At 37.7% G+C, this 72089-nt stretch overlaps 2 non-coding genes across 2 annotated transcripts; both read left to right on the top strand.

Moving 5' to 3' along the window:
• The first annotated feature begins 12020 nt into the window (after positions 1 to 12020).
• On the top strand, positions 12021 to 12128 carry LOC148561813 (small nucleolar RNA R71). Its single transcript, XR_015888201.1, has one exon. It is a non-coding gene; the product is annotated as a small nucleolar RNA R71 (small nucleolar RNA).
• Positions 12129 to 32868: 20740 nt separating this feature from the next.
• Positions 32869 to 32976, top strand: LOC148561814 (small nucleolar RNA R71). The gene has a single exon (XR_015886841.1). It is a non-coding gene; the product is annotated as a small nucleolar RNA R71 (small nucleolar RNA).
• Positions 32977 to 72089: the final 39113 nt, after the last annotated feature.

Genomic DNA, 72089 nt, shown 5'->3' on the forward strand with positions numbered 1-72089 from the left:
CAATTGCAATAACTAAAGGACAGTTGAAGATCTCAGGGGTGGATCCTTCCTTGATCCAACAAGAGAAAAGTTACAGAGAATTAAAAGAAAGATTGCAGAAGAAGTAAAGAGAAGTTGCAAATAGAGAATGAAAATAGAATTTCTTCCAATCTCAATTCAAGATTCAAAATAGAAAATGAAAATTCAGAGAGAGAGAGCTCTCTAGTGGAGTCACCCTCCCTTCTCTCTATTCGGGCTCCCTTTCTAAAATGAGAATGATGCCTTATATAGGCATTTTTACAAAATGAAAATGAAATTCAAAACAAATTACAATTAAATGAAATTCCTATTTTATCTATCTCCTGTGCCTTTGAGTGATGACAATTGGGCCCTTGCTCTTGATGGAATTGGGTTGATAGAGGCCTTGGTTGATTGCTCTTGGAGTTTGGAGAAGAACCGAATTGAACCGGGTTGGAATCATGAAAGCTTGAGTAAAAGTTGGAGTAAAAGTTAGGGTCTAACTTTTGCTCCAACTTTTCACATCAGCACCCTTCCTTGCTGATACCAACGTTGGGGCAAAAGTTAGGGGTCAAACTTTTGCTCCAACGTTGGCCCCCTTGTGTGCATGTGTGGGGTGCTACTTTGTCCTCTTATCAACGTTGCCAATTTCATGCCAACTATATACTATTATATATGGTTGGAATGCTCTGAATGTCAGCTTTCTAACCCAATTAGAATTACCTCAATTGGACATCTACAACTCAAGTTATGCTCATTTGAAGAGGACAAGGTTGCTGGCTTTGGTGTGCAGCGTTTGAGGCGACGTTTGCCTCAAACGTGGTCGAAAACGCCAGTTCTGGAGGCTCAAACTTATTGTCCACCCCATACTGTTAAACATTGTTGGAAAGCCCTGGATGTCTACTTTCCAATGCCGTTGGGAGCACATCATTTGGAGCTCTACAGCTCGAGTTATACTCCGTCGAAGGTGCAGAGGTCAGTTGGCCTCACTGCATGTTTCCACCATATTCGTTTATGCACATTGCGGGGCAGTTTTCTCCCTCAATTTTAGTGTCCACCATACAGTGCCATATATTCTTGGAAAGCTCTCGATTCCTACTTTCCATTGCTTTTTGAATCACCTCATTTGGAGCTCTGTAGCTCAAGTTATTCTTGTTGGAAGTATACCCCTTGCACATTCATGGCGCCAACGTTAGCCAAAAAGTTAGGGGCTAACGTTGGCGCAAACTTTTGCTAGCCCAGGGAGTATTTTTCATGCCAAAAGTTAGCCAAAAAGTTAGGGGCTAACTTTTGCTCCAGCTTTTGCCCAAAAGTTAGCCAAAAAGTTAGGGGCTAACTTTTGGTCCAGCTTTTTGCTTCCTGGTTCATTTTCAATTAATCCAAAAGTTTGAGCTAAAGTTTGAGGCAAACTTTTGCTCAAACTTTTTGTTCTCTCTTCCTCCTAGTCATTCCTTCTTGCATCAACCTTTCTCCAAGCTTTCTTCACCTATCATTAATCAACCAAACACATCAAAGCTATGCTCAAAATCATGAGATATTCATTCTTTCATAATATGTGACAATTATAGCCTAAAACCTCATGAAATTGCATTAATTCATACATGGTTGATTAAATCAAAGGAAACATGAAAATCTACCCAATTGGCTTGCTTATGGCTCAAGAAAGTGCATAAAACCTATTGAAAACAAATGAAAAAGCATAGAAAAACATGACATGGTGACATGTCATCAGTTATCTTCCATGAGAGAAAGTCAAACAAGACTAGTTAACCTCAATCCAAATGTCCTAATCAACTTTCTAATTGAATCAGCAAAAAATTAGAGTTAATGGAAATAAAATTAACAAACAACTCTAGATCACCAACATGAGTTGGTTTTCATGACTCAAGATTGCCTAATTACTCTTTCCAAGCCAAGAATGCTCAAAATCTACTCTAAAGTCCAACCAAGCATTTTATCAAACACTTGGAAGGCATAAAAAGAAAGCATAATAAATGACAAGAAATAGTAAAATCTACCAACTAGAAATTGCGAGGAAAGTAAGAACACAACCCAAATCAACAATAAAAAGAATATCAAAGATTAAATTTCATTAAATGTAAATCAAATCCTACATGAGTTCATCATCACAAAAGAAACATAAAAGAGAAATTAACATGAAAACTAAGAGAATCAAGTAGTAGGAACAAGAAATCGTAAAAGAAATAAGATGAGAACAATAATCAAAACCTAGATCTAAGATGGAATTAACCTAACCTAACCTAATTCTAGAGAAAAGAGGTAGCTTCTCTCTCTAGAAACTAACCTACATGATGCTATACTACCAAAACAATTGCTTCCCCTTTGCCCAAGCTTGAATTTTGCATGAAATAACATTAGAAATGATTTGGGTTGGGCCCAAAGTGCTTCAGAAATCGCTGGGGGTGATTTCACTTTAGTGGGCAACGAGTAGCATCGGCGCGCACGCGTACATGGCTCGCGCGCCCCCCTAAACGCGAAGTAACATATAACAAATTTTATATCATTTTGAAGCCCCAGATGTTATCTTTTCAACGCAATTAGAACCGCCTCATTTGGACCTCTGTAGCTCAATTTATGGTCAATTAAGTGCGAAGAGGTCGGGCTTGACAGTTTTACGGTACCTTCATTTCTTCATGAGTTCTCCCACTTTGGATGCTTTTCTCCTCACTTTTTCCATCCAGTACTTGCCTTATAAACCTGAAATCACTCAATACACACATCAAGGCATCGAATGGAATTAAAGTGGATTAAAATCACCAATTTAAGGGCCTAAAAAGCATATTTTTACACTTAAGCACAATTCAAGGGAGAATTGCAAAACCATGCTATTTCATTGAATAAATATGGGAAAAGATGATAAAATCCCCCAAAATAAGCAAAAGATAAATCACGAAATTGGGGTTTATCATATACTCACATGATTGAAAAGGAATTGATCACCATTGATTCATGATAAATCAACATCTCTGATCCCTAGTGCTCACCCATTACAAATCTTCACTTCAATTCTTTTGAGTTTCTAGTTCTCTTTAATACCTACTATCCAATTTCCCTTTTATATTCCTGCAATTTATAATTCCTACCATTTACATTTCAGTTCTTATTTTCTTGCACTTTACGTTTTAGCCATTTACATTTTAGTTCTTATTTTCTTGCACTTTAAGTTTCCACTCTTATATTTCCAGTCATTTACATCATTCTTTACTTTCAGTCATTTCAATTCCTTTCCATTTATTTTATTGTACTTTACTTCCATGTCAAATTAAATGTTGAATACACAAAAATCATAAACTGTTTGTCTGACTAAAACACCCGCTCAACTAAAATTGCGTAATCCACCAATCTCTGTGGGATCGACCTCACTCCTGTGAGTCTTATTACTTGATACTAGCCTGGCATTTGGCACCCCAAATGATGTAAAATGCATGAAATTGTGTGCTTTCTGGTGCTGAATCCAAGCCTGGCATTTAGCGCCAAAGCACTTGAGTGTATTGTGCTCCAGGGTGTTTTGTTTTCCCTCAAAGTCCTCTGTTTTTGTTCTAAACACTTTGCGTGACCACAAGCATCATAAAATCAAGGAAAACTATGAATAAAGATCAAAATTAAATGAAAATAAAACTAAAAGAAAAACTAAAGGATACTCAGAGTTGGGTTGCCTCCCAATAAGCGCTTCTTCATTAGATTGATGGTCAGTTCTGCTAAGTCAGTAGATGAGTGGACCTCTGGCAATCAATCTCACCTCCAAGATAGTGCTTTACTGTCTGGCCATTGACTGTGAACCTCCTATCTAAATTTTCTTCCTAAAGTTCCACATGACCATAAGGGGACACTCCAGTTACCACAAAAGGTCTTGACCACCCGTACTTTAGATTCCCGGAAAAGTGCTTGAGTCCAGAATTGAATACTAGAATCTTTTAGCCTGGCTCAAACACTCTTGTGGCGATCTTTTTATCTTGCCACTTCTTGGCCTTTTCCTTGTAGAGCTTGGCATTCTCATAAGCAGAGTTTTTGAACTCATCAAGCTCATTGAATTGGAGTAACTTCTTCTCTCCTGCAGCCTTGGCATCAAAGTTCAGAAACTTGGTTGCCTAATATGCTCTGTGCTCTAACTCCACTGGCAAGTGACATGCCTTACCATAAACTAACTGGTATAGGGACATTCCGATAGGGGTCTTGAAAGCAGTCCGGTACGCCTAGAAAGCATCATCAAGTTTCTTTCTCCAGTCCTTCCTTGAAGTACTCACAGTCTTCTCCAAGATCCTCTTGAGTTCCCTGTTGGAGACTTCAGCCTGTCCACTTGTCTGAGGGTGATAGGGGGTTGCCACCTTATGACGGACTCCATATCTCTACAGGAGTGAGTCCAACTATTTATTACATAAGTGGCTTCCTCCATCACTGATTAGTGTCGTTGGGACACCAAACTGGCTGAAAATATATCTTTGCAAGAAGCTCAGCATGACTCTGGCATCATTGGTGGGTAAGGCCACTGCTTCTACCCACTAGGATACATAATCCACTGCCACCATTATGTAAGTATTTGCATATTAGGGAGGAAAAGGTCCGACGAAATCAATACCCCACACATCAAACAACGCATTTTCTAGAATCCCTTGCTATGACATCTCATGATTGTTGGGAAGGTTTCTAGCTCTCTGACACTTGTTACAGTTTCTTGCAAATTCTCGTGAGTCTTAGAAGAGAGTCGGCTGATAAAAATCGCTCTGAAGGACCTTAGTAGCTGTCCTTTCACCACCAAGGTGGCTTCCATACTCAAAATTGTGATAATGCCAGAGGATCTGCTGTGATTCCTCATCTGAGACACAAGGCTGGATTATTCCATCTGAGCATCTCTTAAAAAGATAAGGTTCTTCTCACAAGTAGTACTTAGCATCATTCAAAAGCATTCTAACTTATTGTTTAGTGTACACCTTGGGGATGAACCTCATGGCCTTGTAGTTTGCTATGTCTGCAAACCATGGAGCCCACTGAAGCATAAAGAGTTGCTCATCTGGGAAGGTCTCAATCATAGCAGTGGGGAGTGGTGTCCCTTTTTTAGGTTCAATCCTGGAAAGATGATCAGCTACTTGATTCTCTGACCCTTTCCTGTCTCTAATATCAATGTCAAACTCCTGAAGAAGTAGCACCCACCTGATCAATCTCGGTTTAGAATCCTGTTTGGTTAGAAGGTACTTAAGAGCAGTGATGCACCACTATTTCATAGTAGATTTTGTACTTAATTGAGTGGATTTTATCTACTAAACTCACACTTATTCATATAATTCGCATGTTTTACATTTTCCTTCCTAATTCTGTGCTATGATTGAAAACATGCTTCTTTGGCCTTAAATTTGATAATTTTAATCATCTCTTATTACCATTCGATGCCGTGATATGTATGTTAAGTGTTTTCAGGGTTTATAGGGTAGGAATGGCTTAGAGGATGGAAAGGAAGCATGCAAAAATAAAAGGAACACAAGAAACTAAGGAGCTGACCAGCGAGGAAAGACGCGCACGCGTACCTGACGCGTGCGCGTGATTTGGAGATTTTTACAGCGACGCGTGCGCATACCTGACACGTACGCATGATAAGCGAGATTGCAGAGTGACGCATGTGCGTACCTGACGCGTACGCGTGATGTGCGCCATGTGCAGAAATTGTAGAAGACACTGGGGGCGATTTGGGGCTGGTTTTGGACCCTGTTTTCAGCGCAGAAAACACAGATTAGAGGCTGCAGAGTGGGGGAATCATTCATTCATTCACACAACTTTTATTCACATAATTTTAGGTTTTAGATGTAGTTTTCTAGAGAGAGAGGCTCTCTCCTCTCTCTAGGTTTTAGGATTCTTACGTTTAGCTATTTTCAATTTCAGATTTCTATCTTAGTTTAATTTAGTTTCTCTTCTACTTGTATTTGTCTTAGCATTCTAGTTTATTTATTTACCTTATTGATTACTTTGTGTTGCTACTTTAGTTTATGAATTCTCATGTTATATTTGATTTTCTATTTAATGCAATTTGAGGTATTTCATATTTATGATTGCTTTCTTCAATTTATGTTATTGATGTTTGTAATTGGTCGTTTGGATTTAATATTCGTTGCTAGTTTTCTATGTTTTTATGTTATGCCTTCCAAGTGTTTGATAGAATGCTTGATTAGATTTTAGTGTAGATTTTTCTCCTCTTAGCTTTGGTTGAGAAATTGGAGACTCTTGAGTTATCAAACTCTTTTGTTGGTTGATAATTGAAAGTTGCTAGTTGATTTGGATCCCTCTAAAGCTAGTCTTTCCTTAGGAGTTGACTAGGACTTCAGAAATAAAATTGATTCATCCACCTGACATTCCTTCATAGTTAGAGGTTAACTAAGTGAGAGAAATGGACAATTGATGTCACAATTGATTGGATAGTGGTGCACGAAATTGTGATGTCTAGGCTCAAACAATCCCTGGTAATGGCTCCAAAGCTTGGTGCTTTGAGCTTAATTCATAATTGTCACAACTTCGATACAACTAACCAGCAAGTGCACTGGGTCGTCCAAGTAATACCTTACGTGAGTAAGGGTCGAATCCCACGGAGATTGTTGGTATGAAGCAAGCTATGGTCACCTTGCAAATCTCAGTCAGGCGGATTTAAACATGATATTTTATTAGATTAAAATAAACAATAAAAGGGATAGAGATACTTATGTAATTCATTGGTAGGAATTTCAGATAAGCGAATGGAGATGCTTTTCGTTCCTCTGAACCTCTGCTTTCCTGCTATCTTCATCCAATCAGTCTTACTCCTTTCCATGGCTGGCTTTATGTGATACATCACCACTGTCAACGGCTACTTTCGGTCATCTCACGGGAAAATGATCCAATGCCCTGTCACGGCACGGCTAATCGTCTGGAGGCATCACCCTTGCCAATGGCTTCATCTTATCCTCACAGTGAATAATATGCTCACGCACCCTGTCACGGCACGGCTATTCATCTGTCCGTTCTCGATCATGCTGGAATAGGATTTACTATCCTTTTGCGTCTGTCACTAACGCCCTGCAATCGCGAGTTAGGAGCTCGTCACAGTCATTCAATCATTGAATCCTACTCGGAATACCATAGACAAGGTTTAGACCTTTCGGATTCTCTTGAATGCCGCCATCATTCTAGCTTACACCACGAAGATTCTGGTTAGGAGATCTAAGAGATACTCATTCTAGCTTAATTCATGTAGAACAGAAGTGTTTGTCAGGCACGCGTTCATAAGGGAGAAGGATGATGAGCGTCACACATAATCATCACCTTCATCACGTTCTTGGGTGCGAATGGATATCTTAGAAGAGAAATAAGAAGAATTGAATAGAAAACAGTAGTACTTTGCATTAATCTTTGAGGAACAGCAGAGCTCCACACCTTAATCTATGGAGTGTAGAAACTCTACCGTTGAAAATACATAAGTGAAGGTCCAGGCATGGCCGAGATGGCCAGCCCCCTTTTACGTGATCAATAGATCAAAGGCTGATCAAAAGATGCCTAATACAATAGTAATAGGTCCTATTTATAATAAACTAGCTACTAGGGTTTACATGAGTAAGTATTTGATGTATAAATCCACTTCCGGGGCCCACTTGGTGTGTGTTTGGGCTGAGCTTAAGTGTAGCACGTGCAGAGGCCATTTGTGGAGTTGAACGCCAAGTTCTGTGCCAGTTTGGGCGTTCAACTCTGGTTTTGGATCCTTTTCTGGCACTGGACGCCAGATTTGGGCAGAAGGCTGGCGTTGAACGCCAGTTTACGTCATCAATTCTTGGCCAAAGTATGGACTATTATATATTGCTGGAAAGCCCTGGATGTCTACTTTCCAACGCAATTGGAAGTGCGCCATTTCGAGTTCTGTAGCTCCAGAAAATCCACTTTGAGTGCAGGGAGGTCAGAATCTAACAGCATCAGCAGTCCTTTTTCAACCTCTGAATCTGATTTCTGCTCAAGTCCCTCAATTTCAGCCAGAAAATACCTGAAATCACAGAAAAACACACAAACTCATAGTAAAGTCCAGAAATGTGAATTTAACATAAAAACTAAGGAAAACATCCCTAAAAGTAACTAGATCCTACTAAAAACATACTAAAAACAATGCCAAAAAGCATATAAATTATCCGCTCATCACAACACCAAACTTAAATTGTTGCTTGTCCCCAAGCAACTGAAAATCAAATAGGATAAAAAGAAGAGAATATACTATAAATTCCAAACTATCAATGAAACATAGTTTCAATCATATGAGCGGGACTTATAGCTTTTTGCCTCTTGAATAGTTTTGGCATCTCACTTTATCCATTGAGGTTCAGAATGATTGGCATCTATAGGAACTCAGAGTTCAGATAGTGTTATTGATTCTCCTAGTTCAGTATGATGATTCTTGAACACAGCTATTTTATGAGTCTTGGCCGTGGCCCTAAGCACTTTGTTTTCCAGTATTACTACCGGATACATAAATGCCACAGACACATAATTGGGTGAACCTTTTCAGATTGTGACTCAGCTTTGCTAAAGTCCCCAATTAGAGGTGTCCAGGGTTCTTAAGCACACTCTTCTTTTGCTTTGGACCTTGACTTTAACCGCTCAGTCTCAAGTTTTCACTTGACACCTACACGCCACAAGCACATGGTTAGGGACAGCTTGGTTTAGCCGCTTAGACCAGGATTTTATTCCTTTAGGCCCTCCTATCCACTGATGCTCAAAGCCTTGGGATCCTTTTTATTTGCCCTTGCCTTTTGGTTTTAAGGGTTATTGGCTTTTTCTGCTTGCTTTTTCTTTTTCTTTTTTTTTTCTATTTTTTTTTCGCCTATATTTTTTTTTTCTGCAAGCTTTGTTTTTTTTGCTGCTTTTTCTTGCTTCAAGAATCATTTTTATGATTTTTCAGATTATCAAATAACATGTCTCCTAGTCATCATTCTTTCAAGAGCCAACATATTTAACATTCTTAAACAACAACTTTAAAAGACATATGCACTGTTCAAGCATACATTCAGAAAACAAGAAGCATTGTCACCACATCAATATGATTAAACTAAGTTCAAGGATAAATTCGAAACTCATGTACTTCTTGTTCTTTTGAATTAAAACATTTTTCATTTAAGAGAGGTGATGGATTCATAGGACATTTATAACTTTAAGACAGAGTTTACTAACTACTAATGATCATGTAATGAAGACACAAACATAGATAAGCACATAACATAGAAAATGAAAAACAGAGAAAGTAAGAACAAGGAATGAGTCCACCTTAGTGATGTCCTTGAGCTCTTCTATGTCTCTTCCTTGTCTTTGCTGCTCCTCCTTCATTGCTTTTAGATCTTCTCTGATTTCATGAAGGATGATGGAGTGCTCTTGATGTTCCACCCTTAGTTGCTTCCAATAATTGTGTGGAAGAAAATGTATCCCCTGAGGTATCTCAGGGATCTCTTGATTTGCAGTCAAATGTTCTACCACTGAGCTATAGACCTTTGATGGAAGCTTTTGTCTTCTCTTTCCTCTTTCTAGAGGCTTCTCTGGCCTTTGGTGCCATCAATGGTTATGAAAAAAACAAAAAAGCTATGCTTTTTACCACACCAAACTTAGAAAGTTGCTCGCCCTCGAGCAGAAGAAGAAAGAATAGAAGAATAAGAAGAAGATATGGAGGAGATGGAGGGAGATGTGTATTCGGCCATATGGGTGGGATTGGGTGGGAAAGAGATGTTGAATTTTGAAGGAAAGTGGGTGTTTGGATGTGAGTGGTAAAGAGTTAATAGGGAAGAGTGTTTATTGGGAATAGAGGATGATTGAGAAGAGAGAAGAGAGTGAGTGGAGGTAGGTGGGGATCCTGTGGGGTCCACAGATCCTGAGGTGATCCTGTGAGGTCCACAGATCTTGAGGTGTCAAGGCATTTACATCCCTGCACCAATTTAGGCATGCAAAATGCCCTTGCACACAACTCTGGGCGTTCAGCGCCAGGTTGGTGCCCATTTTGGGCGTTCAATGCCCATTTGCTGCCATTTCTGGCGTTGAACGCCAGAACCATGCTTGTTCTGGGCGTTCAGCGCCAGGATGCTCCCATTCTGGGCGTTCAGCGCCAGAACTATGCTCTGTTCTGGCGTTTGAACGCCAGACAGATGCTCCTCCAGGGTGTGATTTTTCTTCTGCTGTTTTTGATTCCGTTTTTGATTTTTTTGTTTATTTTGTGACTCCACATGATCATGAACCTAAGAAAACATGAAAAACAAGAATTAGATAAACATTGGGTTGCCTCCCAACAAGCGCTTCTTTAATGTCAATAGCTTGACAGTGGGCTCTCATGGAGCCTCACAGATGTGCAGAGCTTTGTTGAAACTCTCCAACACCAAACTTAGAGTTTGGATATGGGAGTTCAACACCAAACTTAGAGTTTGGTTGTGGCCTCCCAACACCAAACTTAGAGTTTGACTGTGGGGGCTCTGGTTGACTCTGCTTGGAGAGAAGCTTTTCCTGCTTCCTCCCCATGGTTGCAGAGGGAGATCCTTGAGTTTTGAATACAAGGGAGTTCTCATTCCATTGAAGGACTATTTCACCTCTGTCAACATCAATCACAGCTCTTGATGTGGCCAGGAAAGGTCTTCCTAGGATGATGGATTCATCCTCTTCCTTTCCAATATCCAGGACTATGAAATCAGTAGGTATGTAAAGGCCCTCAACCTTTACTAATACATCTTCTACTTGTCCATAAGCCTGTTTTCTTGAGCTGTCTGCCATCTCTAGTGAGATTTAGCAGCTTGCACCCCATAGATTCCTAGTTTCTCTATTACAGAGAGGGGCATGAGGTTTATCCCTGAACCAAGGTCACACAGAGCCTTAAAGATCATGGTGCCTATGGTACAAGGGATTATGAACTTTCCAGGATCCTGTCTCTTCTGAGGCAATGTTAGTTGATCCAGATCACTTAGTTCATTGATGAACAAGGGAGGTTCAACTTCCCAAGTATCAATGCCAAACAATTTGGCATTCAGCTTCATGATTGCACCAAGAAACTTGGCAGTTTGCTCTTCAGTAACATCCTCATTCTCTTCGGAAGAGGAGTACTCATCAGAGCTCATGAAGGGCATAAGGAGGTTCAATGGAATCTCTATGGTCTCTAGATGAGCCTCAGAGTCCTTTGGTTCCCCAGAGGGAAGCTCCTTATTGATCACTGGACGTCCCTGGAGGTCTTCCTCCTTGGGATTCACGTCCTCTCCTTCCCTTACAGGTTCGGCCATGGCACTTATGTCAATGGCCTTGCACTCTCCTTTTGGGTTCTCTTCTGTATTGCTTGGGGGAGTACTAGGAGGGATTTCAGTGATCCTTTTACTCAGCTGGCCCATTTGTGCTTCCAAATTTCTAATGGAAGACCTTGTTTCATTCATGAAACTTACAGTGGCCTTAGATAGATCAGAGACTAGATTTGCTAAATTAGAAGCATTTTGTTCAGAGTTCTCTGTCTGTTGCTGAGTTGATAATGGAAAAGGTTTGCTATTGCTAAACCTGTTTCTTCCACCATTATTAAAGCCTTGTTGAGGCTTTTGATCCTTCCATGAGAAATTTGGATGATTTCTCCATGTTGAGTTATAGGTGTTTCCATAAGGTTCACCTAAGTAATTTACCTCTGCTATTGCAGGGTTCTCAAGATCATAGGCTTCTTCTTCAGAAGATGCCTCTTGAGTACTGTTGGATGCAGCTTGCATTCCATGCAGACTCTGAGAGATCATATTGACTTGCTGAGTCAATATTTTATTCTGAGCCAATATGGCATTCAGAGTATCAACTTCAAGAACTCCCTTCTTCATAGGCGTCCCATTACTCACAGGATTCCTTTCAGAAGTGTACATGAACTGGTTATTAGCAACCATGTTAATGAGTTCTTGAGCTTCTGCAGGCGTTTTCTTTAGGTGAATGGATCCACCTGCAGAGGTGTCCAGTGACATCTTTGATAGCTCAGATAAACCATCATAGAATATATCCAGGATGGTCCATTCTGAAAGCATGTCAGAAGGACACTTTTTGGTCAACTGTTTGTATCTTTCCCAAGCTTCATAGAGAGATTCACCTTCTTTCTGTCTGAAGGTTTGAACATCAGCTCTAAGCTTGCTTAGCTTTTGAGGAGGAAAGTACTTGGCTAAGAAAGCCGTGACCAGCTTATCCCAAGAGTTCAGGCTGTCTTTGGGTTGAGAATCCAACCATAATCTAGCTCTGTCTCTTACAGCAAAAGGGAAAAGCATGAGCCTGTAGACTTCAGGATCTACTCCATTAGTCTTAACAGTATCACATATCTGCAAGAATTCAGTTAAGATCTGAAAAGGATCTTCAGATGGAAGTCCATGAAACTTGCAGTTCTGCTGCATCAGAGAAACTAATTGAGGTTTCAGCTCAAAGTTGTTTGCTCCAATGGTAGGAATAGAGATGCTTCTTCCATGTAAATTGGAATTAGGTGCAGTAAAGTCACCAAGCATCTTCCTTATATTATTATTATTTTCGGCTGCCATCTCCTCTTCCTGTTCAAAAATTTCTGAAAGGTTTTCTCTGGATTGTTGTATTTTAGCTTCTCTTAATTTTCTCTTCAGAGTCCTTTCAGGTTCTGGATCTGCTTCCACAAGAATGTTCTTATCCTTGCTCCTGCTCATATGACAAGGAAGAATGGACAGGAAAATGATAATAATAATAGAGATCCTTTATACCACAGTATAGGGATCCCTTTGTGAGTGGAAGAAAAGAGGGGGAGACAAAGCACGTGATGTAAAAGAAGAAATGCAACTGTGCGAATGAAAGAGATGTGAGATGAGATGTTAGGATATGAATGAATAAATAGAATGAGATGGGGGAGGAATAATTTTCGAAAATTATTTTGAAAAAGGGTTAGTGATTTTTGAAAATTGGTTTTTGAAAATTGTTAGTATTTTTTTTTCGAAATTTTTTTTTAAATAAAAATAAAAATAAAAATAATTAGTAAATAAAAAAGAAATTTTTGAAAAAAGGGGGAGGTATTTTCGAAAATTAGAAAGGGAGAATTAGGTAGGTGGTTTTGAAAAAGTTAAGAAGAAAACAAAAAGTTAGTTAGTTAGTTGAAACAATTTTTGAAAAGATAAGAAGTTAGGAAGTTAGAAAAGATATTTTGAAAAGATATTTTTGAAAAAGATAAGATAAGAAGATATTTTTGAAAAGATATGATTGAGATTAGTTTTTGAAAACGATTTGATTTTTAAAATCTCAATTAATGACTTGATTCATAAAAAATCACATGATATGATTCTAGAACTTAAAGTTTGAATCTTTCTTAACAAGCAAGTAACAAACTTCAAATTTTTTAATCAAAACATTAATTGATTAGTTGTTTTCGAAAATTTGATTTAAAAATAAGAAAAAGATTTTTGAAAAATATTTTTGGAATTTTCGAAAATAACTAAGAATTTTGAAAAAGATTTGATTTTTGAAAAAGATTTTGAAAAAGATAAGATTTTCAAATTGAAAATTTGATTTGACTCATGAGAAACAATTTGATTTTAAAAATTTTTGAAAAAGTCAATCCAAATTTTCGAATTTGATGAGAGAAAAAGGGAAAGATATTTTTTTTTGATTTTTTGAATTTTTATGATGAGAGAGAAAAACACTAAAAAGATGCAATGCATGAAATTTTTAGATCAAAACATGTGATGCATGCAAGAATGCTATGAATGTCAAGATGAACACCAAGAACACTATGAATGTCATGATGAACATCAAGAACATATTTTTGAAAAATTTTTAATGCAAAGAAAACATGCAAGACACCAAACTTAGAATTCTTTAATGCTTACGCACTAAGAATTCAAGAATGCATATGATAAACATGAAAAGACACAAAACAAAAAATCATCAAGATCAAACAAGAAGACTTACCAAGAACAACTTGAAGATCATGAAGAACACTATGAATGCATGATATTTTCGAAAAAATGCAAGATGCATATGCAAGTGACACCAAACTTATAATGTGACTCAAGACTCAAACAAGAAACAGAAAAATATTTTTGATTTTTATGATTTTCTAATTTTTTTTGTATTTTTTTCAAAAATTATATGAAAAAGAAAAAATAAGGATTCCAAAATTTTTAACATGAATTCCAGGAATCTTGCATTCTTAGTCTAAAGCTTCAGTCCAGGAATTAGACATGGCTCACTAGCCAGCCAAGCTTTCAATGAAAGCTCTGGTCCAAAACACTAGACATGGCCAATGGCCAGCCAAGCTTCAGCATTTAATTCAGACATGACACGCCTGACATACCCTACAGTCGTGTAAGAGCTGATGGTTGGAAGCCTCAGTCCAAAAGAATTTAGACATGGCTTTACAGCCAGCCAGGCTTCACATGCTTCATGAAACACTAGAATTCATTCTTAAAGATTTTGAATAAAATTTTTGAAAACGTTTTTATTTAATTTTTTCGAAAACATATGATAGATTTTTGAAAACATTTTTGACAAATTTTTGAAAATAAAATAAAAGGAAAATTACCTAATCTGAGCAACAAGATGAGCCGTTAGTTGTCCAAACTCGAACAATCCCCGGCAACGGCGCCAAAAACATGGTGCACGAAATTGTGATGTCCAGGCTCAAACAATCCCTGGTAATGGCTCCAAAGCTTGGTGCTTTGAGCTTAATTCATAATTGTCACAACTTCGATACAACTAACCAGCAAGTGCACTGGGTCGTCCAAGTAATACCTTACGTGAGTAAGGGTCGAATCCCATGGAGATTGTTGGTATGAAGCAAGCTATGGTCACCTTGCAAATCTCAGTCAGGCGGATTTAAACATGATATTTTATTAGATTAAAATAAACAATAAAAGGGATAGAGATACTTATGTAATTCATTGGTAGGAATTTCAGATAAGCGAATGGAGATCCTTTTCGTTCCTCTGAACCTTCTGCTTTCCTGCTATCTTCATCCAATCAGTCTTACTCCTTTCCATGGCTGGCTTTATGTGATACATCACCACTGTCAACGGCTACTTTCGGTCATCTCACGGGAAAATGATCCAATGCCCTGTCACGGCACGGCTAATCGTCTGGAGGCATCACCCTTGCCAATGGCTTCATCTTATCCTCTCAGTGAATAATATGCTCATGCACCCTGTCACGGCACGGCTATTCATCTGTCGGTTCTCGATCATGCTGGAATAGGATTTACTATCCTTTTGCGTCTGTCACTAACGCCCTGCAATCGCGAGTTAGGAGCTCGTCACAGTCATTCAATCATTGAATCCTACTCGGAATACCACAGACAAGGTTTAGACCTTTCGGATTCTCTTGAATACCGCCATCATTCTAGCTTACGCCACGAAGATTCGGGTTAGGAGATCTAAGAGATACTCATTCTAGCTTAATTCATGTAGAACAGAAGTGTTTGTCAGGCACGCGTTCATAAGGGAGAAGGATGATGATCGTCACACATAATCATCACCTTCATCACGTTCTTGGATGCGAATGGATATCTTAGAAGAGAAATAAGAAGAATTGAATAGAAAACAGTAGTACTTTGCATTAATCTTTGAGGAACAGCAGAGCTCCACACCTTAATCTATGGAGTGTAGAAACTCTACCGTTGAAAATACATAAGTGAAGGTCCAGGCATGGCCGAGATGGCCAGCCCCCTTTTACGTGATCAATAGATCAAAGGCTGATCAAAAGATGCCTAATACAATAGTAATAGGTCCTATTTATAATAAACTAGCTACTAGGGTTTACATGAGTAAGTATTTGATGTATAAATCCACTTCCGGGGCCCACTTGGTGTGTGTTTGGGCTGAGCTTAAGTGTAGCACGTGCAGAGGCCATTTGTGGAGTTGAACGCCAAGTTCTGTGCCAGTTTGGGCGTTCAACTCTGGTTTTGGATCCTTTTCTGGCGCTGGACGCCAGATTTGGGCAGAAGGCTGGTGTTGAACGCCAGTTTACGTCGTTAATTCTTGACCAAAGTATGGACTATTATATATTGCTGGAAAGCCCTGGATGTCTACTTTCCAACGCAATTGGAAGCGCGCCATTTCGACTTCTGTAGCTCCAGAAAATCCACTTTGAGTGCAGAGAGGTCAGAATCCAACAACATCAGCAGTCCTTTTTCAACCTCTGAATCTGATTTCTGCTCAAGTCCCTCAATTTCAGCCAGAAAATACCTGAAATCATAGAAAAACACACAAACTCATAGTAAAGTCCAGAAATGTGAATTTAACATAAAAACTAAGGAAAACATCCCTAAAAGTAACTAGATCCTACTAAAAACATACTAAAAATAATGCCAAAAAGCGTATAAATTATCCGCTCATCAGATAGCTAGGATAGTACTTCTAATTCTCATACCTTGCCAAGAGCTTTCTTAGCTATTAGTTTTCTTTCTTGCAATTTACTTTTCTTGTTCCTTATTCAAAATCCCAAAAAGATACTTTTTCATAACCAATAATAACTACACCTCCCTGTAATTCCTTGAGAGATGACCCAAGGTTTAAATACTTCGGTTATTATTTTTAGGGGTTTGTTACTTGTGACAACCAAATTTTTGTATGAAAGGATTATTGATGGTTCAGAAACTGTACTTGCAATGGGAATTCGATTATTTTTGTGAAATTCTCTACTAGCAAAAATCCGTTCATCAAGCAGCGTAGTCAGTATAAACAATAACCTTGGAACCAATTAAGTAGGATCTAAATTTATCAATTTCATAAACTATAGCCAGTAATTCTTTCTCTATAGTAGTGTAATTCTTTACGCGTTAGTTAACTCACGACTAGCATAGTAAATGACTTGCATAAGCTTGTCTTGCCTCTGCCCCCAAGACAGCCCCTATAGCATAATCACTCGCATCACACATTAGCTCAATTGGTAAATCCCAATTAGGAGGGGCTATGATGGGTGCAGAAACAAGCCTTGCTTTCAGAGTTTCAAAGGCATGCAAACAATCATTATTAAAAACAAAAGGACACTACAAGAAAAATACCCATTCAGTCACACTTTTTTTAAGCTACATTTGAAAAGCGTAGCCTATTCCATGAATAGGCTACGCTTTTCTCCGTGTTGCCTTTTTATAAGATAAAAGGATACACAATTGTGGCATCATTTAAAAAGTGTAGCCTTAGGTATTATAGAAATCACTTATAAAGCATAGCTATAGATTGATATCTATAGGTTCACTTTTCGTATCAAAGAGGACGCTTTTAGAGTGTAGCCTATATGTTAAGTTTTGAGTGCACTTTTAAAGGGTTTTCTAATATATTCATGTATACTTAATGAATTTTGTTTTTTCTTTTCAGAAACCCTCCTCCTTCAGAAACCCATGCCTTGCTCCCTCTCTTTAAGAAAGCTTTATTCCACCACCACTCACCTTCGCTAACCACCACTCATCGTCGCCCTTCTCCTTCGGATTCACCTTTGCTCACCCCCACTCACCGTTGCCCTTCTCCTTCGTCTTCTCACCTTCGCTCACCACTCACCGAGACATTGAATTTCTTCTCTCTCAAAGAAAAACCCTAGCCACTGCTCTCTTCTTCAAGCTATGTCGCCGCCGTCGAATCTGGTCCAGCTGCCATCCCACTCCCACTGCTCCAGCGCCGTCGCAGCTCGTCTTTATCGTCGCGTTACGCCGCCTCTGTTCCACGGCCATTGTCTGTTCCAATTCCATCACCTGTGCTCCACTGCTCCCTCTCCCTTAACTCGGTTTGAGTTCTGGCCCTTCTCTGTCTGTCTCTATCTGTCTCCCTCATGAATTCACAGACAGTAGAGAGAGGGCAAGGAACAAAGGAATAGCCAAAGCACCAGGGAGCAAAAATAGGAGCGTTCTTCAAGTTTTTGGCTCTTCATCAACCATAGCACCAAGAGAAAGAGAATGATGGCCAAGGAGGGAGCTGACTGAAGCTTAAGAGGGAGCTACGTTCTACTCACCCAACTGTTTTTCGAGTTTCTTTGCTAGGTGAGGACAGCGACTTCATCTTCTTTCTTTTCTCCTCTAATTCAAAATTCTGATAATTCTCTTGCTCCATTTTTTTCAGTTTATTCAATTTCTGTTAACACAACTACCACCACAAGCATAGAGAGGTGAGTGATTTTCTCTCCTCTGTGTTTAATTTGGTCGAATGGCCTTGTGAAATGTAACCAAAATTCTGGTTCTTGGCATGGTTAAGGTTTGGGCTCAAGAGAAAAACAGGGACAAGTCTTGTGTATTTGATCAACAAAGAGGTAAGGTTTAGAATAGTTAGATATTGATTTTAGCTGTATTTGGTGATTAAATGGCAGAAATATTTCCATTGAGTATGCTTATTCTCAAATAAGTTAGGCTACATAATGTATTTATTGACCAGTCAACTGCTTGATTCTTGGATCTATATGTGAATGATTATTGCTTTCTTAATCAGCACAGTTTATTTTGTAGTGGTAAATGGTAATGTTCTAATAAACAAAAATCAATTACTAATGGGGACTATTATTCATTTGTCTAGAGTAATTTACTGATTTCATGTTAATTATTTTTGTTGCATGTGGATTATATATGCTGCAGTATTTTCGTGGCTCATTGCAATTTGTCAACTATTGTAATAAACAATTAGATTGGAAGATTGCGCATCATTAGAATTCCTAGTTTTAAATAAAGGAAGGCATTTAGTTACACAATGAGAAATTACATACTAAATGTGGTGTCCCTTGATGATCCGTTTTAGTCATTTCAGGATACTTTCTTGAGCTAATTCATTCTAAATGTGGTGGTTAGAGCAGTCTTTTTAACATGGTATTTTTAAATTCAAAATTTCTGCTATCTTCATCCAATCAGTCTTACTCCTTTCCATGGCTGGCTTTATGTGATACATCACCACTGTCAATGGCTACTTTCGGTCATCTCTCGGGAAAATGATCCAATGCCCTGTCACGGCACGGCTAATCGTCTGGAGGCATCACCCTTGTCAATGGCTTCATCTTATCCTCTCAGTGAAAATGGTCAACGCACCCTGTCACGGCACGGCTATTCATCTGTCGGTTCTCGATCATGCTGGAATAGGATTTACTATCCTTTTGCGTCTGTCACTAACGCCCTGCAATCGCGAGTTAGGAGCTCATCACAGTCATTCATTCATTGAATCCTACTCGGAATACCACAGACAAGGTTTAGACTTTCCGGATTCTCTTGAATGACGCCATCATTCTAGCTTACACCACGAAGATTCTGGTTAGGAGATCTAAGAGATACTCATTCAGTCGAAGGTAGAACGGAAGTGGTTGTCAGGCACGCGTTCATAGGGAATGATGAGGATTGTCACGTTCATCACATTGATATTGAAGTACAAATGAATATCTTAGAAGCGAAATAAGATGAATTGAATAGAAAACAGTAGTACTTTGCATTAATCTTTGAGGAACAGCAGAGCTCCACACCTTAATCTATGGAGTGTAGAAACTCTACCGTTGAAAATACATAAGTGAATGGTCCAGGCATGGCCGAATGGCCAGCCCCTCTGATCTAAGAACCAGGCGTCCAAAGATGGTCAAAAAGACTAGTAAAAGGTCCTATTTATAATAAACTAGCTACTAGGGTTTACAGAAGTAAGTAATTGATGCATAAATCCACTTCCGGGGCCCACTTGGTGTGTGCTTGGGCTGAGCTTTGAGTGTTGCACGTGTAGAGGTCCTCCTTGGAGTTGAACGCCAGCTTTTGTGCCAGTTTGGGCGTTCAACTCTGGTTTTGGCTCCTTTTCTGGCGCTGGACGCCAGATTTGGGCAGAAAGCTGGCGTTGAACGCCAGTTTACGTAGTCTATTCTTGGCAAAAGTATGAACTATTATATATTTCTGGAAAGCCCTGGATGTCTACTTTCCAACGCAATTGGAAGCGCGCCATTTCGAGTTCTGTAGCTCCAGAAAATCCACTTTGAGTCCAGGGAAGTCAGAATCCAACAGCATCAGCAGTCCTTCTTCAACCTCTGAATCTGATTTCTGCTCAAGTCCCTCAATTTCAGCCAGAAAATACCTGAAATCACAGAAAAATACACAAACTCATAGTAAAGTCCAGAAATGTGAATTTAACATAAAAACTAATGAAAACATCCCTAAAAGTAACTAGATCCTACTAAAAACATACTAAAAACAATGTCAAAAAGCGTATAAATTATCCGCTCATCACAACACCAAACTTAAATTGTTGCTTGTCCCCAAGCAACTAAAAATCAAATAGGATAAAAAGAAGAGAATATACTATAAATTCCAAACTATCAATGAAACATAGCTTCAATCATATGAGCGGGACTTATAGCTTTTTGCCTCTTGAATAGTTTTGGCATCTCACTCTATCCATTGAGGTTCAGAATGATTGGCATCTATAGGAACTCAGAGTTCAGATAGTGTTATTGACTCTCCTAGTTCAGTATGATGATTCATGAACACAGCTATTTTATGAGTCTTGGCCGTGGCCCTAAGCACTTTGTTTTCCAGTATTACCACCGGATACATAAATGCCACAGACACATAATTGGGTGAACCTTTTCAGATTGTGACTCAGCTTTGCTAAAGTCCCCAATTAGAGGTGTCCAGGGTTCTTAAGCACACTCTTTTTTTGCTTTGGACCTTGACTTTAACCGCTCAGTCTCAAGTTTTCACTTGACACCTACACGCCACAAGCACATGGTTAGGGACAGCTTGGTTTAGCCGCTTAGACCAGGATTTTATTCCTTTAGACCCTCCTATCCACTGATGCTCAAAGCCTTGGGATCCTTTTTATTTGCCCTTGCCTTTTGGTTTTAAGGGTTATTGGCTTTTTGCTCTTGCCTCTTGGTTTTAAGAGCTTTGGCTTTTTCTGCTTGCTTTTTCTTTTTTTTTTTCTATATTTTTTTTTTGCCTTTTTTTTGTCTACAAGCTTTGTTCTTTGCTGCTTTTTCTTGCTTCAAGAATCATTTTTATGATTTTTCAGATTATCAAATAACATGTCTCCTAGTCATCATTCTTTTAAGAGCCAACATATTTAACATTCTTAAACAACAACTTCAAAAGACATATGCACTGTTCAAGCATTCATTCAGAAAACAAGAAGCATTGTCACCACATCAATATAATTAAGCTAAGTTCAAGGATAAATTCAAAACTCGTGTACTTCTTGTTCTTTTGAATTAAAACATTTTTCATTTAAGAGAGGTGATGGATTCATAGGACAGTTATAACTTTAAGACAAAGTTACTAACTACTAATGATCATGTAATGAAGACACAAACACAGATAAGCACATAACATAGAAACGAAAAACAGAAGAAATAAGAGCAAGGAATGAATCCACCTTAGTGATGGTGGCATTTCCTTCTTGAGGAACCAATGATGTCCTTGAGCTCTTCTATGTCTCTTCCTTGTCTTTGTTGCTCCTCCCCCATTGCTTTTTGATCTTCTCTTATTTCATGAAGCATGATGGAGTGCTCTTGATGTTCCACCCTTAGTTGTCCCTTATTGGAACTCAATTCTCCTAGGGAGGTGTTAATTTGCTCCCAATAGTTTTGTGGAGGAAAGTGCATTTGAGGCATCTCCGGGATCTCATGGTGATGAGCCTCATACGCCTCTTGAGCTCCATGAGTGGGCTCTCTTACTTGCTCCATCTTTTTCTTAGTGATGGGCTTGTCCTCTTTGATGAGGATATCTCCCTCTATGTTAATCCCAGCCGAATTGCATAGGTGGCAAATGAGGTGAGGAAAGGCTAACCTTGCCATGGTGGAGGACTTGTCAGCCACCTTGTAGAGTTCTTGAGGTATAATCTCATGAACTTCCACCTCTTCTCCAATCATGATGCTATGGATCATGATGGCCCGGTCTATAGTAACTTCAGACCGGTTGCTAGTGGGAATGATTGAGCATTGAATGAACTCCAACCACCCTCTAGCTACAGGCTTGAGGTCCAATCTTCTTAGTTGAACCGGCTTGCCTTTGGAGTCAATCTTCCATTGAGCTCCTTCTACACATATGTCCATAAGGACTTGCTCCAACCTTTGATTAAAGTTGACCCTTCTAGTGTAGGGGCGTTCATCTCCTTGCATCATGGGCAAGTTAAACGCCAACCTCACATTCTCCGGACTAAAATCTAAGTATTTCCCCCGAACCATTGTAACATAGTTCTTTGGATCCGGGTTCTTACTTTGATCATGGTTCTTGGTGATCCATGTATTGGCATAGAACTCTTGAACCATTAGGATGCCGACTTGTTGGATGGGATTTGTTAGAACTTCCCAACCTCTTCTTTGAATTTCATGTCGGATCTCCGGATACTTGATGATGTTTTTGTGGAAAAACGAATTTCCAAAACACCTAAAACTAACCGGCAAGTGTACCGGGTCGCATCAAGTAATAAAACTCACGGGAGTGAGGTCGATCCCACAGGGATTGATGGATCAAGCAACTTTAGTGGGTGATTAGTTTAGTCAAGCTAACATTGAAGTGAGATTGGGTGAAACTTAAAGCAACAGAATGTAAATAACAAGGAATTATAAAGTGCAGAAAGTAAATTGCATTGAAACTTAAATTGCAAGAAAAGTAAATTGGCAAAATCTTAAATGACAAGAAAAGTAAATTGCATCAAATGTAAAGGGAATTGGGTGCAGAGAAATTAAAGAAAGCAAACAAGGAAGTGTAAATAGCAATCAAACAGAGAAGTAAAAGATGTAGCAGGTTCAACAGATTTGGAAAATCACTTGAAAAATCAAAACAGAAAGCAACTTGGCTCAATTGCAAAATCTGAATGAGAGGTTGAAGATCTCAGGGGTTGGATGAGACTAGAGACTAAGTCTAGATCTCAATTCCTTCCTTGATCCAACAGAGAATAATTGCAGAAGAAAATAGAGAGGAAAGCAGTAAAGAGAGTTTTGATTCAAATCACAATTCCTTCAAATTATGCAGCAAGTAAACATAGAGAAATCTCAGAGAGAGAATGAAACATAACACCTTCAATTCTCCACCCAAGAATTAAAAACAAAGAAAAGAAAACTAAAGAGAGAGAGCTCTGTATTCCTAATGCTCCCTAGTGGAGCTCGCCTCCTGGTAAAATGAAACAGATACCTATTTATAGGCATTTTTACAAAATGAAAATGAAATTCAAAACAAATTACAATGAAATTTCTATTCTAACTATCTCTTGTGCCTTTGAGTGGTGTCAATTGGGCCCTTGCTCTTGATGGAATTGGGTTGATAGAGGCCTTGGTTGATTGCTCTTGGAGTTGGAGAGAGAACCAATGTGAACCGGGTTGTGAATCTTAAAAGCTTAAGTAAAAGTTTGAGTAAAATTTTGAGGCAAACTTTTACTCAAACCTTTTACACCAGCTGCCCCATTCTTGCTGATACCAACGTTTGAGCCAAAGTTTGGGGTCAAACTTTTGCTCAAACGTTGGCGCCCTAGTGCAAATATGTGGCGCTACTTTGTCCTCTTGTCAATGTTGTCAATTTTATGCCCACTATAGACTATTATATATGGTTGGAAAGCTCTGCATGTCAGCTTTCTATCCCAATTGGAATCACCTCAATTGGACATCTACAACTCAAGTTATGCTCCTTTGAAGAGGACAAGGTCGCTGGCTTTGGTGCCCAACGTTTGAGGTAAAGTTTGCCTCAAACGTGGTCGAAAACGCCAGTTTTGGAGGCTCAAACGTATTGTCCACCTCATACTATTATATATTGTTGGAAATCCCTGGATGTCTACTTTCAAATGCCGTTGGGAGCACATCATTTGGAGCTCTACAGCTCGAGTTATACTCCGTCGAAGGTGCAGAGGTCAGTTGGCCTCACTGCAGGTTGCCACCATGTTCGTTTATGCTCATTGCAGGGCAGTTTTCTCCCTCAATTTTAGTGTCCACCATGCAGTGCCATATATGATTGGAAAGCTCTAGATTCCTACTTTCCATTGCTTTTTGAATCACCTCATTTGGAGCTCTGTAGCTCAAGTTATTTATGTTGGAAGTATACCCCTTGTATGCCTTGTGGCGCCAACGTTTGCCAAAAAGCTTGAGGCAAACGTTGGCGCAAGCTTTTTCTCCCCTGGGTGTGTTGGTGTGGCGCCAACGTTTGCCAAAAAGTTTGAGGCAAACGTTGGCGCAAACTTTTGCTCTCCAGGGTGTTGATTTGTGATGCCAAAAGTTTGCCAAAAAGTTTGCACAAAAGTTTGAGGCAAACTTTTGCTCCAGCTTTTTGCCCAAAAGTTTGCAAAAAGTTTGAGGCAAACTTTTGTTCCAGCTTTTTGCTCCCTTGTTCATTTTCACTTATTCCAAAAGTTTAAGCTAAAGTTTGAGGCAAACTTTTGCTCAAACTTTTTGTCCTCTCTTCCTCCTAGCCATTCCTCCTTGCTTCAACCTTTCTCCAAGCTTTCTTCACCTATCATTAATCAACCAAACACATCAAAGCTATGCTCAAAATCATGAGATATTCATTCTTTCATAATATGTGACAATTATAGCATAAAACCTCATGAAATTGCATTAATTCATCTATGGTTGATTAAATCAAAGGAAACATGAAAATCTACCCAATTGGCTTGCTTATGGCTCAAGAAAGTGCATAAAACCTATTGAAAACAAATGAAAAAGCATAGAAAAACATGACATGGTGACATGTCATCACAACACCAAACTTAAACCTTGCTTGTCCCCAAGCAAGAAAAGAATCATGCAATAAAGATTGACAATCCAAGGCAAGAAGAATAGCAACTCAATGTTCATGGTAAGCTAGTTTTCTAAGCATGCTACAATCACAAAAGAAATGTAAATGATTGATGCTTCCATCTAGCTCAATTTATGAAATCTTTTTCTTATATTTCTTCCTTGAAACAAGCTTTTGATTTTCTTATTAGCTTCTCCTTTTGGGTGCTTTGCCCCATTTGTTGATAACAAAGCTACGACTTCTAAATGCTTTGTTTTCAAGTATTACCACTTGATACATAAGCACCACAAGCATTTGATTAGAGGACTTCATTAGGCTCATTTTTCTTTTCTTTTCTTGACTCTCTAATCATTGATGCTCAGAGCCTTGAGCTTTGAGGGAGTGCTTTTGCACTTTGAGCCTAACCTTGACTTCTAAGTGTTTTGTTTTCAAGCATTTGGCTTGATACATAAACACCACAAGTACTTAACAAATAAATTGCCATTGGTACTCAGAGCCTTCAGCTTTCTCATTCTTTCCCTTTTACTTTTCTTGCTTTAATTGTATTTGCTTCTTCAAGGTTTTCATGATTTTCAAAAGATTTCACAAAATGTACTAGATGAAAACTTCAATTAAATAAAATCCAATGCAATTGAGCAACAATTAATCATACTAGCTTTCCAATACTTGTATGCACATGCTAAACTCTTCTTTAATTCCTTGTTTGTTTATGATCATGATGCTTTACTGCTTTTGAATTCACAAAACTCAAGTTGGTAATCATAATGGCACAGCACCATGTTGCAATTTAGAAATCAAACTATGCCTTTTCATACACACATGCATACAGAGAAGGTAAAGACAATCATGCAGTTTATAGTGCTTGAAACAAATGAGGAAAAAAAAGAACTCTACAACCTTGTAGTTCATCTTCATTATTGTTGTCCTTTTTCCTCTATTCTTCCTCCTTCCCTTGCCAAACTCAGAATACTTGCTCATCCTCAAGCAACAATTAGAACAATGGCTATGTGGCTAAGATGTATCATGAATGTCTTACACAATGAAATGTTGGTAGCACATGTGTTTTAAGCAAGCAAAATTAAAGATAATAATCAAGGCACAAGAGATAGAGACATTGTGATTGCAAACTTAAGAAGGTGAGCACAATACATTGCATAAAAGATAAGTGGCACACCAAACTTAGTGTGACACTTTCACTTGGAATCAATGCAAGTATCCAGTAAAGATTTGAAGCAATTTGTGTTGCATAGCAACACCAAACTTAGAATGCAATCCTATGTCCATTTATTTGAATTAAAACTAAGCAAGTGAAACTGTTATTTGTTAAGTACAATCACCAAGCCAAGAATATGTCATGAATAAAACTCTCTCGGTAATGTATTAACAAACACAGTGAATAAGTAAACTAAAATGAAAGCATTAAAAACAAAGAATTAACTAAAGTAAACAGAATAACAAAATATCAAACCAAAAGAAAATTAACACTGCAAAGACATTATGGTTATGCAGACAAGTGGTGTTGCTGAATGATTTGCATAGAAAAATAGGTGGCACACCAAACTTAGAATCTTGGTGTGTCACTTTCATTTTTGATTTGATGCAATCATCCAAAAAGATTGAAAACAATTTGTTGCAAGGCAACACCAAAGTTAGAATGTAACCATATGCCAATTTATTGAATTTGAACAAAGCAAGGAGAAAAAATGTACCTACTGTCTACCTGTTCTTTACTTTCTTCCTCTTCTTCCAATTTGTTAAGAGAAATGACTTCAAAGGAGGAGAAGATTCAGCTATTACCCCCTGTCTTGGTCTCTCCTCAGCAAGCTTTCTTTTGTACATGGCTTGATTGAGCTTGCTTGCTATTAGTCCAGGGGTTGGATTGCTTGTGGTTGACCTCCTCTTGAATGTTGTCCTTGGTAGTTTGGTCACAATCCTCTTCTTGGTGCTTTTGTTAATTGCCTTCACTTCTTTGAATCCAATTCTTGGTGGTTGTGTGATTGTTGGAGTTTTCTTTTCATCAAGAGTCTCTTGTATTGGTGGTTCCATGAACTCCTCCTTTATGTACTTCTCTGCCTCACTTGAGTTTGGAATGACTTCTTCACTTTCTTGCTCCTCCACTTCCTCTTTTACACTCAACATTTGTTTTAATAGCTCTTTTATGGAGGAGGTTTGTTGATCTTCCCAAGCTTTCTTCATCTCCTCTTCATACCTTTCAATCATGGATTCAAGTGTTGAGGCGTTTTGGTCCAGGGAAATTTGTGAGAGTTGTGATTCTTCATGTTCCTTTGTCATCTCAAGTGTAGTTTCATTTTTAACCACCTCATTCTTCATTAAAAATTCACTTGACTCAGTAGCCTCTTCCTCTTGTTTTTCCTCCTTCTTCATTGCACTTTCACTTGACATAAGGACCTTTTGTTCTTGTTTTTCCACTTCCTCTCCCACAGATTGATTTTTACTGTTTGATGGTTCTAAGTGTTTCCTTATGTTCTCCAGGTGCTCATTCGCCCTCTGACGGATGATTTCTTCCCTTTTCCAGGCTTTCATTGCCTCCTCCTCATTTTTTTTGAACATGGACTCAAGCTCTGAAAGCCTTGAGTGGTTCATGGAAGTTTGTGTGGGTGGTGAGTTTTGAAAGGGACTTTCGGTTGAAGTATGGTCAAGTGATGATATCTTTGGATGAATATCATATGGAGCACTAGAATTCCCTTCCCAGCCACCATTAGAATCATGACTTGCATCATTTTGTAGTGGAGGGAAATATCCCATATGATTTTCTTTCTCTTCTTGTGGTTCTGAAGCATAGCTCCATGAATTGGAGTGCCCAGAATTTGATGTTTCTTGGTGATATTCCCAACCACCATTAGAGATTGGTGATGGTGGGTGATATCCCATAAAATTTTGTTTGACCATAAGATGAGTTGAACTCCATTTGTATTTTGTAAACATCAATGAAATTTGAAATTCATGTCATAGAGAAAGAATTTCTTAGTGAGGCAATAACTCAAACACCTTGGTTTCAATTTAAAACAGAAAACAAAAATAAAGAAAATGCTTGATCAAGACTTCTCACCCACTTAATCATTGTCAATCTAATCAATCCCCGGCAACGGCGCCAAAAACTTGATGATGTTTTTGTGGAAAAACGAATTTCCAAAACACCTAAAACTAACCGGCAAGTGTACCGGGTCGCATCAAGTAATAAAACTCACGGGAGTGAGGTCAATCCCACAGGGATTGATGGATCAAGCAACTTTAGTGGGTGATTAGTTTAGTCAAGCTAACATTGAAGTGAGATTGGGTGAAACTTAAAGCAACAGAATGTAAATAACAAGGAATTATAAAGTGCAGAAAGTAAATTGCATTGAAACTTAAATTGCAAGAAAAGTAAATTGGCAAAATCTTAAATGACAAGAAAAGTAAATTGCATCAAATGTAAAGGGAATTGGGTGCAGAGAAATTAAAGAAAGCAAACAAGGAAGTGTAAATAGCAATCAAACAGAGAAGTAAAAGATGTAGCAGGTTCAACATATTTGGAAAATCACTTGAAAAATCAAAACAGAAAGCAACTAGGCTCAATTGCAAAATCTGAATGAGAGGTTGAAGATCTCAGGGGTTGGATGAGACTAGAGACCAAGTCTAGATCTCAATTCCTTCCTTGATCCAACAGAGAATAATTGCAGAAAAAAATAGAGAGGAAAGCAGTAAAGAGAGTTTTGATTCAAATCACAATTCCTTCAAATTATGCAGCAAGTAAACAGAGAGAAATCTCAGAGGGAGAATGAAACAGAACACCTTCAATTCTCCACCCAAGAATTAAAAACAAAGAAAAGAAAACTAAAGAGAGAGAGCTCTGTATTCCTAATGCTCCCTAGTGGAGCTCGCCTCCTGGTAAAATGAAACAGATACCTATTTATAGGCATTTTTACAAAATAAAAATGAAATTCAAAACAAATTATAATGAAATTTCTATTCTAACTATCTCTTGTGCCTTTGAATGGTGTCAATTAGGCCCTTGCTCTTGATGGAATTGGGTTGATAGAGGCCTTGGTTGATTGCTCTTGGAGTTGGAGTGAAAACCAATGTGAACCGGGTTGTGAATCTTAAAAGCTTGAGTAAAAGTTTGAGTAAAAGTTTGAGGCAAACTTTTACTCAAACTTTTTACATCAGCTGCCCCAATCTTGCTGATACCAACGTTTGAGCCAAAGTTTGGGGTCAAACTTTTGCTCAAACATTGGCCCCCTAGTGCATATATGTGGCGCTACTTTGTCCTCTTGTCAATGTTGTCACTTTTTTGCCCACTATAGACTATTATATATGATTAGAAAGCTCTGAATGTCATCTTTCTAACCCAATTGGAATCACCTCAATTGGACATCTACAACTCAAGTTATGCTCCTTTGAAGAGGACAGGGTCGCTGGCTTTGGTGCCCAACGTTTGAGGTAAAGTTTGCCTCAAACGTGGTCGAAAACGCCAGTTTTGGAGGCTCAAACGTATTGTCCACCCCATACTATTATATATTGTTGGAAAGCCCTAGATGTCTACTTTCCAATGCCATTGGGAGCACATCATTTGGAGCTCTACAGCTCGAGTTATACTCCGTCGAAGGTGCAGAGGTCAGTTGGCCTCACTGCAGGTTGCCACCATGTTCATTTATGCTCATTGCGGGGCAGTTTTCTCCCTCAATTTTAGTGTCCACCATGTAGTGCCATATATGCTTGGAAAGCTCTGGATTCCTACTTTCCATTGCTTTTTGAATCACCTCATTTGGAGCTCTGTAGCTCAAGTTATTCTTGTTGGAAGTATACCCCTTGTATGCCTTGTGGCGCCAACGTTTGCCAAAAAGCTTGAGGCAAACGTTGGCGCAAGCTTTTTCTCCCCTGGGTATGTTGGTGTGGCGCCAACGTTTGCCAAAAAGTTTGAGGCAAACGTTGGCGCAAACTTTTGCTCTCCAGGGTGTTGATTTGTGATGCCAAAAGTTTGCCAAAAAGTTTGAGGCAAACTTTTGCTCCAGCTTTTTGCCCAAAAGTTTGCACAAAAGTTTGAGGCAAACTTTTGGTCCAGCTTTTTGCTCCCTGGTTCATTTTCACTTATTCCAAAAGTTTGAGCTAAAGTTTGAGGCAAACTTTTGCTCAAACTTTTTGTCCTCTCTTCCTCCTAGCCATTCCTCCTTGCTTCAACCTTTCTCCAAGCTTTCTTCACCTATCATTAATCAACCAAACATATCAAAGCTATGCTCAAAATCATGAGATATTCATTCTTTCATAATATGTGACAATTATAGCATAAAACCTCATGAAATTGCATTAATTCATCTATGGTTGATTAAATCAAAGGAAACATGAAAATCTACCCAATTGGCTTGCTTATGGCTCAAGAAAGTGCATAAAACCTATTGAAAACAAATGAAAAAGCATAGAAAAACATGACATGGTGACATGTCATCAATACTCATTTCTTTTGAGTTTGAAAGGGACCTCGGGGATCACCTTCTTCTTGGCCACAACATCATAGAAGTGGTTTTGATGGACTTTGGAGATGAACCTTTCCATCTCCCATGACTCGGATGTGGAAGCTTTTATCTTCCCTTTCCCCTTTCTAGAGGATTCTCCGGTCTTAGGTGCCATCAATGGTAATGGAAAAACAAAAAGCTTATGCTTTTACCACACCAAACTTAGAATTTTGCTCGCCCTCGAGCAATAAATGAAAGAATAGATGAAGAAGAAGAAGAAATGGAGGAGAGGGAGAGTGGGGAGTGTTTCAGCCAAGAAGGGTGTAGAGGGGTGTGTTGTGTGAATTTGATGAAGAATAGAGGGCTTTATATAGGGAAGGGGGGGGGAAAGGTTTCGGCCATATGGCTGGGTTTGGGTGGGAAATTGGTTTTGAATTTTTAAAGTAGGTGGAGTTTTTGAGGTAGGTTTATGGGGAAGAGTGGATGGATGTGAGTGGTGAAGAGGTGATGGGGAAGAGAGTTTGAGGTGATTGGTGAAGGGTTTTTGGGGAAGAGTGTTTATGGGGTTGTGTGAAAGAAAGTGGTGAGAAGAAGTGAGTGGAGGTAGGTAGGGATCCTGTGGGGTCCACAGATCCTGAGAGGATCCTGTGGGGTCCACAGATCTTGAGGTGTTCAAGGATTTACATCCCTGCACCCATTAGGCATGTAAAAATGCCTTTGCACACAACTCTGGGCGTTCAGCGCCAGGTTGGTGGCCATTTTGGGCATTCAACGCCCATTTGTGTGCCATTTCTGGCGTTGAACGCCAGAACCATGCCTGTTCTGGCGTTCAGCGCCCAGAAGCTGCCCATTTTGGGCGTTCAGCGCCAGAACCATGCTCTGTTCTGCGCTGAACGCCAGACAGATGCTCCTCCAGGGTGTGATTTTTCTTCTGCTGTTTTTGATTCCGTTTTTAATTTTTATATTTATTTTGTGACTCCACATGATCATGAACCTACAAAGACATATAACTAGGAAAAATATAGTTAGATAAATAAAAATTGGGTTGCCTCCCAACAAGCGCTTCTTTAATGTCAATAGCTTGACAGTGGGCTCTCATGGAGCCTCACAGATGTTCAGAGCATTGTTGAAACTCTCCAACACCAAACTTAGAGTTTGGTTGTGGCCTCCCAACACCAAACTTAGAGTTTGACTGTGGGGACTTGGGTTGACTCTGCTTTGAGAGAAGCTTTTCATGCTTCCTCTCCATGGTTGCAGAGGGAGATCCTTGAGTTTAAACACAAGGGAGTCCTTATTCCATTGAAGGACTATTTCACCTCTGTCAACATCAATCACAGCTCTTGCTGTGGCTAGGAAAGGTCTTCCTAGGATGATGGATTCATCCTCTTCCTTTCCAGTATCCAGGACTATGAAATCAGCAGGGATGTAAAGGCCTTAAACCTTTACTAACACGTCCTCTACTTGTCCATAAGCCTGTTTTCTTGAACTGTCTGCCATCTCTAATGAGATTTTAGCAGCTTGCACCCCATAGATTCCCAGTTTCTCTATTACAGAGAGGAGCATGAGGTTTATTCCTGAACCAAGGTCACATAGAGCCTTAAAGATCATGGTGCCTATGGTACAGGGTATTATGAACTTTCCAGGATCCTGTCTCTTCTCAGGCAATGTCAGTTGATCCAGATCACTTAGTTCATTGATGAACAAGGGAGGTTCAACTTCCCAAGTATCAATGCCAAATAATTTGGCATTTAGCTTCATGATTGCACAAAGAAACTTGGCAGTTTGCTCTTCAGTAACATCCTCATTCTCTTCAGAAGAGGAATACTCATCAGAGCTCATGAAGGGCATAAGGAGGTTCAATGGAATCTCTATGGTCTCTAGATGAGCCTCAGAGTCCTTTTGTTCCTCAGAGGGAAGCTCCTTATTAATCACTGGACGTCCCAGGAGGTCTTCCTCCTTAGGATTCACGTCCTCCACTCCCCTTGTAGGTTCTGCCATGGTGCTTATGTCAATGGCCTTGCACTCTCTTTTTGGGTTCTCTTCTGTATTACTTGGGAGAGTACTGGGAGGGATTTCAGTGATCCTTTTACTCAGCTGGCCCACTTGTGCTTCCAAATTTCTAATGGAAGATCTTGTTTCATTCATGAAACTTACAGTAGCCTTAGACAGATCAGAGACTAAGTTTGCCAAATTAGAAGTATTTTGTTCAAAGTTCTCTGTCTGTTGCTGAGTGGATAATGGAAAAGGTTTATTATTGCTAAATCTGTTTCTTCCACTATTATTAAAGCCTTGTTGAGGCTTTTGATCCTTCTATGAGAAATTTGGATGATTTCTCCATGATGAGTTATAGGTGTTTCCATAAGGTTCACCTAAATAATTTACCTCTGCTATTGCAGGGTTTTCAGGATCATAAGCTTCTTCTTCAGAAGATGCCTCTTGAGTACTGTTGGATGCAGCTTGCATTCCATGCAAACTCTGAGAGATCATGTTGACTTGCTGAGTCAATATTTTATTCTGAGCCAATATGGCATTCAGAGTATCAACTTCAAGAACTCCCTTCTTCATAGGCATCCCATTGCTCACAGGATTCCTTTCAGAAGTGTACATGAACTGGTTATTAGCAACCATGTCAATGAGTTCTTGAGCTTCTGCAGGCGTTTTCTTTAGGTGAATGGATCCACCTGCAGAAGTGTCCAGTGACATTTTTGATAGCTCAGATAAACCATCATAGAATATATCCAGGATGGTCCATTCTGAAAGCATGTCAAAAGGACACTTTTTGGTCAACTGTTTGTATCTTTCCCAAGCTTCATAGAGGGATTCACCTTCTTTCTGTCTGAAAGTTTGAACATCAGCTCTAAGCTTGCTCAGCTTTTGAGGAGGAAAGTACTTGGCTAAGAAAGCCGTGACCAGCTTATCCCAAGAGTTCAGGCTGTCTTTGGGTTGAGAATCCAACCATAATCTAGCTCTGTCTCTTACAGCAAAAGGGAAAAGCATGAGCTTGTAGACTTTAGGATCTACTCCATTAGTCTTAACAGTATCACACATCTGCAAGAATTCGGTTAAGAACTGAAAAGGATCTTCAGATGGAAGTCCATGAAACTTGCAGTTCTGCTGCATCAGAGAAACTAATTGAGGTTTCAGCTCAAAGTTGTTTGCTCCAATGGCAGGAATGGAGATGCTTCTTCCATGTAAATTGGAATTAGGTGCAGTAAAGTCACCAAGCATCTTCCTTACATTATTATTATTTTCGGCTGCCATCTCCTCTTCCTGTTCGAAAATTTCTGAAAGGTTATCTCTGGATTGTTGTATTTTAGCTTCTCTTAATTTTCTCTTCAGAGTCCTTTCAGGTTCCGGATCTGCTTCAACAAGAATATTCTTGTCCTTGCTCCTGCTCATATGACAAAGAAGAGGGCACAGAAAAAATAATAATAGAGATCCTTTATACCACAGTATAGGGATCCCTTTGTGAGTGGAAGAAAAGAGGGGGAGATAAAGAATGTAATGTAATGGAAGAAACACAACTGTGAGGAGGGTTGAGATGTGAGATGAGATGTTAGTAAATGAATGAATAAATAGAATAAGATGGGAGAGAGAGAATTTTCGAAAAATATTTTTGAAAAAGAGTTAGTAATTTTCAAAAATGGTTTTTGAAAAATGTTAGTATTTTTCAAAAATTTTTTAAAAATCAAAAATAAAAATAAGAATAATTAGTTAATTAAAAAGAAATTTTTGAAAAAGGGGGAAGATATTTTTGAAAATTAGAGAGAGAGAGTTAGTTAGGTGGTTTTGAAAAAGATAAGAAACAAACAAAAAGTTAGTAAGTTAGTTGAAACAAATTTGAAAAGATAAGAAGTTAGGAGGTTAGAAAAGATATTTTGAAACAAACTTTTTGAAAAAGGTATGATAAGAAGATATTTTAGAAATTAGTTTTGAAAAAGATTTGATTTTTGAAATCTCAATTAATGACTTGATTCATAAGAAATCACAAGATATGATTCTAGAACTTAAAGTTTGAATCTTTCTTAACAAGCAAGTAACAAACTTCAAATTTTTGAATCAAAACATTAATTGATTATGTTATTTTCGAAAATTTGATATAAAAATAAGAAAAAGATTTTTGAAAAATATTTTTGGAATTTTCGAAAATAACTAAGAATTTTGAAAAAGATTTGATTTTTGAAAAAGATTTTGAAAAAGATAAGATTTTCAAATTGAAAATTTGATTTGACTCATAAGAAACAACTTGATTTTAAATTTTTTTGAAAAAGTCAACTCAAATTTTCGAATTTGATGAGAGAAAAAGGGAAAGATATTTTTTTGTTTTTTGAATTTTTATGATGAGAGAGGAAAATAGGAAAAATGATGCAATGCATGAAAGTTATGGATCAAAACAATGAATGCATGCAAGAATGCTATGAATGTCAAGATGAACACCAAGAACACTTTGAATGTCAAGATGAACATCATAGACACAATTTTGAAAAATTTTTAATGCAAAGAAAACATACAAGACACCAAACTTAGAATTCTTTAATGCTTACGCACTAAGAATTCAAGAATGCATATGAAAAACAATAAAAGACACAAAACAAAAAATCATCAAGATCAAACAAGAAGACTTACCAAGAACAACTTGAAGATCATGAAGAACACTATGAATGCATGAGAATTTTCGAAAAATGCAGGATGCACATGCAATTGACACCAAACTTATAACATGACTCAAGACTCAAACAAGAAACAAAAAAATATTTTTGCTTTTTATGATTTTCTAATTTTTTTTTGGATTTTTTTTTGGTATATTTTCGAAAATTAATTGAAAAAGGAAAATAAGGATTCCAAAATTTTTAACATGAATTCCAGGAATCTTGCATTCTTAGTCTAAAGCTTCAGTCCAGGAATTAGACATGGCTCACTAGCCAGCCAAGCTTTCAATGAAAGCTCCGGTCCAAAACACTAGACATGGCCAATGGCCAGCCAAGCTTCAGCAGGTGAATCAGGAACAGCAGCAGGTGGATTAGCAACAACTAGCTTGCTCTTGATAACAAATTGCTGCCTCAGTCCAAATAAATTTAGACATGGCTTTACAGCCAGCCAGGCTTCACATGCTTCATGAAACACTAGAATTCATTCTTAAAAAATTTTGAATAAAATTTGTGAAAACATTTTTATATTATTTTTTTTTTTGAAAAGAAAACAAAAAGAAAATTACCTAATCTGAGCAACAAGATGAACCGTCAGTTGTCCATACTCGAACAATCCCCGGCAACGGCGCCAAAAATTTGGTACGCGGAATCGTGATTACACTTTAATTATGTAAAGTTCATTGCTCTTTCTTTCCCTGGAAATGGCGCCAAAAACATGATGCCAAAACCACGGTTCACAACTCCGTGTAACTGACCAGCAAGTGCACTGGGTCGTCCAAGTAATACCTTACGTGAGTAAGGGTCGAATCCCACGGAGATTGTTGGTATGAAGCAAGCTATGGTCACCTTGCAAATCTCAGTTAGGCGGATATAAATTGATAATGGTGTTTTCGAAAATAATAATTAAAAGAATAGGGATAGAAATACTTATGTAATTCATTGGTGAGAATTTCAGATAAGCGAATGGAGATGCTTTCATTCCTCTGAACCTCTGCTTTCCTGCTATCTTCATCCAATCAGTCTTACTCCTTTCCATGGCTGGCTTTATGTGATACATCACCACTGTCAATGGCTACTTTCGGTCATCTCTCGGGAAAATGATCCAATGCCCTGTCACGGCACGGCTAATCATCTGGAGGCATCACCCTTGTCAATGGCTTCATCTTATCCTCTCAGTGAAAATGGTCAACGCACCCTGTCACGGCACGGCTATTCATCTGTCGGTTCTCGATCATGCTGGAATAGGATTTACTATCCTTTTGCGTCTGTCACTAACGCCCTGCAATCGCGAGTTAGGAGCTCGTCACAGTCATTCATTCATTGAATCCTACTCGGAATACCACAGACAAGGTTTAGACTTTCCGGATTCTCTTGAATGCCGTCATCATTCTAGCTTACACCACGAAGATTCTGGTTAGGAGATCTAAGAGATACTCATTCAGTCGAAGGTAGAACGGAAGTGGTTGTCAGGCACGCGTTCATAGGGAATGATGATGATTGTCACGTTCATCACATTCATATTGAAGTACGAATGAATATCTTAGAAGCGAAATAAGATGAATTGAATAGAAAATAGTAGTACTTTGCATTAATCTTTGAAGAACAGCAGAGCTCCACACCTTAATCTATGGAGTGTAGAAACTCTACCGTTGAAAATACATAAGTGAATGGTCCAGGCATGGCCGAATGGCCAGCCCCTCTGATCTAAGAACCAGGCGTCCAAAGATGGTCAAAAAGACTAGTAAAAGGTCCTATTTATAATAAACTAGCTACTAGGGTTTACAGAAGTAAGTAATTGATGCATAAATCCACTTCCGGGGTCCACTTGGTGTGTGCTTGGGCTGAGCTTTGAGTGTTGCACGTGTAGAGGTCCTCCTTGGAGTTGAACGCCAGCTTTTGTGCCAGTTTGGGCGTTCAACTCTGGTTTTGGCTCCTTTTTTGGCGCTGGACGCCAGATTTGGGCAGAAAGATGGCGTTGAACGCCAGTTTACGTAGTATATTCTTAGACAAAGTATGGACTATTATATATTGCTGGAAAGCCCTGGATGTATACTTTCCAACGCAATTAGAAGTGCGCCATTTCGAGTTCTGTAGCTCCAGAAAATCTACTTTGAGTGCAGGGAGGTCAGAATCCAACAGCATCAGCAGTCCTTCTTCAACCTCTGAATCTGATTTCTGCTCAAGTCCCTCAATTTCAGCCAGAAAATACCTGAAATCACAGAAAAACACACAAACTCATAGTAAAGTCCAGAAATATAAATTTAACATAAAAACTAATGAAAACATCCCTAAAAGTAACTAGATCCTACTAAAAACATACTAAAAACAATGTCAAAAAGCGTATAAATTATCCGCTCATCACACAGCAACACCAAAATTAGAATGCAATCACATGTCAATTTATTTGAACTAAAACTAAACAAAGGAAACTATTCTATGCTAATAACACAATCACCAAGCAAAGAATTTTCACGACTAAGGATTTCTTGGTGAGGTATTAACAAAAACAGTTAAGGAGCATAATAAAAGAAAGCATTAAAAAAAAGAAATGACTAAAACAAAGAGAATAACAAAGTGTCAAACCAAAAGAAAGATAAAACTGCAAAGGCATTATGATTATTCAAACAAGTGGTGTTGCTGGACACATTGCATAGAAAAATAAGTGGCACACCAAACTTAGTGTGACACTTTCTCTTGAAATTGATGCAAGTGTCCAGAGAGATTAAGAACAGATTGTTGCAGGGCAACACCAAACTTAGAATGTAATCATATGCTAATTTTATTTGAAACTACACAAAGCAAAGAGAGAAAATGAACAAAGCAAAGAAATGAAATATTACCTAAGGTTGGGTTGTGATGAGGGAAAAACGATTCCACACAAACTCACCGGCAAGTGTACCGGGTCGCATCAAGTAGTAATAACTCACAAGAGCGAGGTTGATCCCACAGGGATTGATGGATTGAGCAACTTTAGTATGGTGATGAATTTAGTTAAGCGAATATTTGATAATTTTGGTGAAACTTGATTTACAAGAGCTAAATTACGAGTAAACTAAAGTGCAGAATAAAAATTTGCAGAATCTTAAAGTGCAGAAGAGGTAAATTGAAGAAACTTAAAGTGCAAGAAATTAAAAAAGCTGAGACTTAAATTGCAAGAAAAGTAAATGACTGAAACTTAAAGTGCAAGAAATATAAATTGCAGAATCTAAATTGCTAGGAAACTTAAATTGCATGAAGATTAAAGGGATTTGGGTATTGGGAATCAAAACAGAACTGGAAAATGTAAATTGCAGTGGATTAAAGAACTCTCAGATAATAGGATTTTAGGACCAAAACAAGAAAGTGAAATCGCAGAAGAATTAAAATAGAATGAAAACTTAGATTAACTTTAAGATCCTAAAAGAGAAATTGACAATTGCAGAAGAATAACGAAAACAGAAAAGAAATTAAGATCTTAATTGCTCTCTTAGCAAAACAGAAAAGAAGAAATTACAGAAGAAAGAAAATAGAAAATAAACTATGATCAGATCTGCAACTCAGAAAACTATCAAAGGAAAAGTAAAAGAAAACTCCAAGATGAAGAAATTCAAAAGAATTCTTCAATCCGAAGTCAAAAGACCCAAAACAGAAAGTAACAATTCCAGAAAAGGGAAAGCAAAACAGAAAGGAAAATTCAGATCTAATCTCAATTCTAAAATTCTAAAGTGAAAACTAAAAGAGAGCTCCCTAATAAAATCAAATTTCTATCTATTTATACACTTTCCAATTGTGGTATCCAGTACTTGAAGTGGGCTTTTTGGCCTTATATGAAGTGGGTTAAAATGGCTCCTCATTGCTGCTTCCAGGGGAACGTTGCGTTCTCAAAGTAAGCGCAGTGTTCATTCATCCATGCGTATGCGTCACAATCAGTCTTCAGCTCCAGCATGCTCGTGCACTTCTTTCACGCGTACGCGTGCTTCAATGGCGTTAACTTAGTGAGCGCTACGTTGGCTTAGTGAACGCTGCCCACACGTGCGCGTGGGTAGCAAATACCAATTTCATGCCTTAGCATCACTCACACGTTCACGTGATTCCTTCCAAATCAACCATCGACGCGTGCGCGTCAAGCACGCATGCGTGTCGTTTCCAGAATTTTGCCTCCAATTTCAAATCTTGCCCGAAAACACTGAGAAATCAAACGTAGCGCTCTCTTCAAAAATGAGCGCTAACTACTTCCACGCGTACGCGTTATTCACGCTTACGCGTGGGCCTTCGAAAAGTGCCCATGACATGTAAGCATCCTATGCGCGTGCGTGTCGCTTACTGAGCGTGGCGTTCTTTATTTGAACGCAACGTTGTACTGTATTGCTTCTTCTTTTCTTTATTTTCTCACCTAAAATCAACCAAACAAGCAATCAAAGTCTCACCAAAATCACAAGAATTTGCATCAATCATAATAATCACTTAATTCTTGCATAAATCTCATGATTTTGTATAAAATAAATGATGTTTGATTGACTCAAAAAAATCATGAAATTCCACTCCAACTACTAGCTTATTGTGCAAGAAAGTGCATAAAATCTAATGAAACAAATGAAAAATGCTTGTGAAACTAGCATAATATGACTTGTCATCAGGTTGCCTCCCAACAAGCGCTCTTTTAGTGTCATTAGCTTGATATGTTGTTCTCAACTTTCTTCCTCTTCTTCCCGTTTGTTAAGAGGAATGACCTCAAGGGGAGAGAAGAGAAACCAGCTAGTTTCCCCTGTCTTGGCCTCTTCCCAGTAAGCTTTCTTTTGTTATTTGCTTGATTTTCTTTGCTTGTTGGGGCAGGGGTTGGATTGCTTGCAGTTGACCTTTTTTTCTTTATGGACATGATCAATTGTGGCTTGGTCACAATCCTCTTCTCGGTGTCATTGTTGGTTGCCTTCACTTCTTTGATTTCAAGACTTGGTAGTTGTGTGTTGGTTGGAGTGTTTTCTTCATCAAAAGCCTCTTCAATTGGTGATTCAATGAACCCTTCCTCTATGTAGCTCTCTGCTTCAATTGAGTGTGAACTTCCTTGATTGTACTCCTCTCTTTCTTCTTCATGATCTTCCATTAAATCCTTTGGAGTTAAGTCGTTAAGTTCCTCTGTCACCTCAAGTAGCTTTTGTGGATATGGAATCTCAGGTTCAAATACCTCCATAACCTCATTCTTCATTGAAATTTCACTTGACACAGGGACCTCTTTTTCTTGTTCTTCCACTTCCTCACCCACAAATTGGTCTTTATCATCAATGCTTGGCAATCCAAAGTTTCTCCTTATTTGCTCTAAATTCCTCTCTATCTTCTTGAAGAGGATTTCTTGTCTTTCCAAAGATTTCTAGTTTTTTCCCTAAATTCTATGGCACTTTGAAGGCATTGTTCTGCTTGTAGCAAGAGAGGAGAAGGTTGAGAGTAGTTTTGTGGATATGGATGTGTTGTGTTAAAGTTGTTTTGACGGGTTTGGAATGAATTTTGTGAGTTGTGAAATGATTCTTGTGGATGTTGGAATGAGTCTTTTGTATGGTAAAATGAATTCTGTGGTTGGTAAAATGAGTTGTATTGATTTTGGAAGGAGCTTTGTGTTGAGGCATAGTCAAGCGATGAAGGATTTTCAAATGAAAAACTGCGAGGTGAGGTTGGACAATTTTGCATGAATGAATTGAAGGTCTGCTCAAGTGATGATGGCTCTTGATAAGTGGAGTATGAACTATTGAATGCTCTTTGATTTTGATTCTCCTACCCACAACTTAGGTAATTGTTGAATTCATCACAGTGTGGATCATTTTTGTGGCATTGGGGAGCAATATTGCATGAATGTATTGATAGCATGACGAAATGATGATGTCTCTTGATGAGCAAAATATGGATCATTAAGATCTCTTTGGTTTTGACCCTCCCAGCCACAGCATGAATAGTTGTCATAGCAATATAAGCATTTTGTGGCTCTGGGAGGTGTTCATACTCTATCATTCATTGTTGATATTCCCATCCACCATTAGCATAATGACATGAATCATTTTGTGGTGTTGGGTAGTATCCCATGGAATTGTCTTGACCGTTTTGTGTCCCTGGAGCATGTCCCCACTGGTTGGATTGTTCATAATTTGTCATTTCTTGGTGATATTTTCAGCCACCATTAGGATAATGACTTGAATCATTTTGTGGTGGTGGGCAATATCCCATATGATATGATTGATCAAAAGATGAGGTGAACTTTATTTGAATTTTGCAAAACACAATCACCAAAGAATATTGAAATTCATCATGTCACAGATGAAAATTTCTTAGTGAGGCAATAACACAAACACCTTAGTATTAGCAGAAAAAAAAATTTAAAGAACTTAAATGATAAAAACAAAGAAAATGCTTAATCTAGACTTATCACCCACTTAATCATTGTTGATCTAAATCAATCCCCGGCAACGGCGCAAAAAACTTGATGACGAAAGATTGAATTTCCACAAAAAACTAACCGATAAGTATACCGGGTCGCATCAAGTAGTAAAAACTCACGTGAGTGAGGTCGATCCCACGAGGATTGATGGATCAAGCAACTTTAGTGTGGTGATTAGTCTAGTTAAGCTGATAGTGGTGAATTGAGTTAAACAGAATGTAAATGGCAAGGAAGTTAAAGTGCTGAATATAAATGGCAAAATATTAAATTGTAGAAACATAAACAGACAGAAACAGAAAGAAAGACTCATCAGGGATTGGAGATATTATAATCCACAATGAATCAAATGGGTCTCAACTTCCTTCTCAATCATATGAATAGATCTATGACAGATTGAAATTGATTGGATCCCAATTCCTTGGCAATCCAATCTCTCTAATCACAATCAATGTTGCCAATTCCTTGATCTAATTGTCATGAGAAGAGGTTAAGTACATGTCTCTCATCCACAAGCCATACAAATTCTCAAGATCTCAATTCCTCCCGAATAGTGTTGATTAAGAGATTTGTGAGAAGTAGAGCTTCAGTTCTAATTTCCATTATTCCCCTTTCGAAGCTCACATGGAAATTCAATAGATCCAAACCCCCTTCTGGAGTGAATGGATCTCAATCAAAATAGAAGTTACTTCTTAGCTATCCAGATGAATTGAGAGGAAGAAGAATTTTAGTTAATTCATATGAATCACAATAGAGCTCCTCCCCCTAATGATTGGGGTTCAGTGGATCATAGCTCTATGAACAATTGCAAGGAATCTAAATTGCCGAAATGTAAATCAAGCTCACTATAAACTGAATTGTAAAATTGCAGAAGAGTAGAGATACATGAAATTGAAATTGCAATAAAAATAAACTGAATTCAATACAATTGAAATGTAAAAGTGCAAAAAAGAAAAAGTGTATCCAAGAACCATCTATTCTACTCCTACTCCTACTCCTCCTACTACTACTCCTACTGTACTCCAGCACCAGAACCTCCTAACCAAACTTTTTTTATGAAATTAAACTGATGCCTTTATATAGGCTTGCCTAAATTACAAATTGAAATGAAATTCAAAATAAATTGCAATTAGATGAAAATCCTATTCTAGATGATCCTTGTAGTCTTCATTGAGTGATCAGAGTGGGCTTTGCTTGCTGTAGTTCAAGTGGGCTCAGAATAAAATTAATTGAGCAAAAATGCACTTCTAGGAGAGTGTAGCATTCATTTGGAGAACGCAGCATCTTTACACCCATGCGTACGCGTCTCATACGCGTGCGCGTCTTTTTTCGTTTTTGGCACATCCACGCGTATGCGTCACTTACGCTTACGCCTGACGTTCAAAAATTGGACTTGTAACACGTACGCGTACGCGTGTGCGTCCATATCAGCGATCTCTAAAAGAGCGTAGCGCTCGAAATATGAGCACTCCCCACGTGTACGCATCCCCTGTGCGTGCGCGTGGTCTTCAAAAACTTCACTTCCATGTTTGCGCTTAGCCCACGCGTTTGCGTGGATCTTCATGAATGGCACTCCCATGCGTACGAGTCATGCATGCATACGCGTGACCTTTCAAAGTTGCAACATCGACGCGTGCGCGTCATGTACGTGTGCGCGTCGATACCAAATCTTCAATCCCAAATTCGAATCTTGCTCGAAGGCGCTCATTCAGATAATGTAGCGTTTGAGCCCAAAGAGCGCTCATTGTGAAAAACAGAGAACGCTCCCTTGATTGAATTATGGGCCATGCTTTTAAAAGTATGGCCTAAGGCTCCAAAGTGTGCTCCAGCTTCAAAGTGTGCCCCAGATTTCTCTTTTCTCCTTTTTAGCTTATTTTGTGCTTTTTTGCTTCTTTTTCCACTTATTTCGTACAAAGTTTGTAAAATCAAAAGATCAAAACAATATACTATTTAAGCTCTAAAACACTCAATATTTAAGCATTAATCATAAATTTCTTGTATAAAAATGCATAGAAAACATGCACAAGATGACATGTCATCACCCATGAACCAGGATTCAATATCTTCCAATAAGGGCTTATATCTCTCTGTGTTTTCATTCATTATTCTTATGCTTTACTACTTGCTTGGGGACAAGCAAGATTAAAATTTGGTGTTGTGATGCCTAAGCATCTTTGGCTAGTTTCACAAGCCATTTTCTATAGATTTTACTTAGTTTCATACATTTTCTTAGTCAATAAGCAAGCATTTGGATGAGTAATGTACGCATGTTTTGATTCAACCAAGTATTGTGAATTATAAACATTTTCATGAGATTGATGTAAGAATTACATGATGCAATGGATGATGCATTATCTTGTGATTATGGCAAAGCTTTGATGCACTTGTTTGGTTGATGATAGGCAAGGAGAAGCAAAGGAGAAGCTGAGAAGAAGCAGAGGTTGTGGTGTTAGTGGCCAAGTTAGCCCACTAATGCCATGGTTAATGTTCGCTCAATGAAGAGGTGCTAGCGTTAGTGGCCAAGTTAGCCCACTAACGCCAATGCTAATGTTGCCAAGGAGAAGAAGCTGGCGTTAGTGGCCAAGTTAGCCCACTAACGCCAGTGCTGACGCTGCCAAGAAAGAAGAGAAAGCTGGCGTTAGTGGCCAAGTTAGCTAACTAACGCCATAACATAAGAAGGGTGGTGCCAACGTTAGTCTGCTAAAGTTACCCAAGTCAGCACACTAACGTCTTCGATCATTTCACAAGTTGGGGGCTGGACGACTTGTCTCGTGTGCGTACGCACGGCGCAGTATGTGTACGCACCAGAGGAAAATTGGCTAGTGTGCGCACGCACATGGCAGTGTGCATATGCACAAGTGGTAAAACTTACAAGCCACACGTGCGCGTGGGCGACGCACACGCGTGAGAAGAGCGTTAACGCGCTAACGTTATGTCACTAACGCCAGTATTAACGCTAGCATTGGAAGATTTGGCTAGTGTGCGTATGCACGGGAAAGTGTGCGTACGCATAAGAGGAAAATTTGTTAGTGTGCGCACGCACGAAGCAGTGTGCGTATGCACAATAAGAAGAGCATTAATGGCAATGTTAGTGTGTTAACGTCAGTGTTAACGCCAGCTCCAGGGGCACTCATGCAAGTATAAGGGCGTTAATAAGCCAACATTACTCTATCAACGCCAGCATTAACTGCAGAAAGGGCCACTCCTCACTTGCTTCAACAAAGGCTAATGGGCCCACATCCACTACAAAAAAAAGGGGTTAAAATGGCGGTTTTTTATGGAAATTACGGCGGTTACAACCGCCATTATTACCAAAAATGGCACCCCCAAGAAACGCCGGAATTCTGGGCGCCATTCTGGTTATTACGGCGATTTTCTGAAAACCGCCGTAATAACCAGTGGATAATACGGCGGTTTTTTACAGTTAAAATGGAGGTTTTAACTGCCATTATTTCCGAATAAAATGGCGGTTTTGTTGCTATTTAAAATAGCGGTTTTTAACCGCCATTTTTACCAAGGTTTAATGGCATTATTTTCGTTTAAAATGGCAGTTTTTAACCGCCGTTTTTACCAGGTCATAATGGCATTGTTTTTTGTTTAAAATGGCAGTTTCTAACCACCGTTTTTACCTGAGTTTAATGTCATCGTTTTCGTTTAAAGGGGCGGTTTTTAACCGCCATTTTTACCAAGATATAATGGCATAATTTTCGTTTAAAAGGGCAGTTTTTACTGCCGTTTTTTTCCAAGGTCATCATTTTTGTTTAAAATGGTGATTTCTAACCGTTATTTTTACCTAAATATGATGGCAATTTTATGTTTTTAGAAATAAGATTGAAACTACCTATTTGAAGTGACATTTTTTAAATTAAAACTTTAAAATCTCATAATAACCAAAAGGCATATCCTTAAATCAAACATCATAATAAGATTTTTAATTCATACATGGTCTCCGAAAATCAAAAGTCATAATCCAAAAACAAAGTATCAAAGATAACATTTTTCAATAATTCGTCTTAACATATATATACATATATATAATCCTTAATACATAAAATTTTTATCATTCATGCTTTCTTGTTGTTTGCTCCAAAAGACTTACTTTCTAACTCTTAGTGATGGAATCTCACTCTTTTGATCCAATCCCTACAATAAAAATATAATTATGAGCACAATAAAAATATTCTATAGTTAAACTCTAATTAATAATTTCAAAATAAGGAGTACATTAAAAAAACACTCGGTCAAGAAATAGTAGCCTCAGCAAAAATTTCAAATCATCATCATCATTATAATAAAGTCAAACACTGTTTATTGCATATAAGTTCCATTTTATGGAGCAAACTATATAAAATAAAAGAAACACTCTTTTGTCATTATTATGTCTATCATTATCATGTGTCATTTACGCTACAACTGGGTGCCACTATTCTCACTACCTAAACCAAATTTAATTTAACTAAGCACCTAAATCCATGTTATTATATGATTGTTCATTAACATATTGAACCATATATATTATAATTTTCTTAATTTATTGGACATAAACTTTCGTTACCTTTTGCTCTCTCTTATCCTCTTCCTCACAGAATGCAAACACATAATAATAATAATAATAATAATAATAATAATAATAATAATAATAATAATAATAATGTGAGAACCCCATGCCATAAGGTCCTAGTCTCCTAGAACAGTAGAACATGACTCAACCCTCGCATAATAGTGATATGCCTTAAGCAATGACAAATTTACTTAACCCAATGTCTTTTATGAAAAGTTCCTTTTTAAAGTATATTTGAAATTAGTACACTATATCAGTTTTTGCGCTAAAGTTCCCTCAAGCATACAACTTGGGACATATTCAATAGAATCAGTGACCAATTTCAATTAGTACCAAGTTCAATAGAACTCAATATGAATCCAAGAATGTTAAATGGTAAAGGTGAATAATAACAAAGGAAAATCAGTACCAGTATAAGTCCAATAATATTTGTAGGCTGCTCATAATAGATCGGGACTCTGCTGTGCCCCCTCTCCAATATTAGATTCATCAGCTCCCTGCTCAAATAATTGGAGTTAAATTAGATGAATAAAATATGTACTAAATTAAAAACTAGACTTTATCTAAATTTTTAATACAACTTACCTATCAAGTTTGGAATTAATATCAACGGTAAATGTGTCAGATATAGGAGTCATCGCATCACTAGCTATCTTCTTACTGAGTTCAAGTGTCCTAGCAATGATGATCGAGTATAATAATATCAATTAATATCTATGCATTGGGAGGAATATATAATGAGTACAGTGATGATAATCACACAGGTAAACTAATAAGTACAGTAATGATTGAGTAAATACTCTTCTTTGCTGTAACTTGTAAGCTCCTCTCTGCACCAAACAATAAAACCAATACATTTATTTGAGAAAAACACAGAAAGCTCTACAAGTTCCATTACCTTTTAATGCCAAATCAACATCTTTAACAGAACACAATACAAGCGTTCCAACGACTGCATCCACTGAAGCATCACTTAGTGGTATAGCCTCCCCAACCTAAGTAGACTCAACATTAAAGATAAAGTTCAATTAACAAAAGCAGAACATAAATAGCATAGAAAACATGATGCATATCATTTCCAAGATATAATTTTCTGCTAAGGATTCTAGGTTGAAATCAGAAGGCCTGGATAATAACACTAATATTTAAGCTCACCAGTGATTAAATGTAGTGAAAAAATTATTCAATACAACACAGTAACAAGTATTATAACAGATCATTTTAAAAGATAGATCTATCACCTTACCACAACCTTCATGAGGACACACAAAATCTCTTTCCCTTGTATGAATGAGAAAATGTCTTTTCAACTTTGAGGCTTTGAGCTGTCCAGAAATTTCTGCAATAGAAACAAAACATTCTTAGAACCCTTATATGGATTTGACATTTAAAAATAAATAAATAAAACTATGGTAGCTGTAACTTAAAACATAACATATAAATAAAAGGCCATTATTATGAAACTGATAGGAATTAGCTGTTAAGGATCTATTTTGAACTTAGTGTATTACTGCCATGAAACATCAACTTCACATGCTTATATTGCATTATTTGGGCCTTCATCCCAACTCAAGCCTTTTAGACGAGACTAGGTCCTAGATATTGTGTGCACGTATCTTAAGTAACAAGCTTACTACCTTTACACATCCCTCATAGTGGCAAACAAATTGCCGCTCTCCATGGATGTGAGAATGCTCCTCAAAGCACCAGCATCTATGAATGTCTTTCTACAGCCTTCATAGCTGCATAAGAAAAGTACTTCAGTAGTTGGCTCTGGTTCAGGCTCAGGTGCAGAAAGCTCTTTTTCCTTTTCTTTCAAGGCCTTTAAGGAATCCTCTAACGATAGTAAAAAGAAAAATTTCAGACAGAATATAACAATCACAAAATAAAAGAGTAACATTAATTCATCACAACGTTCATAGCTTTATTCTTCTTTAAAAGACACAAGCAACACATGATACAAAGCCAAAGTTTACAATTATTCAAAGCTTAGATATTAGCATAGATAAAATAGGTATAAGAACAGCAACAGCTAAGCCTTGTGTCACTAAGTATAGTCAGTTACTACAAAGATCACTTGCGTAATCGCTTTGGAGATGATGAACGGTTGTGAACAGAAAGCAAACCATTTTCTGAAGAATAAAGCCTAGTCCATATGGACAGAGGAAAAGATACTTGAACACCTTTGCAACAAAAAATTATATTCAAGATCTTAATTTATATAAAACGGTCAAAATATTTCATGTGAGAAGCTGGCCAGACAGCACTCAAATATCAAATAGCACCAGTAGAGAAAGAGCCACAAATCACAAATGTGTTACTCATACCTTGAAGGAGAAAAATGCTCCACTCCTAAATCCTCATCCCAAAGAAAGGCATAATCATAAATAGACACTATATCAGGATGCAGAAATCTTTTAGCAAACCACCTGACAAAAACCAAATTGATATTGTATGTTTAGAAAATAAACCATGCAACAAATGCAAGTTTACATCTCAGGAAACCACCACAACAAAGAAGGCAATGGTACATTGCTCAATCATCATCTATAAACTAATTACTAGCACCAGCACCTCCAATCTCAGATCAATAATATTTTCTCAAGATATATTACATGCACCATCACCTCCAAATTCGAACAAATAGACTAATTACTAGCAATTGATTCCCTTTAAATATTCAAGATTAGTTACTGAAGCAATTCAACTTTTGAAAAATAATTTTTAGAAATGGCCATTAGGATTTACAATAGAACTAAAAACTGTGGAAAAACAATGCAAAGATGCTAACCTTTGACCTCGAACTACTTCTTGACCACAATGGCCTCAACTCAAGATCTGAATTAGCATGTATTATACCTTGCGGCAAGGCTCTCAGCTCCCCTTAAGTTGTAGAATATCCCTGGAATGCCATCAAAAGTACCAACAGATAAGGAAAACAAATAGACATATATCTGAGGTGAATTACAGAATAATAGTAATAACCAAACAAAACAAAGCTATTGGCCAGTGCACAGTGCAAAACATACCTTTGGTAGCACAGTGCACTATGATCTAGTTCTTGTAGTATCAAAGGCATGAGAAGCCGCAGCAGCAACTGAAGCTGACAATCCAGCAGTAATACTAACAAATAAAGGAGACAAGGGACCAACTTCTTCATTTGACCTGAGTCAAGAGAAGCACATTTGAACAAAAAGGGCAACTAGATTAAATTGGGAGTCAAAAATAAAAAAATACCAAGCACAAAAAGTTTGAAGTTCAGATCACAAATTTCTATAATGACCAAACTAGAGATGCAGGGTTCACAAGCATTAATCAAAGGGAAATGGTGGACAAAATAGAAACCGAAACTTTGCAAAAAGTCAACATTCAAAAACCAAGCTTTATCCTACTAAGTGGCAATGTTTATGTGTTCAATGAATGATAGTGGAGTGACTATCAAAAACCAAACAATCAGGCATCGGCAATACATTTGAACAGAAAGGCCTTTTTCTATTGGCTCCGGGTAAAGATTTCAAATTTAATAGCTCAATTATGAATGCCCTGGCTTGTGAGTTAGAAGTAAATCTATATATCAATATATAAACAAAAAGAAAGAGAGTAAGAGGGTAAAATACCTGTGCAGAAGACTCTAAATAGCTTTTTATTTTGTGCTGCTAGTTTTAGAACTTCAAAGACAACCCTTGAAAATCCATGGACTAAAATTGTACAGTTTTATGAAGAGGAACATATAGTTATTTGGAACAAAGCAATACTAGTTTCTTATGTGAGTATTTCCTAAAAAGTTGAATCATAAAATGCTATTTACCACACAATTGATTTGCAGAAAAAATATAGGAATTACCCTTATAAAAGGCAGTGATGATTTCATAGACCCCAAATCGAGCTCCGAGACCAAGAATCCTTCCAAGTGCTAATGATATATAACCACTAAACTGACCTGAAATGCCTCAGTTACAACATGATATATGAGCTATGATGTATGCTGAGTTTGCGCCTTGACCAGTTATATCACCCATATTATCCATTCATAGAGAACTTAACATTCGCATTTACACAATTTCCAATCTCTTTAATATATATATGACACACAATTTCTACCATGATAAAACATAGCATATAATATATTTATCACCTCTATTCCTTTTCCTGGAGACTTTTTTGAAAATAATGATACTATATCATCCAAAACAGCATGAACGACAAACAGCGAAGCTTCAAGCTCCAGCTTACTAGCTTCAATCTTTGCCAGATCTAATACCTGGTTTATAAGTGACAACAAAGCTTTTCCACTTCCGTAAGCCATTCTCACATACTCCACTTAATATTTACAGCCTAAAACACAAACACACTACCAAAACCTCACAGCACGTTGAAAAAATAAGAAAATCAAAATACACAGTTTCACTTTTCTCTAATAATAACAAATTCAAAAAATCTTAAAAACCAGTACCAAATGAATAACAACGAAAATCACAAGGAATTTATATCCATGTATTCACACACTCTCATGTTTCAATCGAATTGGTAAAAAATCTAGCAAAGCAGAGAAATAATTCGTACTTATGAACCCTAGAATGTGAAGAAGTAGCGAGCTGACCTGCTGATCCAGAACAAAAGGGAGACACTGAAGATTTGGCAGAGAGGACACAGAGGACAACAAGGAGGAAGCCGGAGGAGATCGTCGCTGGAGGAGACGTTGGAGGAGGGAGATCGCTGCTGGAGCAGACGTCGCAGGAGGAGATCGTCGCTGGAGCAAATATCGCCGGAGGAGATCGCTGTTGGAGGAAATCTTCGCTGGAGGAGATATCACCAGAGAAAATCTCCATCGAAGGAGAACGCAAGAGGAGATCGCGTAGTGTTTCAACTTTTTGCTCGAACACGGTGACACAGGGTAGCGTTTTCGAAACGAGGGTTTGGCCAATTTGTGCATTTTAAATATAGTTAATGACAATGGCGGTTCAAACCCGCCAGAATTACCAAAAACCGCCACAAAATACGAACCAATTATGGCAACAACAAGAAACGACGAAATATCTAAATATTATGGCGGTTCTTAAGAACCGCCGTAATACAAATGCTATTTTAAACTCTTTTTTTTTGTAGTGATCCAAGTACTAGAAGCATTTGAATTTCAGAGAGTAGTATATATAGGAAGAGTTCTAAACTTAGAAAGTGGACTTTTTGCCGATACTTTACATCACTTTTACTTTCATCACTTTTGCTTGTATTTTTTCTCTTTTATTCTTGTACTTAGCTTTAATTTCGAGTTTTGAATTTTAGTTTGTACTTGGAGCTATGAGTCACTAAACCCCATTTTCACTAAGGAGGGAGCTCTATTGGTTTTAACGGATTAATACTTCTTCTTTTCTTCTCAATTCAAGTTAGTTCATTTAAGAGGAAACTCTTGTGCTTCATATATTCAATTACTAACGAGAGAGGGATTGAATCTACTTGAATTATATGATGAACTTGAGAAAGAAATAATAGAATTCATTTTGGAGTTGTTCTCTCATAATTCTCTTTGTTGATACATTCTTGGTCCGGTATGTGAGATGTAACCACCTTGAATTGAAACCTTGGAAATTGTGTGGCATTGTGATTAGAAATTGATCTTCACCTTATCTCATGAGCAATTAGATCAAGAGATTGGCAATTATTTGTGATAGGAGAAATTGAATTACCAAGAGATTGGGATTCAATTACTCACAATCTGCCATAGATCTCTTGATGTGTGAACTTTTGTTGATATAGAATTTCTCAATTATATTCTCGTTGCAAGTATGGTTCTAGACCAACAAAGAGTCCTCACATGCAAAAATTTAGGTTGTCACATGTACAAACCCCAAATAAGAATTAACCGGAGTATTTGGACTCCGAATCGTCTCACGAGGAATTGCAATAAAGTGAATGATTATTGGCTATGAAGAAACAAGGGGGTATGATTGATAAAGGGGCAAGGAAGTAAATGGACAAGAATTTAAATGACAAGAAGAGTAAATCAAGCAAGTAACTAAAGAAAGCAACTAATAAAGAGAGACATTCATGGCAAGGTTGAGATCATAGGCTTTCTATCCTAGTCATACAATAACTAATTCATCTTATTTAGTCAACTCCAACAAATGGAAGAAGGTATCATGTTATCTTCACATAGGGAGAATATCAAACAAGACTAATCAATCATATCACAATAATAACAAGAATCTATCTCATTTCGTCATCTCCAACATTGGAAGAAGGTATAAGTTATTGATGGGATATTTTAGCGGAAAAACGAATTTCTCCAAGACACCCAAATCTAACCGGCAAGTGCACCGGGTCGCGTCAAGTAATAAAACTCACAGGAGTGAGGTCGATCCCACAGGGATTGATGGATCAAGCAACTTTAGTAGGTGATTAGTTTAGTCAAGCTAATATTTGTGTGATAATTGATGCAGCAGAAAGTAAATGACAAGGAAAATTAAAGTGCAGAAAGTAAATTGGACAGTAACTTAAAGAGCAAGAAATGTAAATTGCAAGAATCTTAAATTGTAAGAAAAGTAAATTGCATGAAAGTAAAGGAGACTAGGTGCAGGGAAATTAAATGAAAGCAGTAAATCAAAGCTTAGAACAATTGCAAGGAAATTAAAATTGCATGAAAAGTAAATTCAGATCACAGTGGCTCAAATGTAAAATGCAGAGGAACACACGTGCAGGAAAGTAAATGAGATTTGCAGCAGGCTTAATGTAAATTGAATTGAGGAACCGAACAAAAAATGAAATGCAGCTCAATTGCAATAACTAAAGGACAGTTGAAGATCTCAGGGGTGGATCCTTCCTTGATCCAACAAGAGAAAAGTTACAGAGAATTAAAAGAAAGATTGCAGAAGAAGTAAAGAGAAGTTGCAAATAGAGAATGAAAACATAATTTCTTCCAATCTCAATTCAAGATTCAAAATAGAAAATGAAAATTCAGAGAGAGAGAGCTCTCTAGTGGAGTCACCCTCCCTTCTCTCTATTCGGGCTCCCTTTCTAAAATGAGAATGATGCCTTATATAGGCATTTTTACAAAATGAAAATGAAATTCAAAACAAATTACAATTAAATAAAATTCCTATTTTATCTATCTCTTGTGCCTTTCAGTGATGACAATTGGGCCCTTGCTCTTGATGGAATTAGGTTGATAGAGGCCTTGGTTGATTGCTCTTGGAGTTTGGAGAAGAACCGAATTGAACCGGGTTGGAATCATGAAAGCTTGAGTAAAAGTTTGAGTAAAAGTTAGGGTCTAACTTTTGCTCCAACTTTTCACATTAGCACCCTTCCTTGCTGATACCAACATTGGGGCAAAAGTTAGGGGTCAAACTTTTGCTCCAACGTTGGCCCCCTTGTGTGCATGTGTGGGGTGCTACTTTGTCCTCTTGTCAACGTTGCCAATTTCATGCCAACTATAGACTATTATATATGGTTGGAAAGCTCTGAATGTCAGCTTTCTAACCCAATTGGAATCACCTCAATTGGACATCTACAACTCAAGTTATGCTCATTTGAAGAGGACAAGGTTGCTGGCTTTGGTGTGCAGCGTTTGGGGCGACGTTTGCCTCAAACGTGGTCGAAAACGCCAGTTCTGGAGGCTCAAACATATTGTCCACCCCATACTATTATACATTGTTGGAAAGCCCTGGATGTCTACTTTCCAATGCCGTTGGGAGCACATCATTTGGAGCTCTACAGGTCGAGTTATACTCCGTCGAAGGTGCAGAGGTCAGTTGGCCTCACTGCATGTTGCCACCATATTCGTTTATGCACATTGCGGGGCAGTTTTCTCCCTCAATTTTAGTGTCCACCATGTAGTGCCATATACGCTTGGAAAGCTCTCGATTCCTACTTTCCATTGCTTTTTGAATCACCTCATTTGTCCTCTCTTCCTCCTAGCCATTCCTCCTTGCTTCAACCTTTCTCCAAGCTTTCTTCACCTATCATTAATCAACCAAACATATCAAAGCTATGCTCAAAATCATGAGATATTCATTCTTTCATAATATGTGACAATTATAGCATAAAACCTCATGAAATTGCATTAATTCATCTATGGTTGATTAAATCAAAGGAAACATGAAAATCTACCCAATTGGCTTGCTTATGGCTCAAGAAAGTGCATAAAACCTATTGAAAACAAATGAAAAAGCATAGAAAAACATGACATGGTGACATGTCATCACAACACCAAACTTAAACCTTGCTTGTCCCCAAGCAAGAAAAGAATCATGCAATAAAGATTGACAATCCAAGGCAAGAAGAATAGCAACTCAATGTTCATGGTAAGCTAGTTTTCTAAGCATGCTACAATCACAAAAGAAATGTAAATGATTGATGCTTCTATCTAGCTCATTTTATGAAATCTTTTCCTTATATTTCTTCCTTGAAACAAGCTTTTTGCTTTTCTTATTAGCTTCTCCTTTTGGGTGCTTTGCCCCATGAGTTGATAACAAAGCTACGACTTCTAAATGCTTTGTTTTCAAGTATTACCACTTGATACATAAGCACCACAAGCATTTGATTAGAGGACTTCATTAAGCTCATTTTTCTTTTCTTTTCTTGACTCTCTAATCATTGATGCTCAGAGCCTTGAGCTTTGAGGGAGTGCTTTTGCACTTTGAGCCTAACCTTGACTTCTAAGTGTTTTGTTTTCAAGCATTTGGCTTGATACATAAACACCACAAGCACTTAACAAATAAATTGCCATTGGTACTCAGAGCCTTCAGCTTTCTCATTCTTTCCCTTTTTCTTTTCTTGCTCTTTTTTGCTTTTTCTTTCAAGGTTTTCATGATTTTCAAAAAATGTACTAGATGAAAACTTCAATTAAATAAAATCCAATGCAATTGAGCAACAATTAATCATACTAGCTTTCCAATACTTTTATGCACATGCTAAAATCTTCTTTAATGCCTTGTTTGTTTATGATCATGATACTTTGTTGCTTTTGAATTCACAAAACTCAAGTTGGTAATCATAATGACACAGCACCATGTTGCAAATTAGAAATCAAACTATGCCTTTTCATACACACATGCATACAGAGAAGGTAAAGACAATCATGCAGTTTATAGTGCTTGAAACAAATGAGAGGAAAAGGAACTTTACAACCTTGTAGTTCATCTTCTCTATTGTTGTCATTTTCCTCTCATTCTCCTCCTTCCCATACCAAACTCAGAATGCTTGCTCATCCTCAAGCAACTATTAGAACCGTGGCTATGGGGCTAAGATGGATCATGAATGTCTTACACAAGAAATGTTAGTAGTACATGTGTTTCAAGCAAGCAAAATTAAAGATAATAATCAAGGCACAAGAGACAGAGACATTGTGATTGCAAGCTTAAGAAGGTGAGCATAATACTTTGCATAAAGAATAAGTGGCACACCAAACTTAGTGTGACACTTTCACTTGGAATCAATGCAAGTATCCAGTAAAGATTTGAAGCAAATTGTGTTGCATAGCAACACCAAACTTAGAATGCAATCCTATGTCAATTTATTTGAACTAAAACTAAACAAAAGAAACTGTTATATGTTAAATACAATCACCAAATGAAGAATCTGTTATGAATAAGGATGTCTTGGTGATGTATGAACAAAAACAGTTAATGAAGGAAAGCATTAAAAACAAGTAAATAAATGAAACAAAGAGAAAACAAAAATTATCCAACTAAGAAGAAAAATAACACTGTAAAAGGCAATATGATTATGCAGACAAGTGATGTTGCTGGATTCATTGCATAGAAAATTAAGTGGCACACCAAACTTAGAATCTTAGCGTGACACTTCATGTAGAATTGATGCAATCATCCAAACGGGATTGAAAACAATTTTTTGCAAGGCAACACCAAACTTAGAATGTGATCATATGCCAATTTATTGAAATTTAAACAAAGCAAGGAGAAGAAATGTACCTACTGTCTACCTGTTCTTTACTTTCTTCCTTTTCTTCCAATTTGTTAAGAGAAATGACTTCAAAGGAGGAGAAGTTTCAGCTACTGTCCCTTGCCTTGGCCTTTCCTCAGCAAGCTTCCTTTTGCAAATGGCTTGATTGATCTTGCTTGCTGGATCAGGGACAGGATTGGTGCTCTTGTTAGTCGCCTTCACTTCTTTGAATCCAAGTCTTGGTTGCTGTGTGATTATTGGAGTTTTGTATTCATCCAGAGCCTTTTGAATCGGTGGTTCCATGAACTCTTCCTCACTTGAGTGTAAATTTTCTGGAATGACTTCCTCACTTTCTTGCTCCTCCACTTCCTCTTTTACACTCAACATTTGTTTTAATAGCTCTATCATGGAGGAGGTTTGTTGATCTTCCCAATATTTCTTCATCTCCTCTTCATATTTTTCGATCACAGATTCAAGGGAAGTTTGTGAGGGTTGTGAATGTTCATGTTCCTTTATCACCTCAAGAGCAGTTTCAGGTTCCACTACTTTCACCACCTTTCCCTTTTTTGTAATTTCACTTGACACAGGGACCTTGCATTCTTGTTTTTCCATTTTCTCCTTCCTTGCATTCAACAATTGGCCTGCCATCACTTCCATTTTTTTGAGGGAGTTTTCTAGTTCTTTATGGTATTTCTCTTCCTCCTCCGCAAATCTTTTGAGCATGGACTCAAGCTTTGAGAGGCTTTGGTTCATGGAAGTTTGTGTGGGTGATGAGTTTTGACAGAGGCTTTCTGTTGAAGCGTGGTCAAGTGATGATATCTTCGGATGAATATCATGTGGAGCATTAGAATTCCCTTCCCAGCCACCATTAGAATCATGACTTGCATCATTTTGTGGTGGAGGAAAATATCCCATATAATTTCCTTTCTCATCTTGTGGTTCTGAAGCATAGCTCCATGACTTGGAGTGCTCAGAATTGGTATTTTCTTGGTGATATTCCCAGCCACCATTAGAGATTGGTGATGGTGGGTGATATCCCATAAAATTTTGTTTGACCAAATGATGAGTTGAACTACATTTGTATTTTGCAAACATCAATGAAAATTGAAATTACTCATATCAGAGATGAGAATTTCTTAGTGAGGCAAAAACACAAACACCTTGGTTTCAGCTTAGAACAGAGAACAAAAATAAAGAAAATGCTTGATCTAGACTTCTCACCCACATAATCATTGTTGATCTAAATTAATCCCCGGCAACGGCGCCAAAAACTTGATGGGAAATTTTAGCAGAAAAACGAATTTCTCCAAGACACCCAAATCTAACCGGCAAGTGCACTGGGTCGCGTCAAGTAATAAAACTCACGGGAGTGAGGTCGATCCCACAGGGATTGATGGATCAAGCAACTTTAGTGGGTGATTAGTTTAGTCAAGCTAACATTTGTGTGATAATTGATGCAGCAGAAAGTAAATGACAAGGAAAATTAAAGTGCAGAAAGTAAATTGGACAGTAACTTAAAGAGCAAGAAATGTAAATTGCAAGAATCTTAAATTGCAAGAAAATTAAATTGCATGAAAGTAAAGGAGACTAGGTGCAGGGAAATTAAATGAAAGTAGTAAATCAAAGCTTAGAACAATTTCAAGGAAATTAAAATTGCATGAAAAGTAAATTCAGATCACAGTGGCTCAAATGTAAAATGCAGAGGAACACACGTGCAGGAAAGTAAATGAGATTTGCAGCAAGCTTAATGTAAATTGAATTGAGGAACCGAACAGAAAATGAAATGCAGCTCAATTGCAATAACTAAAGGACAGTTGAAGATCTCAGGGGTGGATCCTTCCTTGATCCAACAAGAGAAAAGTTGCAGAGAATTAAAAGAAAGATTGCAGAAGAAGTAAAGAGAAGTTGCAAATAGAGAATGAAAACAGAATTTCTTCCAATCTCAATTCAAGATTCAAAACAGAAAATGAAAATTCAGAGAGAGAGAGCTCTCTAGTGGAGTCACCCTCCCTTCTCTCTATTCGGGCTCCCTTTCTAAAATGAGAATGATGCCTTATATAGGCATTTTTACAAAATGAAAATGAAATTCAAAACAAATTACAATTAAATGAAATTCCTATTTTATCTATCTCTTGTGCCTTTGAGTGATGACAATTGGGCCCTTGCTCTTGATGGAATTGGGTTGATAGAGGCCTTGGTTGATTGCTCTTGGAGTTTGGAGAAGAACCGAATTGAACCGGGTTGGAATCATGAAAGCTTGAGTAAAAGTTGGAGTAAAAGTTAGGGTCTAACTTTTGCTCCAACTTTTCACATCAGCACCCTTCCTTGCTGATACCAACGTTGGGGCAAAAGTTAGGGGTCAAACTTTTGCTCCAACGTTGGCCCCCTTGTGTGCATGTGTGGGGTGCTACTTTGTCCTCTTGTCAACGTTGCCAATTTCATGCCAACTATAGACTATTATATATGGTTGGAAAGCTCTGAATGTCAGCTTTCTAACCCAATTAGAATCACCTCAATTGGACATCTACAACTCAAGTTATGCTCATTTGAAGAGGACAAGGTTGCTGTCTTTGGTGTGCAGCGTTTGAGGCGACGTTTGCCTCAAACGTGGTCGAAAACGCCAGTTCTGGAGGCTCAAACATATTGTCTACCCCATACTGTTATACATTGTTGGAAAGCCCTGGATTTCTACTTTCCAATGTCGTTGGAAGCACATCATTTGGAGCTCTACAGCTCGAGTTATACTCCGTCGAAGGTGCAGAGGTCAGTTGGCCTCACTGCATGTTGCCACCATATTCGTTTATGCACATTGCGGGGCAGTTTTCTCCCTCAATTTTAGTATCCACCATACAGTGCCATATATGCTTGGAAAGCTCTCGATTCCTACTTTCCATTGCTTTTTGAATCACCTCATTTGGAGCTCTGTAGCTCAAGTTATTCTTGTTGGAAGTATACCCCTTGCACATTCATGGCGCCAACGTTAGCCAAAAAGTTAGGGGCTAACGTTGGCGCAAACTTTTGCTAGCCCAGGGAGTGTTTTTCATGTGCCAACGTTAGCCAAAAAGTTAGGGGCTAACGTTGGCGCAAACTTTTGCTCATCCAGGGAGTGTTTTTCATGCCAAAAGTTAGCCAAAAAGTTAGGGGCTAACTTTTGCTCCAGCTTTTGCCCAAAAGTTAGCCAAAAAGTTAGGGGCTAACTTTTGGTCCAGCTTTTTGCTTCCTAGTTCATTTTCAATTAATCCAAAAGTTTGAGCTAAAGTTTGAGGCAAACTTTTGCTCAAACTTTTTGTTCTCTCTTCCTCCTAGTCATTCCTTCTTGTATCAACCTTTCTCCAAGCTTTCTTCACCTATCATTAATCAACCAAACACATCAAAGCTATGCTCAAAATCATGAGATATTCATTCTTTCATAATATGTGACAATTATAGCCTAAAACCTCATGAAATTGCATTAATTCATACATGGTTGATTAAATCAAAGGAAACATGAAAATCTACCCAATTGGCTTGCTTATGGCTCAAGAAAGTGCATAAAACCTATTGAAAACAAATGAAAAAGCATAGAAAAACATGACATGGTGACATGTCATCAGTTATCTTCCATGAGAGAAAGTCAAACAAGACTAGTTAACCTCAATCCAAATGTCCTAATCAACTTTCTAATTGAATCAGCAAAAAATTAGAGTTAATGGAAATAATATTAACAAACAACTCTAGATCACCAACATGAGTTGGTTTTCATGACTCAAGATTGCCTAATTACTCTTTCCAAGCCAAGAATGCTCAAAATCTACTCTAAAGTCCAACCAAGCATTTTATCAAACACTTGGAAGGCATAAAAGGAAAGCATAATAAATGACAAGAAATAGTAAAATCTACCAACTAGAAATTGCGAGGAAAGTAAGAACACAACCCAAATCAACAATAAAAAGAATATCAAACATTAAATTTCATTAAATGTAAATCAAATCCTACATGAGTTCATCATCACAAAAGAAACATAAAAGAGAAATTAACATGAAAACTAAGAGAATCAAGTAGTAGGAACAAGAAATCGTAAAAGAAATAAGATGAGAACAATAATCAAAACCTAGATCTAAGATGGAATTAACCTAACCTAACCTAATTCTAGAGAAAAGAGGTAGCTTCTCTCTCTAGAAACTAACCTACATGATGCTATACTACCAAAACAATTGCTTCCCCTTTGCCCAAGCTTGAATTCTGCATGAAATAACATTAGAAATGATTTGGGTTGGGCCCAAAGTGCTTCAGAAATCGCTGGGGGTGATTTCACTTTAGTGGGCAACGAGTAGCATCGGCGCGCACGCGTACATGGCTCGCGCGCCCCCCTAAACGCGAAGTAACATATAACAAATTTTATATCATTTTGAAGCCCCGGATGTTATCTTTTCAACGCAATTAGAACCGCCTCATTTGGACCTCTGTAGCTCAATTTATGGTCAATTAAGTGCGAAGAGGTCGGGCTTGACAGTTTTACGGTTCCTTCATTTCTTCATGAGTTCTCCCACTTTGGATGCTTTTCTCCTCACTTTTTCCATCCAGTACTTGCCTTATAAACCTGAAATCACTCAATACACACATCAAGGCATCGAATGGAATTAAAGTGGATTAAAATCACCAATTTAAGGGCCTAAAAAGCATATTTTTACACTTAAGCACAATTCAAGGGAGAATTGCAAAACCATGCTATTTCATTGAATAAATATGGGAAAAGATGATAAAATCCCCCAAAATAAGCAAAAGATAAATCACAAAATCGGGGTTTATCATCTACTCACATGATTGAAAAGGAATTGATCACCATTGATTCATGATAAATCAACATCTCTGATCCCTAGTGCTCACCCATTACAAATCTTCACTTCAATTCTTTTGAGTTTCTAGTTCTCTTTAATACCTACTATCCAATTTTCCTTTTATATTCCTGCAATTTATAATTCCTACCATTTACATTTCAGTTCTTATTTTCTTGCACTTTACGTTTTAGCCATTTACATTTTAGTTCTTATTTTCTTGCACTTTAAGTTTCCACTCTTATATTTCCAGTCATTTACATCATTCTTTACTTTCAGTCATTTCAATTCCTTTCCATTTATTTTATTGTACTTTACTTCCATGTCAAATTAAATGTTGAATACACAAAAATCATAAACTGTTTGTCTGACTAAAACACCCGCTCAACTAAAATTGCGTAATCCACCAATCTCTGTGGGATCGACCTCACTCCTGTGAGTCTTATTACTTGATACTAGCCTGGCATTTGGCACCCCAAATGATGTAAAACGCATGAAATTGTGTGCTTTCTGGTGCTGAATCCAAGCCTGGCATTTAGCGCCAAAGCACTTGAGTGTATTGTGCTCCAGGGTGTTTTGTTTTCCCTCAAAGTCCTCTGTTTTTGTTCTAAACACTTTGCATGACCACAAGCATCATAAAATCAAGGAAAACTATGAATAAAGATCAAAATTAAATGAAAATAAAACTAAAAGAAAAACTAAAGGATACTCAGAGTTGGGTTGCCTCCCAACAAGCGCTTCTTTACCGTCATTAGATTGATGGTCAGTTCTGCTAAGTCAGTAGATGAGTGGACCTCTGGCAATCAATCTCACCTCCAAGATAGTGCTTTACTGTCTGGCCATTGACTGTGAACCTCCTATCTAAATTTTCTTCCTAAAGTTCCACATGACCATAAGGGGACACTCCAGTTACCACAAAAGGTCTTGACCACCCGGACTTTAGATTCCCGGAAAAGTGCTTGAGTCCAGAATTGAATACTAGAATCTTTTAGCCTGGCTCAAACACTCTTGTGGCGATCTTTTTATCTTGCCACTTCTTGGCCTTTTCCTTGTAGAGCTTGGCATTCTCATAAGCAGAGTTTTTGAACTCATTAAGCTCATTGAATTGGAGTAACTTCTTCTCTCCTGCAGCCTTGGCATCAAAGTTCAGAAACTTGGTTGCCTAATATGCTCTGTGCTCTAACTCCACTGGCAAGTGACATGCCTTACCATAAACTAACTGGTATAGGGACATTCCGATAGGGGTCTTGAAAGCAGTCCGGTACGCCCAGAAAGCATCATCAAGTTTCTTTCTCCAGTCCTTCCTTGAAGTACTCACAGTCTTCTCCAAGATCCTCTTGAGTTTCCTGTTGGAGACTTCAGCCTGTCCACTTGTCTGAGGGTGATAGGGGGTTGCCACCTTATGACGGACTCCATATCTCTACAGGAGTGAGTCCAACTGTTTATTACATAAGTGGCTTCCTCCATCACTGATTAGTGTCGTTGGGACCCCAAACTGGCTGAAAATATATCTTTGCAAGAAGCTCAGCATGACTCTGGCATCATTGGTGGGTAAGGCCACTGCTTCTACCCACTAGGATACATAATCCACTGCCACCAGTATGTAAGTATTTGCATATTAGGGAGGAAAAATTCCGACGAAATCAATACCCCACACATCAAACAACGCATTTTCTAGAATCCCTTGCTATGGCATCTCATGATTGTTGGGAAGGTTTCTAGCTCTCTGACACTTGTTACAGTTTCTTGCAAATTCTCGTGAGTCTTAGAAGAGAGTCGGCTGATAAAAATCGCTCTGAAGGACCTTAGTAGCTGTCCTTTCACTACCAAAGTGGCTTCCATACTCAAAATTGTGATAATGCCAGAGGATCTGCTGTGATTCCTCATCTGAGACACAAGGCTGGATTATTCCATCTGAGCATCTCTTAAAAAGATAAGGTTCTTCTCACAAGTAGTACTTAGCATCATTCAAAAGCATTCTAACTTATTGTTTAGTGTACACCTTGGGGATGAACCTCATGGCCTTGTAGTTTGCTATGTCTGCAAACCATGGAGCCTACTGAAGCATAAAGAGTTGCTCATCTGGGAAGGTCTCAATCATAGCAGTGGGGAGTGGTGTCCCTTTTTTAGGTTCAATCCTGGAAAGATGATCAGCTACTTGATTCTCTGACCCTTTCCTGTCTCTAATATCAATGTCAAACTCCTGAAGAAGTAGCACCCACCTGATCAATCTCGGTTTAGAATCCTGTTTGGTTAGAAGGTACTTAAGAGCAGTGATGCACCACTATTTCATAGTAGATTTTGTACTTAATTGAGTGGATTTTATCTACTAAACTCACACTTATTCATATAATTCGCATGTTTTACATTTTCCTTCCTAATTCTGTGCTATGATTGAAAACATGCTTCTTTGGCCTTAAATTTGATAATTTTAATCATCTCTTATTACGATTCGATGCCGTGATATGTATGTTAAGTGTTTTCAGGGTTTATAGGGTAGGAATGGCTTAGAGGATGGAAAGGAAGCATGCAAAAATAAAAGGAACACAAGAAACTAAGGAGCTGACCAGCGAGGAAAGACGCGCACGCGTACCTGACGCGTGCGCGTGATTTGGAGATTTTTACAGCGACGCGTGCGCATACCTGACACGTACGCATGATAAGCGAGATTGCAGAGTGACGCATGTGCGTACCTGACGCGTACGCGTGATGTGCGCCATGTGCAGAAATTGTAGAAGACACTGGGGGCGATTTGGGGCTGGTTTTGGACCCTGTTTTTAGCGCAGAAAACACAGATTAGAGGCTGCAGAGTGGGGGAATCATTCATTCATTCACACAACTTTTATTCACATAATTTTAGGTTTTAGATGTAGTTTTCTAGAGAGAGAGGCTCTCTCCTCTCTCTAGGTTTTAGAATTCTTACGTTTAGCTATTTTCAATTTCAGATTTCTATCTTAGTTTAATTTAGTTTCTCTTCTACTTGTATTTGTCTTAGCATTCTAGTTTATTTATTTACCTTATTGATTACTTTGTGTTGCTACTTTAGTTTATGAATTCTCATGTTATATTTGATTTTCTATTTAATGCAATTTGAGGTATTTCATATTTATGATTGCTTTCTTCAATTTATGTTATTGATGTTTGTAATTGGTCGTTTGGATTTAATATTCGTTGCTAGTTTTCTATGTTTTTATGTTATGCCTTCCAAGTGTTTGATAGAATGCTTGATTAGATTTTAGTGTAGATTTTTCTCCTCTTGGCTTTGGTTGAGAAATTGGAGACTCTTGAGTTATCAAACTCTTTTGTTGGTTGATAATTGAAAGTTGCTAGTTGATTTGGATCCCTCTAAAGCTAGTCTTTCCTTAGGAGTTGACTAGGACTTGAGAAATAAAATTGATTCATCCACCTGACATTCCTTCATAGTTAGAGGTTAACTAAGTGAGAGAAATGGACAATTGATGTCACAATTGATTGGATAGCTAGGATAGTACTTCTAATTCTCATACCTTGCCAAGAGCTTTCTTAGCTATTAGTTTTCTTTCTTGCAATTTACTTTTCTTGTTCCTTATTCAAAATCCCAAAAAGATACTTTTTCATAACCAATAATAACTACACCTCCCTGTAATTCCTTGAGAGATGACCCGAGGTTTAAATACTTCGGTTATTATTTTTAGGGGTTTGTTACTTGTGGCAACCAAATTTTTGTATGAAAGGATTATTGATGGTTCAGAAACTGTACTTGCAACGGGAATTCGATTATTTTTGTGAAATTCTCTACTAGCAAAAATCCGTTCATCAAGCAGCGTAGTCAGTATAAACAATAACCTTGGAACCAATTAAGTAGGATCTAAATTTATCAATTTCATAAACTATAGCCAGTAATTCTTTCTCTATAGTAGTGTAATTCTTTGCGCATTATTTAACTCACGACTAGCATAGTAAATGACTTGCATAAGCTTGTCTTGCCTCTGCCCCCAAGACAGCCCCTATAGCATAATCACTCGCATCACACATTAGCTCAATTGGTAAATCCCAATTAGGAGGGGCTATGATGGGTGCAGAAACAAGCCTTGCTTTCAAAGTTTCAAAGGCATGCAAACAATCATTATTAAAAACAAAAGGACACTACAAGAAAAATACCCATTCAGTCACACTTTTTTTAAGCTACATTTGAAAAGCGTAGCCTATTCTATGAATAGGCTACGCTTTTCTCTGTGTTGCCTTTTTATAAGATAAAAGGATACAAAATTGTGGCATCATTTAAAAAGTGTAGCCTTAGGTATTATAGAAATCACTTATAAAGCATAGCTATAGATTGATATCTATAGGTTCACTTTTCGTATCAAAGAGGACGCTTTTAGAGTGTAGCCTATATGTTAAGTTTTGAGTGCACTTTTAAAGTGTTTTCTAATATATTCATGTATACTTAATGAATTTTGTTTTTTCTTTTCAGAAACCCTCCTCCTTCAGAAACCCATGCCTTGCTCCCTCTCTTTAAGAAAGCTTTACGCCACCACCACTCACCTTCGCTAACCACCACTCATCGTCGCCCTTCTCCTTCGGATTCACCTTTGCTCACCCCCACTCACCGTTGCCCTTCTCCTTCGTCTTCTCACCTTCGCTCACCACTCACCGAGACATTGAATTTTTTCTCTCTCAAAGAAAAACCCTAGCCACTGCTCTCTTCTTCAAGCTATGTCGCCGCCGTCGAATCTGGTCCAGCTGCCATCCCACTCCCACTGCTCCAGCGCCGTTGCAACTCGTCTTTATCGTCGCGTTACGCCGCCTCTGTTCCACGGCCATTGTCTGTTCCAATTCCATCACCTGTGCTCCACTGCTCCCTCTCCCTTAACTCGGTTTGAGTTCTGGCCCTTCTCTGTCTGTCTCTATCTGTCTCCCTCATGAATTCACAGACAGTAGAGAGAGGGCAAGGAACAGAGGAATAGCCAAAGCACCAGGGAGCAAAAATAGGAGCGTTCTTCAAGTTTTTGGCTCTTCATCAACCATAGCACCAAGAGAAAGAGAATGATGGCCAAGGAGGGAGCTGACTGAAGCTTAAGAGGGAGCTACGTTCTACTCACCCAGCTGTTTTTCGAGTTTCTTTGCTAGGTGAGGACAGCGACTTCATCTTCTTTCTTTTCTCCTCTAATTCAAAATTCTGATAATTCTCTTGCTCCATTTTTTTCAGTTTATTCAATTTCTGTTAACACAACTACCACCACAAGCATAGAGAGGTGAGTGATTTTCTCTCCTCTGTGTTTAATTTGGTCGAATGGCCTTGTGAAATGTAACCAAAATTCTGGTTCTTGGCATGGTTAAGGTTTGGGCTCAAGAGAAAAACAGGGACAAGTCTTGTGTATTTGATCAACAAAGAGGTAAGGTTTAGAATAGTTAGATATTGATTTTAGCTGTATTTGGTGATTAAATGGCAGAAACATTTCCATTGAGTATGCTTATTCTCAAATAAGTTAGGCTACATAATGTATTTATTGACCAGTCAGCTGCTTGATTCTTGGATCTATATGTGAATGATTATTGCTTTCTTAATCAGCACAGTTTATTTTGTAGTGGTAAATGGTAATGTTCTAATAAACAAAAATCAATTACTAATGGGGACTATTATTCATTTGTCTAGAGTAATTTACTGATTTCATGTTAATTATTTTTGTTGCATGTGGATTATATATGCTGCAGTATTTTCATGGCTCATTGCAATTTGTCAACTATTGTAATAAACAATTAGATTGGAAGATTGCGCATCATTAGAATTCCTAGTTTTAAATAAAGGAATGCATTTAGTTACACAATGAGAAATTACATACTAAATGTGGTGTCCTTTGATGATCCGTTTTAGTCATTTCAGGATACTTTCTTGAGCTAATTCATTCTAAATGTGGTGGTTAGAGCAGTTTTTTTAACATGGTATTTTTAAATTCAATATTCTAACTTAAAAAAACTACTCTACTTCATTAGTGCTTCTGATCACTCTTGCTGTTTTCATTAGTGAATTTAGTTTATTATGCATATTATTTTTTATTATAAGGCATATTATTAGTGCTTCTGATCACTCTTGCTTATTTAATTTTTATTAGTGCTTCTGATCACTTTTGATTCCAAATTGATGATTCTATTGTTGATTTTATCAGAGGAAACATGAATTCAGAGGAAGCTGTACAAATTCCTAGAAGAACTACAAGGTCTTTAGCTTCATCTTCTACACAAATTTCTGCATCATCTTTAGTTAAGTTTTGTTTGCTTTCTATTTCTTTTTGGTCTTTAGTTTCATCCTATATTATTATTAGTTAACTGGTTTCAATTTCGTTCCTTGGGTTTGAGTTTTTTCTCTAAAATCCCTGGTTGAATCATGGATAAGAGCATGTTAGCTGGTTCGGAATCACTTCTAGAAGTTGATTAGCAAAGAATGGCATTCATGATGGAATAGGTTCAAATTTGTGACAGGTACCTCCTCTTCACTCTATCTATTAACTAATTCCATGTGTTTTTATTTGAGCTTCATGTTCCTAAAATTCTAAGTTAGGACAGCACAAATTGTTTCAGATCTTTGTGGTGCTACTGATTCCAAACTTTGGAGCCTTCTTAATTAGTAATAATAGGAGTATTTATAATATCAAATCTCATATTCTTCTTGCTTGCATTTGCATAGTCTTGGCGCTTCTGAAAATGAGGTATTCAGATGCTCTTTTGCTTCAAGAATCATCATTATTTCAAACTCCAATTGTGAAGTGAAATCTTGTCACTTTTTCTTTCCCATACATTTATATTGTTCTATAACCACCTGAGACTAAAACAAGAAATAATAAAGTACAATATCATTGCTTCACGCTTTTTGTTTTTGTTATGCTTGGATATATAGCCTTGATAGGAGCTACATGTGTTTGTGAGAAACTCAAGGGAATATAAAGGTTTTCTTCCTCATTGATTTAATTTTCTTTTTTTTTTATCCCTCCTTTGTATACTATATAGTATATACCATGAGTTGCCTATATTTTACTTGTCCCTTTTACATGGAAACATTGCATTGTAAGTAGCATGAAGAACTGAAGATTGATGGTTTAGAAGTTATAGTAAACTCTCGTTGCAAGTATAGTTACTAAACCAAGCAATCAACCTTTCTTACAAAATTTTTGGTTGTCACAAGTAACAAACCCCTTTAAAATTGATAACCGAGTATTTAAACCTCGGGTCGTCTTCTCAAGGAATTGCAGGGAGGTGTTCTTATTTTTGGTTATGAGTCTTGTAAATTGGGGGTTTTGAAAGTAAGGAAGCAGTATGTTAAATGATAAGAAAAATAAAATAGTAATAATAAAATAAACTCTTGGCAAGGTATTAGAATTGGAAGTCCTATCCTTATCAATTGTGATGCGAATTGGATTTTAATCCCACTTTGTTAACCTCTAACTATGAAGGTAAATCAAGTGGATTAATTAGCTTAATCCTCAGGACCTAGTCAATTCCTATGGAAAGACTAGAGTTATTGGAGCTACTCCCAATTTCAACCACTGCTTTATTTGACAGCTCAAGCGTTACCAATTACTTAACCAAAGCCAAAAGCAAGAAAATATCTAAATTAAATTAAAAGCATCAATATAACTAAAGCAAAGCAATCTTAAATCTGAAATACCTCAAATAATATTATTTAAGAAAATCATAACATGAATGTAGCATAAGCCAAATTGAAAAGATAAATAATAATTAAAAATATATAATAAAAGTAGAAAATAAATAAGAGGAACATTGAACCTGTGATGAAGAAGAAATAATCCTAAATCCTAAAACTAAATCCTAAGAGAGAGGAGAGAGCCTCTCTCTCTCTAAAAACTACATCTAAAACTAAAATTATGAATTATGAGCTTATTCTTATGAATGGATGGATTCCCCCACTTTATAGCCTCTAATCTGTGTTTTTTGGGCCAAAAACTGGGTCGAAAATAGCCCAGAAATCGCTGGAGAAGAAAACTGCCACGCTGATTTTCGGCACTGCGATGTGTCCGCGTAGATCACGCGTTCGTGTCACTTATCGTCAGAGAAACTATGGCATATTATATATCAAATCGAAACCCCGGACGTTAGCTTTCCAACGCAACTGTAACCGTGTTATTTGGACTTCTGTAGCTAAAGTTATAACCATTTGAGTGTGAAGAGGTCAGGCTGGACAGCTTTGCAATTTCTTCAACTTCTTGTATTCCTTCCACTTTTGCATGCTTCCCTTCCATCCTCTGAGCCATTCCTGCCCTGTAATCTCTGAAATCACTTAACACACATATTAAGGCATCTAATGGTAATAAGAGAGGATTAAACATAGGGAACTTAAGGCCAAAGAAGTATGTTTTCAATCAAAGCACATAATTAGGAAGGCAAATGTAAAACCATGCAAATAGTATGAATAAGTGGGTAAAGAGTTGATAAAATCCACTCAATTGAGCACAAGATAAACCATAAAATAGTGGTTTATCAACCTCCCCACACTTAAACATTAGCATGTCCTCATGCTAAGCTCAAGAGAAGCTATAAAGGAGTGAAGATGAATAATAGAATGTATGAAATGTAACCTATCTGTGTGAATGTAACTACATGCAAAATGTTTCTACCTACTTGGTTAAAAGTAAATAAGCTCTTCAAGACAAACATAAATCAGATTTCACTAATTCAAATCATACAATAAAAAGCAAATAAACTTGTAAGAAGATAGCTCATGAAAGCAGGGAACATAGAATCAAGCCTTGAACCCTCACTGGTAGTATATATCACTCTAGTCTCTCAAGTGTATAGGGTAATTCACTCTACTCTTCTCTAATCATGCTTTCTAAACTTTGTTCTTCATCTAACCAATCAACAAATATTTAATGTACCAATGCAAACATCATGAGGTCTTTTTAAGGTTGTAATGGGGCTGAGGTAAAGGTAAGGATATATGTATGGCCAAGTGAGCTTTATAAAGTGAATCCTTGATTAGTCTAAGATCTCACCTAACATATACATACTTTATAATTCAAAGGTTTCTTTACCTATTTACCCAAATTTTCCCACTTTTTATGTTACATGTTCATGCCTTAATTTTAATTTTTATCTCATGTGCGTTGCTTTTTTTTTTTTGTATTTAGGGAATTCTTTTGTATCCCCTTATTTGGGTACTGAAATAAAATATAAATTTTTTTAATGCACATGGTAATTGAATTGCTTCGATTTCACATGAGCATGCTTCCCAAAATTTTATTTTGGAATATTTTTATTCTTTTTAACTTTCTACCTTTGTTTCTATCATCCATGTTCCCATAAGGTTCCCCACACTTAAACAATTACACAATTTCTATCTTAAGCTAACCAAGGATTCAACTTGGGATTTTTATTTTATTTTTCTTTTTAAGGCTAGTAATGTGGTTTATAGAACAGGAGGGGTTTTAAAGGCTCAAGGTGGCTAACAAGGATGATGTAAAAGGTAGGCTAATTTGGGATAAGTGAGTTAGAATCAAATAATGGCCTCAATCATATGCAAGCATGTAAATGCACTAAATAATGGACATATAGAATGGAACAAAGCAAAGATTGCAATTATAGAGAAGAAAACACACAAGAATAAAAATTTATGGTTAAATAATGTAACCATGTAAATAAGCTCAAAATCTTACAGGTTGTGTGTTCTTAGCTTTTTAAACTATGTTCCAAATACAACTTCAAACAAGTTTTAATAAAAAAAGTTTTTAATTTAAATTAGTGAAATACTATAAAAATTTCTTGAAAAAGAAAATATTACTTCAACCAAGTGGTAACTAAATGCATAAAATCAAACAAACATGCAATTAAATATGCAAATGCAGCAATTAACAAAGAAAATAAATATTGGTGTTGAGAAGAAAATACTAACCCATGGAGATCGGTATCGACCTCCCCACACTTAAAGATTGTACCGTCCTTGGTGCATGCTAAGATGTACAAGTGGAGGGGTTGTTCCAACTGACGCTTTTCTCCAAAGATTGTGCAGATGGACTTGTCTGTCTCCCCATGTAAGCGTCTTCCGGTTCCCTTCCGGGTGGCCATCCTGAAAGAAAAAGGGAAGAAAAGTAACCCAGAAGTAAAGATAAGAAAATAAATGAAGTATGGGTGGGTTAATGCCAATTGATAAGGGTCTCATTTACATGGAAGCTTCAACATGTACATGAGAAAATAATAGAAGCAATGGCATACTAGTGGTGCAAGATTTGAAACATAGGGGAGGAGAGTGCAAGACAATATAAATTCATGTCAATGCAAAATTAATACAAATATCATAAAAGATTAGTATTGACTTAAATAATATTATCCAATAGTGTAAAATAAGTCACTGAACACCAAAATAATACCAGAAAAGACACAACAGTTGAATATGAACAAGTAACACCAATGGAAAAATAATAAATTTAGAAGAGAAAAGAAAAATATGCACAAAATTAAAATGCAATGAATGAAATATGAAAATAAATTAAGAAAAATGGAATGAAGGTGAAAAAGAATGAGAAGTGAAAGAAATAAAGTAAGAAAGAAAGAAGAAAAAAAAAGAAAAGAGAGAAGAGATTAGGATTAGAAAAGAAAAAAAAGATAATTAGCGCTGATCTGGATAAGTTGTGCGGCGAAGGCGACGCGGACACGTGGGTGACGCGGTCGCGTGGTGCGCGATAAGGTCAGGTGACGCGGACGCGTGGGTCACGCGATCGCGTGACCTGATTTGTACGATTGGAACAAGTACAGCCTCGCGGTCGCACAACTCTCTGTTTCAAACTCATTTTGCCAAAAATCTAGGTGACACGGTCGCGTGGTTGACGCGAACGCGTGAATGGCCTTTCTTTTAAAAATGACGCAGACACATGGGGCACGCGTTCGCGTGGGAGGGCTTGTGCGTCTAGCGCTATTCCAGCCCCGCTCCATCATAACTCTCTGCCATGCACCCCTTTACGTCAATTTTACATAGCCACGCGTTCGCGTGGGTGACGCGGACGCGTGGGGAGGCTATTTCTCCAAATGACGCGGACGCGTCGGCATGTTTGTGCCTAAAGCGTGCCTCCAGCCACGCTTTCGTGTGACTCTCTGTTTACTTTCTTTTCTTCACAACGCACTGGTGACGCGGATGCGTCAGTGACGCTACTGCGTCGCGTGCATTTTTTTTTTTAATAATGCAGTATGCAGAATGTAATGTTAATATGAATGTTATGCAAAACTCCAAGTTCAATACAAAAAAATAAAATAAAACTTGAAAACAAATAAAACTAAATAAAAAAAATGAAAAAGGAACGATCATACCACAGTGGGTTATCTCCCACCTAGCATTTTTAGTTAAAGTCCTTCAGTTGGACATTTGGGGAGTCCTTTGTTATGGTGGCTTGTGCTTGAACTCATCCAGGAATCTCCACCAATGTTTGTGATTCCAATGGCCTCCGGGATCCCAAACTAGGCACGTAAAGTCCTTGAGCAGTTTTAAACAGGTTCTCAGGCTTCCAGTGTGCTGAATGTCAGAATAGACTCCAGGATCCCAAACTTTGCTTTTACACCCGTCTTTGTGTTGATCATCATGATTCCATCTGGGTAGCAAGCAATATGAATTCTCACTAAAGCGGCCAAATAACTTCCTAGACCCATTCAGTTGAGCTCTACACCAACCTTTGCATTTA

The sequence above is a fragment of the Arachis ipaensis genome, chromosome B6 (assembly GCF_059453495.1).
Source record: "Arachis ipaensis isolate K30076 ecotype BB chromosome B6, ASM5945349v1, whole genome shotgun sequence".
NCBI lineage: Eukaryota > Viridiplantae > Streptophyta > Magnoliopsida > Fabales > Fabaceae > Arachis > Arachis ipaensis.